Source organism: Citrus sinensis, chromosome 5 (genome assembly GCF_022201045.2).
Source record: "Citrus sinensis cultivar Valencia sweet orange chromosome 5, DVS_A1.0, whole genome shotgun sequence".
In the NCBI taxonomy this organism is placed as follows: domain Eukaryota; kingdom Viridiplantae; phylum Streptophyta; class Magnoliopsida; order Sapindales; family Rutaceae; genus Citrus; species Citrus sinensis.
The window spans coordinates 31,084,335-31,144,038 of NC_068560.1; the positions used below are offsets into that span (position 1 = coordinate 31,084,335).

At 33.9% G+C, this 59,704-nt stretch overlaps 3 protein-coding genes across 11 annotated transcripts; 2 read left to right on the forward strand and 1 right to left on the reverse strand.

Moving 5' to 3' along the window:
- Window positions 1-7,686: 7,686 nt before the first annotated feature.
- On the reverse strand, window positions 7,687-35,279 carry LOC102613351 (BEACH domain-containing protein B). 7 transcript variants are annotated; one of them, XM_006472377.4, is made up of 41 exons: window positions 35,115-35,278; window positions 34,493-34,703; window positions 33,438-33,501; window positions 31,866-32,100; window positions 30,820-30,996; window positions 29,825-30,151; window positions 28,967-29,189; window positions 28,395-28,463; window positions 27,302-27,754; window positions 26,848-27,154; window positions 25,360-25,791; window positions 25,106-25,264; window positions 24,822-24,971; window positions 23,881-24,036; window positions 23,666-23,707; window positions 23,170-23,514; window positions 21,883-22,056; window positions 21,563-21,723; window positions 21,119-21,434; window positions 20,603-21,035; window positions 20,102-20,438; window positions 19,774-19,962; window positions 19,363-19,624; window positions 19,004-19,195; window positions 18,506-18,724; window positions 18,230-18,406; window positions 16,902-17,017; window positions 16,261-16,704; window positions 15,938-16,148; window positions 15,409-15,630; window positions 14,806-15,279; window positions 14,413-14,730; window positions 13,863-14,315; window positions 13,713-13,759; window positions 13,519-13,612; window positions 12,471-12,677; window positions 11,135-11,260; window positions 10,650-11,021; window positions 10,237-10,468; window positions 8,797-9,555; window positions 7,687-8,131 (listed from the first exon to the last, which is right to left on the reverse strand). In XM_006472377.4, the coding sequence occupies exons 2-40, from the start codon at window positions 34,612-34,614 to the stop codon at window positions 8,864-8,866; spliced, it is 9,729 nt and encodes a 3,242-aa protein (XP_006472440.2). In that variant the 5' UTR covers window positions 34,615-34,703; window positions 35,115-35,278; the 3' UTR covers window positions 7,687-8,131; window positions 8,797-8,863. The 7 variants fall into 7 exon arrangements, with proteins under 7 accessions (XP_006472440.2, XP_006472439.2, XP_006472437.2 ...); XM_006472376.4 differs by having other exon boundaries at window positions 16,261-16,722; XM_006472374.4 differs by having other exon boundaries at window positions 16,261-16,725.
- A 13,152-nt stretch (window positions 35,280-48,431) lies between these two features.
- Window positions 48,432-56,258, forward strand: LOC102614812 (serine/threonine-protein kinase CTR1). Of its 2 annotated transcripts, XM_025097064.2 has the most exons (15): window positions 48,437-49,668; window positions 49,749-50,047; window positions 50,157-50,301; window positions 51,202-51,317; window positions 51,604-51,812; window positions 52,211-52,651; window positions 52,745-52,785; window positions 53,438-53,506; window positions 53,849-53,949; window positions 54,034-54,118; window positions 54,210-54,308; window positions 54,419-54,487; window positions 54,978-55,109; window positions 55,259-55,353; window positions 55,639-56,258. In XM_025097064.2, exons 1-15 carry the CDS (start codon window positions 48,868-48,870, stop codon window positions 55,733-55,735), a joined length of 2,799 nt encoding a protein of 932 aa, XP_024952832.2. In that variant the 5' UTR covers window positions 48,437-48,867; the 3' UTR covers window positions 55,736-56,258. The 2 variants fall into 2 exon arrangements, 1 of the variants encoding a protein (XP_024952832.2); XR_008055307.1 differs by lacking the exon at window positions 55,639-56,258 and having other exon boundaries at window positions 48,432-49,668; window positions 54,922-55,109.
- A 649-nt stretch (window positions 56,259-56,907) lies between these two features.
- On the forward strand, window positions 56,908-58,942 carry LOC102615118 (uncharacterized). Of its 2 annotated transcripts, none has more exons than XM_006472382.4 (2): window positions 56,908-57,731; window positions 58,549-58,942. In XM_006472382.4, exon 1 carries the CDS (start codon window positions 57,045-57,047, stop codon window positions 57,681-57,683), a length of 639 nt encoding a protein of 212 aa, XP_006472445.2. In that variant the 5' UTR covers window positions 56,908-57,044; the 3' UTR covers window positions 57,684-57,731; window positions 58,549-58,942. The 2 variants fall into 2 exon arrangements, with proteins under 2 accessions (XP_006472445.2, XP_006472446.2); XM_006472383.4 differs by having other exon boundaries at window positions 56,909-57,731; window positions 58,556-58,942.
- Window positions 58,943-59,704: the final 762 nt, after the last annotated feature.

Below are 59,704 nucleotides of genomic sequence, written 5' to 3' on the forward strand. Positions count from 1 at the left end.
TAGATTAGAAGAGAATTAAGCTAATTGGATATTCAATTCAGCCCACGCCCTTCTTCCTCGTGGACTCACTTTACAAGCCCATTTCAAGTTCAATCTATCATTCTTTCGAAATCCCTTTCTATTCATATCATATTTAAATACTACAAATATATTGTGACCTGGTCGCGTCTACTTTTATTCCCATGACTCTAGTAAATCAGCTTGCACTATGCATGAATTAAATTAATAAAAGCATACATCATACATATATTAACTAGGCATAATACAACAAATGTATTAAATAAGTGTAATACTACCCTTCAAAAAAAAAGTGTAATACTATAAAAATACTTTAGAATCTCTCATATAAATTAATTGGACATATCATAGTAGATGCTACGTGATTTACAATTTTACATAGATATTAAGCTTAGTTAACTGCAAGATGCACCTAACTTGGCTTAGCTTTTTCACATGATGGTATTGTCTTGAAATTGTATTACCTGTTCTTTTTTTTATGAGCTTCACTTCTGCCAATCTCATCAGTAAACCTTACTTAGGAATCATCTATAAACTTGTCTCTTTGAGCTCTCTTATGCTTTATGGCATGATTGGTAGATTTGCAAAAAAAAAAAAATACCAATACAGAAAGCCCACCTACTACAAATATAAATGAGATCTTTGAACTTCTTTTCAAGAACAATTGGATCACTGGTTATGGAGAAACTAAGAACCAAGTAAGGAGCTTAAATTGATGCTCCATATCCTCGAAGGAAATGGCTAAGTTATAGCATAACCTCCCAAGAGTTATACATCTTAGTGGTATATTTCTATAGTATAAATTTCTTGTAAATCAGACTTCTACGAATTACTATGAAAAAAAAAAGATTTAATAAAAGCAAAAGATATAATATTACAATAATTTTACAGTATCTTCGTCATCATCTGGTAGATTATCAAGGGGCTACTTCACCATCATAGGTAATTTTTTTTTTTAAACTTATATTACTAATGTCTCATCAGTAAAGCTTATTTTCTAATGCTTACACTTCACTTGGTTTAAAATAGTTACATACTTTATTTGATCCTCTGTGGGTTATTTGTTTAGAGGTTTATACTCATCTGCAAGCTGGTCTCTTTAACGCTCTTATGATACTCTCTTATGATTGATGCCATGATCAGCAAGTTTCCCAAAAAAAAAATACTACTACAGGAGCCCACAAGCTTATTCTTTTGAATAAGATCATTGAACAACAAGTATAAAGAAATTAGGAACGGTGCAAAAGTATTATTTTTGTTTTTCCATCAACAACGTTTTGCTTCAAATACTCTTTTTTTTTAAATTCCATGAGATTAATGCTCAGATTACAACTCATATTATATGAAATTTACAACTGATATTTACAATTAGACAAATACTGGGACTAATTTATATTGCTCCTTCTATAGCACTGTCTAGATTTTACCCTCTCAAATATTTAAGAAATGTCTATTTCGCTCATATTTCGAAAGAGAAAAAATTACATTCACTTAATTATATACTATAATTAAAGAAAAAAATAAACATGTACATACGTCGCGGGGGCTCGAACTGCTGCCCTCACAGTTGTGAGTGCAGGGTCCAAGCCCAGTGGTTGTTTTGCTTCAAATACTTGAAAGAAGTAGCTAAGGCCTGTTTTGTACCATTTTATCTAGGTTATATTCATTTTCATTTTAAAAATAAAGTTGGAGTATTTATTCTACAACAGACCTAAGACAACATATCCATAAAATGTAAAATACAAGCTTAACAATTTGGTAATGGAATAAGAAACGACTTTTACAAGTTCTACATTTTACAATTCAAATTATAATTTATTCTTGAAACATGCAATCACGTGTACCTCACTTTTCTTTTCAAAACAAATCAACATAAATCCTCCCCCAACTTTTCTTCCTCACATCAGCCTATTGCTCTATACGAACTTTTATCTTCTATCTTCTGCTTCTTCTTTTTCTTTTTCTTTTTCTTTTTCCTAATATCTTCTTGGGTTCTTTTTTTAATCATCTAAAAAATTTTTTCTTGGCTTCTCTTTCTATAAAATCTCCCAATCTTTTTTTATTTTTTTTGTGTATATATATTACGTTTAGTTTGACCTAAATAATAAATTTGAAAATAAAAAAAATTTGGAACCAAAATGTTCTTTGATTGACATATATTTTTTCATCTACTTCAAACGAAATATTCTTCGAATGTTCCATTTTGTTTAATCTTGATAAATTGTTTGATGTTGGCTGCGTAGATTTGTTTATTCTTGATAAATAGTTTGAGTAAAAGTTTAAGTTTTGACAAGGTTTTCTATGGAAGTTCATCATAAGGTTTTTGAAATACAACTTCTCTTTGTAATTTTATTTCTTTCAAGTATAGCCCTGAAATTAAAAGAAAACTTATTATAAGCTACTAGCTTGAATTATATAGTAATAATGTTTTATATATTTTTTTGTTTAAATCATGAGTTGAAATATATCTTAATTAGAGTATAAAAATAATGAAAATGTAAAACTCTTTTATTTTTTATTAATGCTAATACCAAATTATTCATGGTATGTTTGTGTATGTATTAGTTAGATAATTACTTTTTAACTGTAAGTATGAAAATGTTTAATAAAAATTATTTTTGAAAATCGTACAACCGAATGCATATTCATTGTTTTTATCCTTCTCAATTATTTCTAACGAACACATATTATATTTTTAATTTTAAAATACACGATACAGAAAATAATATCAGAGGCATACTTAGATTCAAAATACAACAATTGTAAAATACAATTTTCATTTTCATTTAATTATTTTTATTTTCAGAAAATATCAATTCAGAAAGAATGCCAAACAAGTCTTAAGTTACTGCATAACCTTTATAAAGGTATACATCGTTAAGGTATACTTAATATATATACAATTATATATTGGCAATCTCTAAGTTTAGTTTAACGTAACGTACTGCCTAACTAATCTTAAACCGTTAGATATTTTGAATTTGAATCCAATGGATATTATTAAATTTATGTAAAAATAGTAACAAATGCAAATCGGCTGAATGGGTCAATTGAAAAGATGGCTACCAGATGAAACAGTTTGAAGGTGGTTTGTCCTCTCACCCATTAATCATTGATGGCTCTTCAAGCCAATTTCGGTCTTCCCCAACAAAATTACCCACGAAACAAAAAAACTTTGAACGTCAACGGTTTAACTTTCACACTTTAACAACCAAACAAATGACTTTGGAACATTAATATCCTTGCCTCTCAAAGAGCATCAACTTTTGAAAACTTTGAACGTCAATTTTCAACTCAAGTTCTTACATTTTGGTTCACTCAATTTTATTTTCATCATCTATGTCAAGCTTTCTAGCAAAACAAAAGAAACTTTTTGGCTCATCAAGCTCAGTAACCAAGCATATATCAAGCTCGATTTTAGAAAGGGTTTCCAATCTCGTTTTAACATGTTTTTGTTTTTTGAACTAGATGGTTGTATTATGTTGTGGTGGATTTGTGATTGAATTGTTGTGGGAGTTCTATTGATGGCTGTGTGAAGTTGTAAAGTTTGTTTCAGTTGTTTAGGATATTAGAGTTGTAAGGTAAATCTGGAAAAAAAGAAATTTTAAAGGAAATGGTGCCAAGATATAATGCAAACTAGATGTTTGATAAAATGCCGCATGAAATTATATTACTTTGGGATGTTTTTTTGAGAGTTAAACTATGCTAACAACTAAATCGTAAGTACTTTACAGCAGAAATATAAGAAAATCTAAAGTTCCTCAGTACGGAACTTAAAAAAGAAAAAAATTGATTTCGTCTAAAACCAAACATTTGGGCAACAGTGGGTCGTTGCTCTTATCGACCGCCCGCAACCAACTAGCACTCTTCAATAAAACTCTTCAATTTTTAATTTTTCCCCTTTTCACAAACCCTAGAGCATTATTTCTTCTTCGATTTTTAATTTTTACCGTCCACAAACAGGTTTAACCATTTGTTGCGATTGCTCATCATTCTGAACAAACCAATTCAGCCAGTTTCTCTTTCGTAGTATTTTTGAACAAATTAAATATCATCCGTTGGATAAGATTTTAACACATTGAGTGGTTGAGATTTTCCGGACTGTAACTTTCGTTTGTCGTCTTGCGAGCCGTAACGACGTAGTTCCATATACTGACCGTTGTTTCTCATTCACTCGATGGTCTATGGAGTCGTCGATTTTGGCTGCAATTCAGCAGTGGATGTCTGAATTTTGAGGAGGATTGTGTTGGAAGAGATGGAACTGTGGTAACTTCACGTTTGTCGCGACCGGCTGGAGAAGATACCCTACCGCGTTGACCACTTTTAATGACCAGCTTCAACCGATTAAATCAGTTTCATTTGATCACTATTGTGTTTACTTGGCTTGTGTTTATTGGTCAATTCATTGGCTGTATGTTACGATAAACGTACCTTAGGGGATCCTTATACGTTATAAATTTTTTGTGAGCTATATTTCTCTCTTGGTCATTGTACCATTTCTTGTGAGACATCAGCTGACTGTGCTGCCAAGTACGTTGGAACTCATATTCCCTCGTGGCAAAATTTTGCTCTTTCATTTATTGCTCAAATTTAATTAAATTCGACACGTTAGGATGAATAATAATGATTGTACCCTTTTTGTTAGTACCTTCTAAAGCTCTTTTGTCGTTCAAAATTTCGTCATAATCCACGGTCTCAAGTCGTGCGCCCCTAGGCTGAAAATACTTGTTCCTGTATGCTAACCTAAAAAAAAGGTAAAAAATAACATTAAATAACTGAGAAAAAAATTTAAGAAACATCTTTAACAATAAAGAAGAAGGCTACGACCAATTTTAAAGATGGAAAAGTAAAATTACCAGCAAAAATATAATTTAAAATGATGAGCTTTTCATGCATAAGCACGTGGATTATGAAATAAAGATAATATGATATCTATCAATTGTGATTAAGAATGCTAAGCTCGACTTACTAGCCATTGTACTTAAAGTAGAAACTTGTACACAAATGCATCAACAAAAGCTATAGAAACTCAATTATCAATAATTTGTGTCCAACGACCACTGAGGCTTTGAAAGAAAGGAAAACTGGAATGCCCCCAAAGAACAAATCATAGAGGGCAAAATTGATGCTTTAAATAAAAACAAAGAAGATTACTCACCTGAAAAAGTGTATATCATTAATATCTACTTCATCCTCATAAAAAACCTTACTAATGAAGGCAATCAACTTCTCTGCTCTCTCTCTCTCTCTCTCTTTTTCTTCTCCTTTAACTTCATTTTTATGGCTGGATGAAGTTAAATGTAGATGCCGCAGTTGGTGCGAATCACGGTGTAGTTAGTTATGGTGTTGTTGTGCACAATCATGAAGGTTTGGTGATGACTGCAACTATTGTTCAAGAGTTTTTTCTTATGATGTTGATATTGCTAAGGCAGATGCCTTACATTTTGACTTACAGCTTGCTAATGGAGTTGGTTTGTCTCTATTAATGGTTGAGTCATATACATTTCAAGTTGTAAAATTGGTTTTGGATCAACTTAGTAGTTTTGTCTTCTTTTTTTTTAAGGTTACATGAAGTACTTACTATTGCCAAAACATTCATTTAAGGTTCGCTATATCTCAAGGGTCTCTAATACAACAATCAGATGGATTAGCTAAATATTATGTTAGTTAATTAAATTCTTGTATTTGGTTGGAAGATGTTACCATAATTATATTGCCACTTTTGAGTTTTTTTGGAGATACCAAGTGTTATAGGAAAATGAAAGTGCAAACAAATTAAATAGGTGAGAAAAGAACCAAATACATAGTATTTTTAAACAAATTTGCCTCCTTCCATTGGTAATCAAGTACTAATGGCATCAGCATGCTGGGATACAATAAGAACAATTAACTTCGGCTCATTGCCAAGTTATTTTCAGCGAATTTCAGTCGTTTCAAAACTCTATTAAATTGACTATAAAATAAGAAAGACTTGGGATTTTCTATTCCTATTCTTCTATCTATATTTTGACTTCTATACTGTTTTCAGCCCCCTGAAATCAAGAGGAATGCTGCTTTATAAAATTTCGCGAGGGGCTCATCCAAAAAATCTTACTACTAAAAGTGTTGTAACCGCTGCTTCTAATATCTAATTAAATGCATAATCGTTGTCCATTAATCTGTTATTTTATTCTTGGTTTAAATTCAACGCGTAACTGCAACCTCTTTGATCACATATTAAACTGTGAATTTAATTACATATTCAAATTCAAACTTAATTGACGTTTGCAATCTGAAGACAAACTTTGAATTTAATTAGTCGTTCCAAATAATAAATCTTGGAAGTGATTAAATAATTAATTTGTTAAATTTAAGTGATGTTACAGTCTTCATAACTTATACTGTTATTCAATGTAGTCAACAGCATATTTCTAGCGTCAATTTATCATTCACTCAAGCATAATTTTGAGTATAAAATATGTTATTTCGAAGGACTCACGAGGGAGAGCCTAAAACACCCATAATCTTTTCATCTACGCAAAATGAGTTTCACTCAAGATGACGACTCCCTCTGTTATTTTTCCAACAAATATTTCAAACAATTCGTAACCAGTTTTCACGGACTAAGGAATTAACAACTAGAGAGACAGTAAATACTTAAATCATTTCAGTTAGTGCTGAAACAAACAAATAGACACGTAATTTAAAAGAACAAAAAACAAGTGTTCTCATCAAACGCCTCCGGCCCTACAGGAGGACGTGGAGAAGTTGAAATACCCGTTTCTGGTGAAAGAATTTTTTTTTTTTTCATTTTATTTATTGCTTATATATGTCATGAAGCTGCAAGGGAATGTGGATCAGTCATGATTACTTGCATAATGTTCGTTTATAATATTATTTTATACCTTATACTGATGATATAGGTTTGATTATTATGTGATGATCCAAGATTTTGACAATTTTCATTTGGATTTTGTTTTAAGAATTAACTTTTAATGTAAATTTTGAGTTAATTCAAGAAAGTGAAAGTGATGTGAGAAACGAGTTCATGAGGTTGAGAGAGAGTAGATGAGAGTGAAAATTTTATAACAAAAAATTGTTTCTTATCTTTTTTTAATAAGGTTTACATCTATCTATTAGGAGGACTCGGAATCAAAATACTACTTACTACTTAGTTCTTACCTCCATCCATCAACAAGTGAGAAATTAAAATCATACCACAAATTTTTAGTGGTGATAGGATTCAAACGCCAATTTAATCAGCCGAATAATTTTGATCGAATGTTGATAAACTCTAGCATCGAGAAATATTAAAGGTGATTAAACTATGTGTAGGAAATAATAATTTGATTAGTTATATATTATTAATGAATAATGTTGTTTACAATAATTATTTTTCAAATCAATCAATTTTCGTTTATAGTATTTACCAAAAAACTCAATTAACTTTCACTCCATAACTGGAGCTTTTGCTTCAAGACAACCATGACTTAAAACCCATAACGAGAAATAAAAAACCATAACACCTTACCGTCAATTATCAAAACCCTAAAAACTTCGTTTTTAAAGCTGATGAAGCCTTAAATTTGCTAGTGACCAAAAATGAATTATTAGAAAATCTGATTAAACAAACAAGTAAAATAATTTAGCTAAAACACAGAGAAGGGGGTAAAAAAAAGAACTATGGAGTGGAATAGAATAGAACCGCCATTAACTACTTTTCAAGAGCATAAATGCCCATCTGTACAAAGTAATTGGTTAACAGTTACATTTGGTAGATTCCGAATCAAGACCTAAAAGAGCGATATGGTTAATGCACAACAAATTCTATTCTAACCTAGTAAAAGCACAATGTACATGTATCAGTCGATAGCTGATTCATATCTCACACCACTTTGTAGTGACGACATCAGAATTTGATGAAGGCGGAGTTAGTCCACTTCAAAACCGTTACAAAAGAAAAACTTGCACCGCTCCAAATTACTCTAGCTGTGTATATTGAAACATGAAGTACTGTTTCCTATCTGTGAAATTGCTGGTATAGGCAAAACATGTGAACATGATCGATCCCAAAAGAGATTTCCGAGGGCCTCGACGTTAATGAGAATTCCAGGGCCCTGATGGTTCTAAACACCTGCAATTGTAACGGCAATGGCTATAAAACTTGCATCTTGAGAAACATCTGCCGGAGAGGGAAACAGAGAGGAGAAAATGAAAGTGCTTCAATGAAAAACTTCAACAGAAGATTATCAAACAGGTATAAAAACATGGTGCGTGTTTTGAAGTAGTCAAGGTCACAATGCCCTAATTCATAAAGGTCCCACGGGTTCTGCATACAGAATAATTGCATCTATGGGTCATGAGTTGAATTCAAGTAACTCAGCAGTAATAATCTTTTTTTTTTTTCTTTCTTTAAAGAAATTAGCAATAGTCCAGCAATGCTATGGGTTATACGTACAGCATAATTGCTTACACAGGACATGAGGCCATAAGTTATACATCACATACATCCAGTTTAAAATACAACTGCTAGCTCATGTTGCTAAGATACAAAACCCCAGCCCTTGAGACTTCAAAGTAATATTGCCAAATCAAGCAATTATTTGATGTTACGTTTAAGAGAACTCGTGATTTTCAGGATACAGTATTCTAACATAGAGAATAAACATTTTGTTATTTTGCGCATGCACCCTAATGGAAAAGCTTTGTGAAAAAACTTGCACATTGAATCAGAACTAACTCCCACTTCCAAATCAAGCAAAGCAAAACAGCTCAAAACTAACAACGGCATCACAATACCTGAATTTAGCACCATTGATCAGCTCCAGCCATTAAAGCTTTATAGCTCCTCTCATGAACTGTCAATCTATCCTGTTATGGAAGCTTTGGACTTGACATTTCGAGGAAGACTAGTTCTACGGTTTTCTATGGAATAAACGAGTAGGCAACCATCTTTGGTCCCAGCTAAGAAGCACTCTTCTGGAGTGACTGCTAAAGAAGTTATTATCTTTCCAACTCCACTATACCTTCTTACAACCTCAAGTGAATTCATAGACCGTACAACTATTTGACCTTGGTCACCTCCACAGACCAAAAACTGACCACATGCACTGAGTTCAAGACAGTTGAGGCGGCCATTGGACTCTGAACTAGCAAGATGTTTTCCATTAATGGAAAATAGGTGCAGACTGAGATCATCATCTCCATATAAAACAATCCGCCCATGACGAGAGGCAGCAAGCTTAGACAATGCACTGCCAGACGGATGGCATAAAGATCTTACATATCTTCCCTCCCGCAGGGTATGGAATACACAAGTTCCATCTTTTGACCCACTTATAACTATATCAAGCTCCACACTAACATATAAGCAAGTAATTATGTCATCATGACCACAGAGAATATGGAAAGGAGTTTCCACAATGACATAGTCTTTACGAGGTACTTCTATCTGCATGTTTCGGACCCGCTTTTCTGGGGCTCTGGCACGGATGACTTCCCACACCATGACTGTGGTATCATAACTTCCAGTTGCAAGTATACTTCCATCGGTGGTCACTGCAGTGAAAGTAATACTTTTTGGTGTACGAAAAGAACAAACAAGAGATTATCTCGAAGAGTATTTATTAACACTGAACATGACAAAAAGGAATTATAATGAAGATGCCACATTCTCACAAGAGGCCTGTATGTTCCTAGCATTTCATTTTCACTAAGGATGTAATAGAATACACAAGCATTCGGGCATTCTTGTTAATGAGACTCAAAAATTCAGCTTTGACTTCAATTCTTATCTGAGACGTGTTCATAAAAATCATGTATTATACGTTTGAAACATGAAATTCCCAACAAAAGTCTAGAAGGGATCAAAGAATAACAAGGCTCCGAAAAGTTTGATGTTAATCAATTTTATCCCTGTAATAATTCCAATAAGTTACATCGCATTCACCATTATGCGTTGTTCTACTTGATTATTAAGTACAACTCTCTTGGACAAATGGTAGAGGAACGACAATACAATGGTCAATATTGGTATCCACAAACATTCAATTCCTAGCTTCCACTTATATTAGGAACAACAAGAGATATTAACTTCATTTACCGTTGTGCTATGATGGCTTAAACATTCTTAGATGTATGACTACATCTCAAATATCAAATACCAGCCTACAATCATAGGCCTAAAGGCATTCAGAATAAACTATAAAAAGAATTATCATATTTACAAATAGAAAATACCTGCAACACAGCTGACCACATCTCTGTGCTGTCTTATGCTTTGCACCACTCTTCCATCATTCAAAGCTATCACCTGAAAGCTGTTTTCCCAGTTGCCACATGTGATCAAAAAATTCTCAGAAGGAGTTTGCATTGTTGTAAAGCATTGTGATCCAAGTTCAAAACTTTCAGCCAGAGGACTCCCAACATTACGAGGAGAAAGAATATCAGCACCAACTCCAAAGAAAGGATCCTGCAAGAGTTTGCAGTATCAACAAAGAACACCGCGGCATACTTTATTAAAAATAAATATTAAAAGGTTATTTAATGCCAGAATTAAGTAAGATAAGTTGTATTTTATCAAAAACACTTTTATTATAAACACAAATTTGAAATCAAAATGATAAACCCACTGAGCAAACTAAAAAACCAACCTGGGAACCAGAGAAGGTAAAATTCCCACCAGACTGCAATTGCGTTGTCAACCACATTTTAACTGACAAGGTCAGCCCCTGGTTCACAAGAACAATGCTCGAATCCAACATACCAACATAAACAATGCCTGATGGTTGATGTCTTGTACTACAAATGATGGAAGTCAAATTGATAGAACCAGGAGCAAAATATAAAGGATGAGCAATGGGAATTGGTGGCCCTCTTCTTGGATGTTTCTTGCGGAAAATCTGGCTTGGCGTCTGACCAAAATTAGCAATTTGGTCTTCTATAGCTGACTTTTGCAACTCATCTTCCATGGCGTCCAAATCAACAGCACCTTCATAAGTTAAATAATAAAAGATATTTGCTGCCTGCAATCCAAATTTCAGTTCACAACAGCTCAGTGTGTTTGAAAAAATATCAACTACACAATTAGTGGAAACCAAAGGACGATCTATTCAAATTAAAAATCCTCAAAGAATACCTCCACCGCCGGTTTTCCACGCTGCTTGTAACCAAACACCAGATCAATCCAGTGGTGGAGATTTGAGCTAACATATTCACTTTCAAGCGCTTCTCGATTTTTATTTATAAATACTTCAGGTGAGTCCTGCACAAATTATTGGGGACTCGATGAAAGGAAAATTAAACATAAAAGTAAACATCTAAACACAAGAAAGAGTCCAACTGACAAGATTAATAAATACTTCAGATAAGCCCTGCACAAATTATTAGGTACCCATATGAAAGGCAAATTTAAACATACAATTAAACACTAAAGACAAGATATCCAATTGACAAGTTATCGAATAGGTAGTAGGTCCCATACTGCAAAATCACCCTGACTAGTCTTGCTCTCTCACCAGAAGATATTCTCCCAATGTTTTCCCAAACTGCTAGCAGAAAAGATTTTCAGGCTTAAGATGCCTCTAAATTGGTTATAAGAAAAGCTTTTCAATTGTCACCAATAAATTATTTCACAGGTTGTTTGATGCAGATTAATTTTATCTTACAATCAAATCATTTCAGATAAATATTGTTCTCCATGCAATAAACATTTGAAACAAAAAAATGTATGCCTCACTTTCTAACATGCTTCCCATTCAGCAATACATTTTCTATGATCAGAGTGCATATATCTTTACCACTCAGTAAAACCAAAGCAGATACACCAGGCATACATACAATCAAATTCAATTTTGAAGAAATTTGCTAAGAAGGGTATGTTTCTTGAATTTGTGGATTACCATATATTTTTCCCCCTTTTACGTACTACATGACACAGAATACGAATACATACTCTTCCATAATATTGAAGTGCCATAAAACTATACATACTCTTCCATAAAATTGAAGTGCCATAAAACTAATGGAGGTGTGAAAACAGAAATAAATTTAACAGTATGGAATAAGCTGGGGCAAAAAAACAATGTAAAAACAGTTTTTCAGAACCTTTTCCCCCCCAGAATCACTAAGAGTAAGCATAACCTATTAAGAAACATAGACTTCCCCAGCATCTAGGGACTTGCAGAGCAAATGACAGAACAAAATCATGGGTAGAAACGAATTAGCTAGTCATCAAACTTTATACCACCTAAACTATTGCTTCTATTTTAAAATCACTCTCAATTAAGTTCAAAAGCTAAATTGTTCTAGTCACCACAAAGGTGATTCCAAAATCATGGTTCTGCAAATAATGTCCAAATCCAAGACATCTTATCCAAAGTAATTATCTCCTAAATAGTTTATGAACTAAATGGGACAGAAAAAATTAGAAATTGTTTGTCAGTGCATTCAGAAGGCCGAGGAAATTCACATACCTTGGCCCAAGGAGGGAGACTAACATCACCAATAGGTTCACCATCTTGCTTCACCCCAAGATGATAAGAGTTTGAATTGACAAGAAACTCTGGCAGGTAGAAAAACTCAGGGATTAACTCCTTCACATCGCTTGTATTAGAAAGGCAATTTCGATATGTGCCCTCAATGCTTTGGAAAAGACGGTCTGCATGGTCGAATTTACCACCCTGACCAACAATAGTTGCTCAGTGAAGCTTTTAAACTACAATTTAGTGCAAAACAGAAAAGTGATATGGGAAGCAATAAAAATTAATAGATAAGGAAAACACATCAAAGCCAAAAGGACTTCCAGTTCATTTTGATATCATCTTGAAAAGAAAAAGATTAACAAAGTCACAAAGGCTGGCCAAAAATATATCTTTGTTTAGAAAAGAAAAATTTGACATTAATGACCAGTTTATCCTTCTCCTTTGTTGTTGTTATTGTATTTTTATTTTAAAGATCAGAATCAAAGTGATGAAGACTTCAGGATGTTATACATCACAAAGTAACATCTGTATTAATTCAAATGGCCCATCCTTTTCACAGCTAAGCCTAAAAATCAATAACAATGAATTGTCTGTCATGTTCATAAGGAATAAAGCTTCAAATCTTGATTCCTTCAAATATATTTCACATATCACAGCTCAAAAAACACGTATCAGGGAGCTCTATGCAAAATCTCAGGTTGTAAAATTGAACTTTAAAGAAAATCGGGAAGCGAAGCTAGTGAATTACACTGCTTGGATTGCTCAACGAAAGAGGTAAAAAAATTTTTTCTATTAATAAACTACATTGCAAAAAAAATTCTGCCATATAAGCGGGCAAGTAAGGGTCAGATTTCATTTTTATATAAAACTAACATAGATAAAAGTAGGTAAGCTCATGTCTATTTTATGTGCCAAGTACCGTTAGATAGAATCAGAATGCCAAATATATCATATATTGTCAGGCAGAGAGGATGCAGCATAGATGCAACATATTTTGCCTCATAAAAGACAGAAAATTACAGTTCCATTAAAAGAGTACCTGCAGATTACGGTGAAGAGATGTGAATGGCTCTAATCTAAGAAGGTAATAAAGCACAATCCCCATGCTTGAATAATGAGACCCATAGTAAAAGCTGTCCAAAAAAACACAAGCATCTTTGGACATGAGACAAACCAGTTAAAAATATTCTTGACAACAGCCACTATAGACTCAAAACCAAGGCAGAGGATTACCTTGGTATATCCGGATCACAGAAGTTGCGGTATCTGTCTTCAAATACCTGCATGTATGAAGGAGAATGCTAAGATATATTGCAAAGAACTAATCACCAAAATCTGCAATCATGATGATATTGAATAAACCAAAGTTAAAATAAACTTAACCTCAAATCGCTTAGGATCCAAGGCTCCAACAGGCTTGGAAAGATCCCGAAAGGTAGTTGACTTGTTAAAATCAAGAACCTCAGACGAATAATCAGCCAACACCCAAGGAAAGACAGGATACTGTGTTAAATCATTATAAGATCTTCCAGCAAGTGTATTAAGAATCATCAAATATTCGAAGTTTGTTATATCCCTCCTCCTCCATCTTTCTCTGGCAGTTTCTGCCATCTCTTGGGCTATCCGTCTATCAACAAATGAGATAGCTCCACTCTTGTCCCTGCTACTTCCTTTTGGAAACAAGAATTCATTTCTGATTGCAACTATTAAGGTTCCAACCTCTTTTGCAACCTTCTGCGAAGTAAAGTTCAAAAATACTGGACCAACGGAATCACAGAAGAAAACCTCTATTGCAGTGTATCTAAGCAAATACCGGGTCCAGTGGACAGTGCTTATCTATAGTCAGCAAAAACAGTTTTATGAATCAGAATGTGCGTAAAAATCCAAGTAAAACAGAGTTTAAAAGAAAAAAAAAAGGGTGGGGGTGTTTTACCTTGCCAACATTCCATCTTCGGTGACGCTTAACATTTTTCAATTGTTTTTTATGCAAATTTTCAGCTTCTGCAGTCTCAGGAACCTCCTTCTCCGAATTTAAATCAAAATATTCTGGCCATTTAAGAAATTTCTGCCTTTGATGAGGCTTGTTCAAATCAGAACTGCTAGTAACAGAGAAGTTTTTGAGAGCAGATGACCCTCCAGTACCTTCGACCACAAACTCACCAAAAAAATGCAAAACATCTTTCATAACTGCCAAATGTCCAGCCAATTTCCTCTTTGGTGTTACTAGAAGGCATGGAACAGACAAAATAACCTGAAACAGCAGGCATGCATAAGTAGTGCAGTACACTTTTAAATTGCAGTCGTGTATCAATTAGGTCAAAAGTACCTCGCTAGTTTCCATCTCTGATGAAGAGGAAGAAGAATCTTTCCTCTCTACAACGTCTGTTGGATCACTGCTTGTTTTACTATGCTCCAGCAACTGACTATCAGAAATCTCCTCTGTGATGGAGGCCATCTGTCCAGTTGGTTCAGTGTCACTCTCACTGGGTTCTGAGGTCCCTTCATCAGCTATTCGGCGTATTCCTTTAAGAAGAAACTGCTTCATTTGCTCAGGAATATGCCCCACAAAACTAGATTTGTTCTCATTAGCAGGAAGAATGGCCTCATCACTGGGAGCAGTGGATGGTGGATGACACAGCTTTTCATCAAAATGATAGTTCTTTCGTAACTTTTGTCTACGCCGCCATGCATCTTCTGTCTTGTCAAGTTTCCAATGAATCACAGATCTAGTTGGAAAAGGATCTGCAGACCATGGACCCCTCTCATCAATCAAAGCACGAAACATGTGTATCCACTTTTCCTGTCAAAGTAAAACGATTGTTGTAGCATAAGAATGAAAATTTTCACAAAAGTTTGTAGGAAATAAAGGTGATGAGGTGCTGGGAAAAGAAATGGAATGTCTTAATAAGACTGGAACTTGCACACCCACCGCAACATTCTGCTGCTGCTCCCCATGAGTAAGTTGGAACGTAGCTCTTCTGTTCTCATCTGAAGCAAGTACTATGCTCAAGATACTTTGTATCTCATCTTCAAAAGCTTTTGTGGTACTTCGTTCTACTAAGTAACTTTCATCCATCCTAGCACGGAGATCAACCAACTGCCGGGATCTGTCCAATTTAGTTGTCTTGATATATTTTGCCTCGTCAGAAACCTGAAAATTGAAACTATACGCTTAAACAGATAATAAAGTATAGAGGGGGAAAAACAATTATGCATGGAAATATCAATTAACAAATATCACATACAAGATGCCGAAACAAGGTTCAACAACTACCATATCATATCGTACTAATCTAAAACAGTGATAGAACTATTGCAACAAAGAGGGCATCTGAGGCATTGAATGGAGTAAAATATTTATGGAACTACTACTGACTGTTATGAAGGTCAAAAAAAGAAATATCAAATGATAATAACATAAATAAATACAAGGTAACAGTTTATAATTAGAAGCATACTGCCATAAGAACTCGATCCTTCTGAATCAAATTATGAATGGAGCCCGTTTCTTTTGAGTTACTGCTTGGCTCAGAGTCATTCCGACCTATGATGCTATTAGCAAGCATTGATTTCCCACAATTGACTGTTTCTCGAATTAAGTGTGCAATAACATGAAAACGAGTACCATCATCTAAAGTCCCATACTGGGATCTTACAGCAAGCAAAGCCCTGGAAAAATATCATCTGAAATGTCAAATCCTTAAGGCAAATGTTGTAACAAAGAGGAATCAACATATCCAAACTTGTTCAGAAGTCATTCGAATGCAAAATATATTACTACCAAATAAAGAGCTGCAGTCTTCCCTTGCTATACTCATCATCGGCTGGCAAAAGAGAAGGCAAAAGTGGAATAACCTGCTGGACACACCGTGAAGCTCTTTCTAGAGAAGCTTGACAAAGATATAGGATTATAAGTCGAAACACAATTCTCGGGCACCTCTCTCCTCTCAAAAGCATAGCTTTGTCAACATTTTTGTTTGGTTTTCCACCCAAAGCACTACCAATCCCTCCTGATACAACAACTGCAGCCATTTCAGCTGCAGGAATGTTCAGCGATTCCACTAAGCCACGAGCTCTTTGGCCAAAAGATGGAGCCCCTGATGATGATGATTTGGGCAACAACTTGCTGGGTCCTTTTCCATTCATCGCACTTATGATGACCCACAAATTATCATAGATATTCCACCACTTATCATCAACTATGCCACCTTCACTTGGAATCTGCCTGCAAACCCACTGATCTCTGCTGGTAAAATAATCCACATAAACATTAACCAAAGTATTTTAGCGAATCAGATCTGAAGTGTCCCCCCCCCCCCCCCCCCCTCCCTCCTTAAAAAAAAAAAAAGAAGGTTTGTGTTTCACATCAATTTAGATTAAAAAAAATTCAGAAATAACAAACGAGAATCTAGTTGACAGTACCTAGGTATTTGGCCATCAACATCTCCCTGCAAAACCTCATATAATGCACAGCAATAATCCTTGTGACTTTCTAATTCTAAAGACCCCAGATAGCTACCAGAGCTATCTGCTGGAAACTGCAAGAAACACAAAGAATAAACACTTCTCTTTAGTGACTATTAAGAGAATATGAGCAAGAAAGACAAACAATAAACTAACATTTCTGTTCAATGGCTGGTAATAAAGCATGCAATCATGAAATTACAAGCCAATTCATAATATTCGGGGGGGGGGGGGGGGGGGGGGGGGGGGGGGGGGGGGGGGGGGGGGGGTTGGGAAAGCCACAATCCTGGATAGATGCTCAAAAGTCAAGAACAAAAAATTACTACTAGAATGAACTTCTGCTCAGTGGCCAATAAGAAGGCACACAACCAAAAGAATAAAAGACAGTTCATCATATTTCAAAACAATAGCATAGTGCTGGGTTGTGTGCTCAAAAGTCAAGAACCAGAAATAATGCTATAATGAAGAGAAGCAACCCCAACACCAGATGAAAACATTAACCAGGTTAAAAATAAAAATCTCTAGTGTCTACCCCCCCCCCCCCCCCCCCCCCCCAACATCATAGCCTGCAACTCAAAGTACAATGATAAATCATGACATCACACATGGAAAATGCATCTTAGAGACACAATATCAAGATGATAACACTTTCATATATCTATAGCATCAAAATAAACTAAGTTTGAAGCATGTAAATGTGGAGTACCGGCAATATATTAAAATATATCTACAAGAAAAATTATGTCTCGACATGGATCAAAACCAAACATAATACTGATTAAAATAAAGAAATCTACACTTTCCAATGCTGTTCAAGCTCCATCTTGACAGATCTGCTGACCAGATCCTTCGCAATGCAATTCCAAATAATTGTTCAGGGCTTTTAGCAATTTGCACAAAATAGTATGAACTATTGAAATATAGTAATTAAACAGAAACTTGATATAGAGAACATATGCGGCCAACGGACATGTAAGAGTGACCTGTTACAATATTCAGGATTTAATCTTATTAAGGAAGATTAGGCAGGATACTAGAGCACCATGAGTGAAATAAAGTGCCATAAAGTCTTATATTATCGCATCCAATTCAAAATGAAATTCTGAAAGGACGGCCAAAAGTCTACCAATGCTTTTCTATGATGGGTACAATGATCCTTTTTTTTTAAGTTTTTTTTTAGGGGGGTACCTTTTCTTGGGGCAAACACCAATACACAGACAACAAAAAGTAGTTATGAAATTAGACAGTCTATGACCCAATCATAATTTCTAAGGGATGTTGGATACCGGTATTTTATGATCAATTTCAGAGACAAGCATCTCATCGACAAGTCGTAGAAGATATAATGTATTGTCCCGACATGGTTGTGAGACAAAAATGTTCTCCTCCGATGACAAGTCTACGAGCCTTCGTATCAAGTCCTCGTACATATCACGAAGAAAGTACCTGTATGAGATGCCTTCCTGAACAAGGAAAAATTCAAGATACCTTAGACTGTTAAATAAATTAATGACGAGTAAATGACCGAAGATAGTCATCGTACAATGAGATATCCAACATACTTTCTCAGAGTGCATTAGTAGGAAATTAACTGTCTCCTCTAACTGTTGCCAGCCACCTTTTACAGAATGCATATAGTGACAAAGAACAACACAAAATAGACTCCTCACAAAAGTTTGCTCGTTCATCTCATGGTCACCTTGATCCCGTGACTCCGGTTTGTAGCCTTTCAAAACATCAAGCTTCACAGCAGCAGTTAACCAGGCATTCCACCCATATTCCTATTACAACAATTTACTAATTAGATAGTACTTAGGAAGATATATATATTCACAGACAAAGACATCCACGCACACGCACTCACACGCACTCACATATATATAACACGTGTAGTCAAAGGTACTTACATGAATATAATGTACATATATAAACCGCATTATTATCATTATTATTGTTATTTTATTTATTTATTTATTTTTGTGTATGTGTCAAAAATAAATGTAGCATTTTTTGTGTGTGTGTCAAAAATAAATGTAGCATCAAAAACTTAATATTCATACCATGAGAGCTTCAATATTCGAAGGATTTGAATCAAGAAGATCAAGAAGATCACTAATAATCTTCATCCTAGCAAATGCCTCCTCACAGCCAGCCAAGAATCTGAAAATGAGAACCAAAGTTTGGGGAAGGAAAAAGTGGGAGTTGTTTCCTTTGTTTCTATGCTTATCAACCTGGTTATTTTTCTGCAACACCTGTTCACATCGATTTTGAATAAAAGCATTTCAAAGACAACATTAAATTGTTATCCAATAGAGCAGAAACAAAGCTAAATTTGGAAAATAAATAAATAACTTAGTGGAAGAGAAAAATTTAACTTATATTTCATTGATAAAAATAAAACTTATATTTCATTGGTAACCTGTTTAGGGCTAGCACCACCAAGAAGAACATCAAACAAGGCAGCACATAAATTATCTGTCTGCGGAAATCTGAACAACCAATCGGACATAGCTGAGAAAACAGGCTGCATCCTTAAATCGATTTTCTTATGTATTTCTGAAAGAGATTTGGATCTTCCAACGGCAAGACTGAAAAATCTTGGTCCCTTCTTCTCAGATGGTAAACCAACCAAAAGTTTTCCAAGGAACTGTAAGCCAAGCAATCTGATAGGCTCATAATCCCTGTAAAAATAAATAAATAGTCTGTTAGTCCGAAATTCAAAAAGTAAAGCCATTCTAGATGTTAAAGAGAACTGTCCAAAATAAAATAAACCGGAGGCAGCATGCTATAGTGAAAAGTCATATGATAGATCCAACTCAAGGGACGCAACCTTTGAAGGAGATTGACAAAAATATGACAGCCACCAATCAAATTGACTTGTTCAAGGAAGGAAGCAAGAAGCAGTTTTTGCGATAAAGCACGAATGACCATATGTAGGACATCCTCAATGCATGGCATATCCTCACTTGTTTCAAAGAAAGCTATAAGAGCTCTTATATCTGCTGCTGAAATCTTCTGCCTGCATATCCCCCGAGGCATAGCATAAACTTGTAAAGTTGCAAGAAGAACAACCCACAATTTAAAACACTTATACCCCTTCCCCCCACCCCCCCAAAGAAAAAAAGGTTACAGAAGTTTCATGTTTAATAAAACGATACCTGAGGCTCATTTCACCAAGACTTAATAAAAGAAGGCGAATTTTACGAATTTCTTCTCTACATGGCCTCTCACCAATAACTTGTTTGGTAATAGGATGCAGGAGAGGCTTGCTTCCAACAACGGATCGAGATTTTGCATTATCCCAGTAAAATTGTCGTATTATATCAATAACACGTGGGAGCCTACATAGACTCCTATGCAACCTTGGATCATTATCGAATTGCTGGATAAGAAACATATACAATTCTCGCTGCACCTTGTAAGCTGTGTAGAGCCAGATGAGAGGATTAAGAAAAATGCTTGATATAGCATCTTTCACCAGCAGCTCTGCTAAGCCTGATGAAGACAAAAAGAAATTATGTGCAATGAAATAATACTTCAATAATATTTCCAAAAGAACTGAGATGGAAAGAAAAGGAAACCAAAAAATAAAAATAATACATGACTACGAACATCTGCCACTTCAATTAGTAATGAGAGACCAGTTCATGATATCGTACCACTGTTTGCAATAACATTAAACAGGTGTTTCAATGCTGAAAGTGATTCCAAATTAAGTTGTTGTGGCGGAACTGATTGAAGTAAAAACCCCAGTACAGAAAATCCAGAAAGAAGATGCATTTGTTGTTGATTGGATAGATTCTCATCTAAGACAGATGCTATAAGCCCAATAACCTCAGCCGTCAAACGCTCTTTCGGGATAGGCATATGCAATGCATGTACAAAGACTCCACTTTCTTCATTTTCATACCTATCAGACTGTGCAATAAGTGGGAAAAATACAGACACACCACCAACACAGTAGATTATTTGCTGAAGCAAGCGTCGTGAACATAACTGTGTTCCAATCATTACATTTGCTTCAAAAGAATTCTTGTCTGATGCAAGGTCCAGCATCGGTGAGACATTAAACAACTTTTTGCCACTACTAGCCTGAAAAGGGAAACAAACTTCTTAAATTTGACTAAAAGAAAGATCAAATTTTAGAATATCATTTTTTTCAAAAAACACAGAACCTGAGCATTGAGTCCAAAAATGATTTTTGATGCAAGACCATCTTTAGCATCAAGGATACCACTAGGCAATTGGTTATCATAACTGGGTGCAGCTTCATTATCAAGGAATGAATACATGTAGCTTGGTCCTAGGGAATGAACACCCTTGACTTGCTCAGAAGAAATAGCATCATTGAATAAATAAATAGGACCAATCTGACCGAGGAAAGGAAAGCAATCTTGTATCCGTTCAAGAACATTATCTCCTTCATTTTGTTGCATTTTAATCTTTGTGCCAATTGAGCAGCTTGTCAATACTTCACTCACTTTTGCATAACTGAACCATCAATGATCAAAATCAGGGGGATCTACCTAAGTTGAGCAGATAGATATATTTATCTTACAAAACATTTCTAACATAAAACATAACACACATATTAGACATGCTCAGAAATAGCATGGCACCTGCATCTTTCAGATGATACAAGATCACCATCGACATAACACCTCAATAGGCTACCCCCGGAGAACGCTCTTCCAATGCTATGAGTAATACATAGAAAATGCCATTTCTTTCTGATTAGATTAACAGGCAGTTGAACGCACTGTCGCTTCAGATTGACCGCCTGTGAAAGACATGAAAAACATATCACCAAAAATGTATAACCTTTATGGCATAAAGTTTTAAAATAAAAAAATAAAAAAAAAGGAAAATCGTCATAGAAGTTAAAACATCAATTAGTTTCTTTCTAGAATGATTTCCCAAGGATAAAAGAATCTTTTACCACATAGATAAGCTTGTCCTGTGCAAGTACTGCAGAGCATCCTCTTCCATTTTCAGTAACAAAACTAAAAAGGCCCATTGTTCTACTTTTGGGAAAGTTTTCCACCCTCAGCCAACAAGAAAATGAAAAACCCTTATTGTGAGGCCACTGCACAGGCGTTTTGATTATAATCCCCTGAAAGAATTTTATTTGGGGGAAAAAAAAGGAGCATTATTTACAAGTCACAAATGGAAAGTAAAACAGAAGCAGGCATTCCAGCAAATGCTAGAGGAGGAAATGTAAATTTAACATAAAGAATTCCAGCAAAAAATCAATTTATTAGTTTCCTTTTCCAGCAGAACTTGCATTTAAATGAATCAAGAAATATTAAACAATTTTTTTTATTCAGAAACAAAATAAACAAAATTAATTAAAATAAAATCACAAATAATTAAAAAAATGAGCAAAGTTTCATTTTCTCAACATTTGCTGTCCTATATGCGACCAAATCTGTTGTGTGAAAATTTATGGGTATAAGCTTTTCGGCAAAGAATGCAGAACAAAAAGTTGAACCAACACAACATAGTTTGCAAGCTGAGCCGACTAGGGGCCTGTTTGGGGTTGCTTTTGGGAGGCTCAAAAGTGATTTTGGAAAACTAAAAACTAAATTTGGTGTTTGTTAATTTTTCTAGAAATTTCTTTTGGCAAAATCACCCCATCCTACAATAGATTTTGAAAAGTAAGGAAAGAGCAGCTTTTGAAAATCTGATTTTGAAAATCACTTTTATACTTATACAATTCCATATATATATCCTCATATATATTATAAAACTCTAAAATTATCCTTATTAATTAGGAAATAGGACCATTAACTTTAAAGAAATTATTATTACTAGCAATCATATTGAGATAACAAAATAAAAAATAAAATTAATAATATAAAATATTTATTTAGTTATCAATTATTATAAGTACATAATAAAAAAAATTTACATACATGTTTATAAATGTTCAAATAAATTTTATTCAACATTATATCCAATTCAATCATTTATTTTCTTACGGCAGTCAACAATAAGATTTCCCAAACATATACAATTGCTCTTAAAACTGACAACACTTTTAAAAATAAATTCTATCAAACGTTTTACGATTCTCTTCATAGCTAATTATTTCTATAGCACAACTAACATCAATTATTTTAAAACTACAGCATTACCAAACTGGCCCTAGATCATATTTAATGAAAAATTTCCAGCCTTCATGGAAAAAGAATTCTGTAAAATCTGTGCAACTTTATGGACTTACAGAGTCGCTCCCATTGAGATCAAAAAAGGCAGTTGGTCCCTTCACATTTAGCATTGACGAAATACTGCTCAACAATAATGAGCAATACTGCTGATGTTTCCCCACTTTCTCACTTCGGAGGAGGGCGAATATTTTGCGGATATCCTTCCCAGATACACTATGCCCACCTATGACCTCAATCAACTGGGCCATTTGCAAAATGACACTATCATTATCTTCTTGTGAAAACCAATCAAGAAGAAAATGAAGCATTCCAGCCCTGACACATGAAGCCTGATTAGAAAGGGAGTCCCTAACCAATAGCTGAAACACATTAAGCCCATAATGCCGCAATGAGTCACTGCTCTGCCCAATCACAAAACAGCAAGTAATGATATTACACTCTTACGTAAAAACAAAAGACTCAATTTCACAAACAAATAAGGGCAAATTGTAGAATTTGAGAATAATTTGGGATCAAATAGAAGAAATAATCCAAGGGAAATGAAATACCAACCTTCTGCAGAACAGTCAGATACAGTATGATCACATCTTCATTCTGGATCAAAATGACAAGGAAATTATATTAAAGAGCACAACCCAGGAACTCAATCACAGAGCCAAAGACCTCCCAACATTCAGCATTGATGAAGAAAATAATAAAGAAAAGACTAGCTCCGCATTTTAATATAGAAAAAACTTGAAGCTAAAGAAACAAGCAAAACAACTCACCTGTATAAGAGGGTTCCCTTTACTTTCAAACTTTCCATCAACAAGCATATCAAGCAATGCATTTAAAAGTCCTTCGCTTGGATGCCATTGGCAAAAACCCAACAGCAAATTTTGCAATGTTTGATAACCCTTGCCAACAAGAGCTCTAAATGCGGCCTGCAGAAAGAAATTAGCAGCTCAAAAAGTACAATGCCAGGCTATTAACATGATGCATTAAAGTAAGAAGGAAAAGGGAGAAATTTGCCATATAAGATTAACAATGATAAGAAGAGATGCAAAACATCTAATTAATTACAGTTAAGCATGATTTCAGCACTGTAAGACCTTCATCTACGCTCATTACAAGAAAGATCTAAAAATGATTGAAAACGCCAAAGATGCCCTGTGAATAGGACTTCAGATATTTACATTTCAAACTCAACTCAACACAGTAAAACTGGTTGATAAAATAATTTCCCTTTGAGATCATCATGTATGGTGACATATCAACAACCTCAGTACAAAAATGTGGATGTAGACATAATTTATAACAAAAGGTGAAAATTATATTTCTAATCAGAGGAATGTAACATAAAGCAGCATCTAATTGCATTTAATCCTAAGCAAAAATTACCAACAAGAATTGCAATGAAAAAGGAAATTTTTAAAGTCAAACGAACAAATCCAAAAATCTACGCAAATTTCCTCATTACCCTTTCACCCCATAACAATTTCAAGACTAGTGCTGAAGCATGGCAAAATCATTCAAACAGAGAAAATTTTGAACACCGTAAATTTGTTTCAAATTTTCTTTGGAATTTTAAATATGAGGAAAAAGAATAAAAATGATATCCTTAATTTAAACTTAAACAGTTATTATCCTTGAAAAGATTATCAGATAAATAAAACATTCAATTGATCCAGCAATAATGACAAGCAAACAAAAAGAGAGAAGAGTATACCTTTGAGGCATCATTACTTGCTAGCAGACAGGTAAGCGTTTGAAGAACATTTAAAACCAGTTTTTCTCCATTTGCCTCATCAAAATTACCATTTAGCAAAGAGAGGACATGCAAAAAGCACTCTCCATCACGAAACAAAGCCTGATAATACTGAAGGAATAAACATTCAGTTAGATATAATATCAAAACCACCAAAGTGCCATCTTTCAAATAGACACATGCCCAAAAAAAAATTTATATGACTCAACTAAGAGAAAGAATTAAATGAAAATAGGACACTATACCAATTGATCACTGGAGATCATCTCTCTCATTCCAACCAATAGATCAATAGAAAATTCAACAAAACTTTTCCCCCATTCCTTTATATGAGTGAATGTTTCTAAATACTTTGAACACAATTGCAACTTTGCTGTTTGATCTTCCTCGGACGATGGCACAATCTAAAAAAAGGGAAAAAGAAAGGATTTGTGTTCAGAAAAGCGTGTTAATCATAAAAAGACTACATAGCAAACACAAACTTGTGATAAAGAAATACCTTCATGAGGTCAAGAATGTACGTTTGCACATTATTTCTGAAACCTTCCTCCCAAAATAAATCAAACAAGCAGTCAATACACGTGGAATTACGCAAAACCAAACTTCTTGCATCATCTGCTATTGAGCAAAATTCCATAAAGAGCTCCATACACATTTCTACGCATTGATGCCAAACCTGGGCTGTCCCACGTGAATCATATCTCTGATAACCATGAATAGAAGGACTTAAACTCCCCAACCTTTTAGATTCTTGGGCCTGAATGCAAGCAACTTTAAGCACTCGGGGAACTGCATCCAGTGTTTTAAATGATGCAATAGTTTTCTCAGCTGAAAGCTGTAATATGCGACGCAGACTCTTTGCAAGAAGAATAGCAATCTCAGGATTACAAGCAGATTGTTCAAGAGCATCTAATAAAGCAGAACATTCAGGCTGCCAGAGAAAGAGATGTTAACAGAAAGAGAGAGCACGGTTTCCTTATTTACGAGAAAAGAAAACTGTTCTAATAAAAGCAAAGAAATGCATGTACAGAGTAACTTTCTTTGTTCAGAGGAAAAACACACACACAACAGAGACTTTGATTAATAATCCGGCACTCACAGCGAACTTTTTACACACAAGACCGACAAACCTAAACCACAAACTTCTAACCTTAAGATATGTTATGCAAACAAATAATGTAGAACAGTACTACCTCAAATCTTTGCACTTAGCAGTGACATATTCCTCCAATTTGGTTTTCAACTTTGCTATGTTATCTATTCTTAAACAACTAAAAGAATACCCCTTTTTTTGTTGACGCAGAATCTCCCCACATCTATAGCATAAGTACCAAGATCAATTGTTCAAAACTAAGAAATACAAACTACTGTCAAACCCTACAACATTTAGTAGTGAGGAAACTTGTTGTATAGGTAGCAACTGGTTTCGATAGACCGAGGATCGTGCAAATTAGAAATTGAAAATGCATAAACCAAATAAGAGTATACAATCCACAATTTTTTGTGCAGAGTCAAGATGCAATAGTTATTAGAAAATAAAATTTGTAGAAATATTTGGCTTGAGACATTTCATTCAACACGATGTTAGATAACAAGACAAACATCCTTGAACAAATTCTCAATAAAATAACTTCAATTGTCCGGGCTTCTAGAAAAGCCCAAATAACAAAACAACATTTTGTTCTGGGACAAACTAACATCAATATTTTTTACTTGCTTTTCACCTCACCCTGTATCCCTTAATGTTATTTTTTAATTTTTTTTTTTATAGGAAACACCCAGTATCAATTAATATATAAATAAATAGAACCGTGTCTGCAACCCCACTTTTGACTCTCATATTTTTACTGCAAGAACAACTTGTTAAAACACCATATGTTTGTTCTGCAGACTAATATCCCACGTCCGTGTCCTATGAGCATAAGATGGATTATCTGCAGAATGAATGTTTAATAAAGGATATCAAGAAAATGAAAGAAGTACCTACCAAGTTATGCACATTCCCAATTGAAGTTGCAGCAAATTCCACAAATGAAATTACATCCATCTGGAGAACTTCAACCCCATTAGATCTGATGTGACTGTAAGTGCTATTTGAGGGAGCATACCCCTCATCCAATGAGCAACACTCTTCAGAAAATACCTCTAAAGTTGGTTCAAAATAGAAAAAATTCTCGGAGAAGATAAGGTCCCACATGCCCTGTTCCCGTAATTCATTAAGTGACACTGGTGATGAAACAAGAACTTTCCTAAATGCATAAAGAACACAATGCTGCAGAGTAGCAACAAAGACCCTGCAGAAAATTATGGGAAAACAAAACCGAAAAAAATAATCAGAGAGAAAAGGGAATCAAGAGAAACGAGCAAACAGAATATGCAGCTTGAATGAATCAAATCAAAAGTTCCATATATTCCTCAACAAAAAACTCAAAAACTTTTACCTTAAGTGGCTTGGCAACTCATTATCATTTGAACAAGCCTTGATGCATGGGAACACTGTAAGAAGAACCCTCATGACCCATTTTAGAGAAAGTTCACCATATAATGAAGAAACTGGTATGGCAACTCTACTTGTGGCTGCTTGGCCTTGAACAGATTTAAAATCTTCTGGAGCAAGGAGGAAAGTGCAAAGGACTCTGCTTAACTTGACAACATAATCACTCCAAAGCTGAGAATAAGAAGCATTATCTGATAGAGGAACTGTAGGCTCTGTTATGCGCCTTTTCACATTTTTCAAGTCAAAGACAGACACCTGAAAATCATCTTGCACATCCAAGTTCTTTCTCTGCTGCTTGTACTCTTGAAGCATGAAAGCAGGTGAACAGAAACTATTAGAAAATTTATGAACTCTTCCATCTTCACATAGAAACTGCAAGTTGTTCACATTCCCAAATCTAAAAACTTGTCAAGGACATCACCAATTGTTAATAAATTATTGAGAACATAAATGGGAAGCGTAGGCCAAAGGTTAAGACCTGATTGATTAAAAGAAAGCTTCTTAATACTTTGAGATGATCAAAGCCAAGGCCCTATTTGATATTATGGTTGGTCAGCAAAAGCTACAGCACCAAAGTGTTTGGCAAATACTTGCTAATATAGTTTGGAAGGTAAGTTGATTTTATCCCATACTTATTTGATGAAAAACCTCTAATACATTCACTATTTTTGTCGAAATTATCATTTAAAAGTCATATTTACCACACACCATTAACTCGTATTTCATAATTACAATTTTTTCAGAGCAGCTGTAGCTTTTAAGCCATAGTACCTCAATACCAAACATGACCCAAATAGACATAGTCCAACCCTTGCCTTGCACTACCAGGGCCTCCAAAATCAAAGACCAAATTCCTTAATTGGCAGCTGACCTTCAGGAAAAAAACAAATGCATGCAAGTGTGCACTAATTCAACAGGAACTTAAAAGATCCAAATTCCTTATGCCAGTTTCACAAGTTTCACTCATGAAATGAATGCTTGTGACTCTAACAAGTATGCAGGTTTTTTAACTTCAGAAGAATGCAAACAAAGGATACACAGCCTCTCTAAGAACTTCCAGAGATAGAACATGGAGCTGCAATATTCGCAGCAAGGGATTCTCACTTCTGCATAATATTTAAACCACTATATTAGAAAAATAAAAAGAAAAAAATCATAACAGCGACTTCAAATAAAAAGAAAATATATAAGCACAACCATTAGAATGTCAGATTCTCAAATAGAGAAAGAATGAATAACAAAAACTTAAAGAAATCAATGCACAACAGCTTCCCATGAGCAATTTATAGAATCATAAGCTGTGCATTAAATTATCCATAGTGAGTTTTCATGTTAAACGGAATCAAGACATCTAGCCGATTGTATAGAAAAATCCAATTGAATTCACAAGACCAGTTGCCACACATTCATACAAACCACTGTACTAGATAGCCAGAAAAATTCGTGTTACTAATCTCGTTATATTCATCAATAATCCTTCAATGTTTGGAATCAGTCTAGAGAATATCAATGATGTGAACTGTAAGATGCAAGTTCTGAAACATGAGTTCATTCTCTCTCTCTCTCTCTCTCTTCATGTGTGTGCATGTGTACATGAGCATGTGTAAACCTTTTAGCATCAATATGAGCCTCATTTTTCAAAAGAAGCACGTTAGTGTATGGAAATCCAAGTCCATCCAATAGAACTTCAAGGCCACCGATGCTTTTAAAATGATTTTGACCCCTTGGATTATCAGACAACACCAATCGAAGGGTTCTCAAAGTCAAGCACTGAACTGATGTATCTGTCCACTGTTCTTTCATACCTAACCTTCTGATGACTCGCAAGAGCTCTGCATAACAAAAATGTTTCATTAAATGGGTTGATATTTTTTTTTTAAATAAATGAATCGATATGTTAATATCACATTAATAATGATAAATAAAGTCAGTTAACAGATAAATGCAAAATACATCATTTCCTGAATATGCTTTTTTAGTTCAATTTTAGTATTAAGAAAATGGTGTACAAAGATGTCAGCAATCATTTTAAGGTCTGCTGGTGAAAAATAAAATCAAGATCCTCTGTACTTGAATGCCATCATAAATTTTAGCAAGGGAGAAGCACATTTGAAGTTGGACTTTAGTCACAGTCACTTTCTGGTCCAAAATTCAAGTCATTGTCCAATGGGAAATGCAAATTGAGCCGAGAATCATATATGTAGTGCTAATAATTGAATATATATCTTCAGTTACCCTTTGCATTCCCCAGATCAATTGTCAGCAAAAACTAGTCACGTTCAATGCAACACTAACTGCATAAAGAATTTTCAATGAACTGAAATAAATCAAAGATGAATTGAATGATCAAGCAACCGGTGATGTGCCAAGGTAATGAGCAATCCAATCAGATGTGATGCAGCTTTTCCCGTTCTGCATGTATTAACTAGTCAAAACCTGGAAAATAAAACCAAATTGCCTACCTTACCTACTAACCAATTAACACCACCAGCTTCCATCACTGAAACAACTGCTTTCTTATGCCAATTCAGCCTTGTTTCGCAAAAGGGAGCCTTCAAACTACTAGATGAATCAGTTTGAGAAGCACCATCCATTTGAACAGAAAATTCTGTGGTACTACTGTACAACAGATAATTCTCATTTACTTTTAGGCTTAAATCAATAAAGCTACACATTATTGACACCACATATACAAGTATTTGTTGCAAGAATCCAATCCTCTCTGTTGTAAAATTAGAAAAACTTTCATCAACAGAGACTGCACCAGCTATAGTCTTGAGTTGAATAACTACTCCTGAAATAAAAGAAAAATGGAAAAAGATTAGAAAATAATAATCGAGAATGCAGAACTGGACTATGCATCCACAGATTTCTAACCTACTACTACCTATATGGAAGAAACAGAAATTATACAATCAAAAATCAGAGAAAAATCATTCATATATAGAGATCAATCGCAAAACTTTAAAATCATTGGGTCACTAACTTGAAATACCTACTCCTGAAATAAAAGAAAAAGGGAAAAAGATTAGAAAATAATAATGGAGAATGAAGAACTGGACTATGCATCCACAGATTTCTAACCTACTAATTCCTATATGGAAGAAACAGAAATTACAAAATTGTCAAATCAGAAATCAGGGAGAAATCATTCATATATAGAGATCAATAACAAAACTTTAAAATCATTGAGCCACTAAGTCAAAATAATTCTTAAACTTAATAGATGATAATCATCAACTAGTTTTCCATTTAAATCTCAAAATTGACTAAAACCTGAGAAAAATTGAGGCCCCCTGTCAAACGTCAATGTAACAAGATATTCGGATGTCAGATATTAAAATAATGAAAGCCCCCAAATCTAGTCACAGGTGAAAGTAAATGTTTCACCAATGATGCAAACTAATACAACTTAGAAGCACTAACGTCTCCAGGGAAAAAAGATTTTAAAAAATGGTTAACCTTTCATTAACGCTGTAAGCTTCTGAATTCCACCATAGTAACCAAAAACTCTGCAATTGTGCATTGAACGAGTAACAATTGTCAGAGCATCCAAGACAGAAAAAGCTTCCGAAGAGGAGCTCAAGCCTGTGGAAGACTCTGATAAGCTCATTGTTGACCGCACCACGTTGGTGTTTACTGCATTAATAATGAATAAAAAATGAAAAAAAAAAAAAAGCAGATGCAATGATACAGAACTTAAATTACAAAGCTAGCATTAGTCAATAAGGGGCACATGATCATAAGAAACGACTAAATACTAAATTCCCAAAATTACACAGGAAGGTGTCCCCTATTCAACGTTCAGGGTGGGATACCAGTGTCTAGAAATAACCTAATTCTAGGTAACTCACAAAAGCAAATTCTACTTTAAAACAACAAATATATTAATAATAAATATATCAACTCAATGCATTAGAAATTTCCTTTTCCATCCCATGAAACAACAAAAGATGTTGATGCAGTGAGTAGCTTCAGTTTCAAGTAAACTGTCTAGTATTCTTTGGTTGGATATTTTCATTACAAGAAAAAATATTGTAAACCATGAAACTGACCCATCTGTTTCTTAGTAGCTAAAAGGACAAAACTTTTTCATCAATTATTTATCACGAATGAGCCAAAAAAAAACTTCAACTGCCAAACAGGCCTTTGATCTATCAGGTTCTTAGTAGCTAAAACACACAAAATTTTTATCAATTTTCTTACTGGAAATAAGCGAAAAACCAGTAACTTCAACTACCAAATGGGCATTGACATCAAAGAGGAGAATAGTTAATTCAGCCAGTAAGAACTCTTAGTAGGTAAAGGAGGACTTGAGATTGAATCTCACTCACACCAAGATTCGGCAATTGGTTTAAAATTTGGGTTGTTGGGGTAAGGGTGAAGAAATAGCCAACTGTCTTCTCAGTAATAAAGAAGAGTTCTTAGCACAGCAACCAAATAAGATAAGCATTTTATCAACAGAGTAGACTACAATCTGCTGCACAACAGAAAAAAATTCAACATACCCTCAGTGACATAGGTAGTTAAATGTGTAACCTCTTCAATTAACAAAATAATAATTTCAGCAGGGTGACCAGCAAAGCAGCCAACAACAATATCATCAAAATGTGGCAAATACTCTGTAGATCGGATACTCGTTGAAGAAGGCTCCGGCAACAGACCGCCATTGACTGGTTCCCAATTTCTGAATACTATAAGAAATTGCTTCAGAAAAACATGAAACAACTTTCTCTTTTCCACCTAATTACAAACAAATACCTGATATTAGTGAGAACGTAACAATTATGCATTACAAAAGCAAAAAAAGCAAAAGCCATATAAAGTTATAAACTAGCACGGCAGGCAATTAAGTATTAATAGTATCAGAAAAGGAAATTCCCAGGCCTAGAATGGAATAGACAATGTTAACTAGGAAGCAAACAGCATATAATATTTAGACAAAATAACACTTTTACACACAATATTTAACCAGAAAAACCAACTTTATAGCCAAAGGAAAAAAGGATAAATTTTAAACTTACAGGGTTTCTAAACAAAGAAAAAGGAAGGAGGTATAGAAGTTCAAGAAACATATACATGCAAATAAAATAAAAAAAAAAGAGGATATATTCAAAATTTTTGTGGTTTCTAAACATGGAAAAAGGAAGGAGGTAAACAAATTCAAGAAACATATATAAGCAAGAAAATGAGCATAATATTACATTACAGTCACTTGTTAAGTTACCACCCAACCCAAAAGCTTAAGCTTAAAGGCAAGTACCCAGAACAACACCTTAAGATCTAATACAACTTACATGCATGGCATGTGGATCATGAAACATTACTGACTTTCATATAATGGGAGAATTTGGGAACAAGATCATTTGCTTGACTTGGCTCTAATACCGTTTAAAGTTAGCACTTGACCTCAAAGATAAGAGCGAAACCACGATATATAAGCTCCAATATTAATAACAAAATCATTGCAATCTCCCCATATATGGAATACATCCCCATAACAAAGTAAAAGGAAAAGTGACCTCCCAAAGACAGTCCAATTATGTAGTACAAGAGAAACCACAAAACCTAGAGTTTGAGTAGAAAACCCTGAACTCCAGCAAAACACATGATAAGGTTTCATATATGAAAGAACGTGTCTAGCCTCTACTTTATTACCCAGAAAAGATAGACAGGAGTATATAAATACAACATTAGTTCCATATTTTGAACTACTATAACATATTTTATAAGTCCCCTTCCACTAGTTGTTGAGCACAAATATCTCTCTCTCTCTCTCTCTCTCTCTCTCTCTCTCTCTCTCTCTCTCTCTCTCTCTCTTTCTCTGTGATGAAGAATTTGGAAATGTTAAGGATCTAGAATACAATTATTTTATTTTTCTCAAACAAAAACCTCTAGGGGTATTTGTTTCTCGTTCCATCTTTAACTATTTAATATGGTGAATATGCATTATTCTTCCTAATTGATTACCTTATCTGATCATTTCTTTGGAGGAGCCACGAAAACAGGACATATAAGCTACAAAATTTTAAAATAAACTGTAGAAAAAAAAATATAAACCATAAAATTTACTGGCATACCTTATCAGTGGTGCTCTCATATCTCTCCCAAAGTGTATTTAGAACAGCCTCATCACCTTCTCCACTGCAAAGTAAAGGAACAAAAGTACAAAAGATTGTATAATGTGCTGTCAGGAAGAAAGGGGTTTCTGAACAAAACCTAACTAAAATTACTTGGTCCCTCAGCACCCAATCCTGGTGTACCAGAACTTATGTCTTATTAGCAAAAGAAGATCAGCAAGGTTCTCAAAAATCAATCATTAACGACCCTATATCTATAATGATAACAAATGACAATGTCATTTGTTTGCAAGCAAAACAATTAAACACAACCGGCACTAAGAAGTTCTTTAACATGGCAATAGAACAAGAAAATAAAATAAAGGAGAAGTTTCAGTCAAAAAATTTTCTGTGCAATTAAACTTTTCTTTTAGGTAAGAAACAAAGAAAAACTCATTAATCATTGCACAAGAAAGAATGCCCCTTCAATTCACTTTCCTATACTAAAATATAGTCAATGTTGGTCTTCTTCCCATAATATAATGTGAGACACCTTTTCAAATCACTGACCACATTATCAAATTCAAACCAAAACATTATTGTCCTTCTACACACTAAGCAGTCTACAAGTCACTTTTTTAATACCTTCCGCTCTAGCCATTGTATTTTTCTTTTCTTTTCTTTTTTGTTTTAGTAAAAAAAAAAGGCCATTTCACTAAGTTATCTTTCTCTTTGTTTTTGGCAACAAACTAGACTGCATCTAGCACACAATTCAAAAGTTACTTTCATAAACCGACAGGAATATCCGATCCAAGATAAGCGATGTAATTACCCTGTAATGGCCTGTAATGGACCTAATTACCCTGCTTGTGGACCAGCTGCAGAGCTAACCCTTGTTCTATTAATTTGGTGGTAGTTACCAAGACGATTTCTTTATGCCCATCAAAATAGTGCAAGTGATAAATACTTTAAAAGTGCTTTACTAATTCTACTTCATCAACTCCCGCTCACCTAATGAAAATAATGGAGCACAAACAAAAGAAGAATACAGAATATTCTTAACCAGATGCAAGTACCTAAAGCATATCTTTTGAGATGGAGGCGAGAACTTCTCGTGTTGTACCCCAGAGGAGGAGTCTCCACTGGAACCACTGGAGGTTCTCCGAATGAGGTCAGCAACACCCTTGACGATGTTCATGCTTCCAGCTAAGACTTATCGAGCTATTGTGACTTCATAATCCGATAATTTTGATACAAATTTGCACCTATTTTCATCACTCTAATCACCTACTTTCATCACACATAAAATACAGTCAATAATCAACATACTTTCAATCGATCATACTTAAGGACAATGAAGAAAAATTGAATGAAACTATTATTAAAAGAAACAACACAGCAAATATAAAGTAACTTTTACAACTGAAATATATGTTCCCAAATATTAAATATTAGATAAACAAATATGCAGCAAGAAGCTTCAGTTGATCAAATGGAAGACAATACCCTAGTTATTAAAGAGTCAAAACAATGATAAAACGCATCGTTTCAAACGCGATTACGCGATTGAAGACAGAATCATGAAATAAAAAATAAAAAATAATACAATAAGTATCAAATAACTAAGCACTCGAGGTAACCAAAAATCACTGCAACTTATCATTGATAAAATGAATTGAGAATTGAAATGGCTTCTACCTGATCAGATGACGCGGCATTAATATTCTTCTTGAATTTAAGGGTTTATGATGTCAGAGATCTCAGTTTGAATCTTTTGTTTCAATGGCTTTAGGGAGAATTGAAAGAGAAAAAAATACCATACGTAAAAAGAAAGGAAGAAGAAGATGAAGGATTTATGATGTAAAAATTGACATTAAGCGTTCGTTTATTTTCAAGATTGCCCCTCGTGCTGTAGTGACTAGTGAGGCTAGTCTTGTCGGTGACTCAGTAGTTTTTTTTTTTTTTTTTAGTAAAAGCTCGTTTAATTTCTATATTTTGAAGTTAGTGTATGTTTAGTCCCTATATTTTTTAAAATACCTTAAATTATTCCTACCATTAAATTATTGACACTTTTACCATTATCTTTTGTTCCTTTTAATTTATTTTTATAATATTACTCTATTATAATAATTTTTTAGACATTATTAAAAAGAAAAAAATAACCCTATTATAATAATTTTTTTAGATATTATTAAAAAGAAAAAAATAAATTATCATTTTAACACCAAAAAATAAAATAAATAAATAATATATATTAATTTTTGTGGAACACACTCTTGAGTTAAAATATTAATTTTTTTAAAAAAATTGATAATGTAATTTTTTACGATATTAATTTTTTAGACATACGTGAGCTTCCACAAAAATTAATATATACATTTTTTGTTTTTATTTTATTTTTGAGTTTAATTTGATAATTTAATTTTTTATTAATATCTAAAAAAGAAATATTATTGTAAAAATATAATATTATAAAAATAAATTAAAAATAATAAAAAAATAATGACATAAGTGTCAATATTTAGTAGCAGGGACATTTTGAGGTATTTTTAAAAATACAAAGACTAAATAGACACTAATCTCATAATATAGAGATTAAACAAGCTTTTACCCTTTTTTTTTTTTTCCCTTTCTTTCTCTAATTTGTAAAAGTGCAAAGAAATGTTTCACTCGGACAAAATCAATTTACCGCTCTTTTTAGCAAACGATGCACCGCATTTATTTTTTTTTAACGAGCACTTACGCTGCTTGTTAACGCGCGAGAAAAATGCGAAAGCAGATGCTTTATCTTGCAAGGAAAAGTTAATTGTTGTACATAACTAAGAAGGAAAAATAATAGGCAGAAACACGATTAGTAAGTTTAAGCCGCGTAATTAATTAAGAGATAAAAATTAGAGTTAGCAAAATTTCGGACTCGAGTTTGCCAAGCCTCTCCTGAGCATATATTTTGTCAGATTGGGTTGGACCCTGTTCAATTCATGCATTTTTTAGGCAAGGCCTAATAACTTGAATGTCATGTTTTATATATATATATATATATTTATTTATTAGATTTTACAAATTTATAAATATACAATTTCGTTTTTATTTGATTACTTTAAAATTTAGGTTAACATGATTCAAAACTTTAAACATATATTATAGGTGGGTCAAATAAATATTAAAATGTATATTTTAATTTATTGTTTTATTTTTTTAGACATTTATGAAACTTTTGGGCTGAGCTCAGGCTCTTAGCCAAGCTCAAATCTGATCTAAGAGTTTATAAACTATAGTTGGATTGAGCACACCTTAACTTGAAACACTCAAACTCAAATTGGGTGGACTTTTTTTGCCCTCCCAACTAAAAATGTCATGGCAAAATCAGTAGGCTTGGAGATCAGCTAATCTGAAACTTGATCACTTTTATGGTATGTTTATTAATCAGTAATCGAAATCAATTTGAATCATAATGGACTAGAATCAAAATGGAATGAAATTATAATTGGAATGAATTGTATTGTCATTGGTATATTTACTTTATTTTAAAATCAGAATGAATTGTTGCAAGTTACTAGACTAACCTTAGTTGATATGATTGTTATTTTGATAATAGTAATTGTTATTATTATTATCATCATCGTCGTAACTAAATGAGGTAAAACTAAATTTTTAATTCCACTAAGAGTACAAATGTTAATACACTTCTTATTCTCTATTCTCATTCTCAACTCTCCTTACGAATAGAATTTCATTCCACGTTCTCAAATTTTTAGGATCTGCTCAAATTTCATTCTCATTCTCCCTCCTTAATTTATAAGTAAGCAAGTTAATAAAATCTTATTTCTTTACTCCCATTCTCAATTTTTAAACACATCATTAATCAATTGAAAAAAATAACACCTAGGTCCTTAATGTTTTATAATATTGCAAATAAGGATTTTTTTTTTTTTTAATGCAAATTGCAGTCAGATTCCGTTGAAATTTGTTATACCACTAAAAACTTTGAAACAAATAAATCCCTAATTAAGAAATTCTTTTGATAAGATCCCATTTCAGTTATAATTAATAAAATAATAGTGATATACTTACAAAAATTAGGATATAAAGTTTGTATATCAAATCGTGTATCTATTTGTGTTAACAATATATTATACTTACAAAGTTGTGCAAATAACATGATATCAATTAACAACATAGATTAAATGATACTTATTTTTAAATAACAGACCATTATCAATATTGTACATACTTTTAGTTTGCACTTTAATGAAATCGATTTTCAAATAAAAAAGTTGATTGCTTAAATTGGGTTTGGATTTGTCAAAGTTGCTTCACAATTTATCCATTCAGTAGAGCTTTTAATACCCCTTTTTAATTTGAGTAATGATATAGACACAAACTATTGTACAAATTTATTTTATACAAACTGATGCGACGTTAATTTATTGGTTGAATTAAATATCTTTTGGCCCATATGATTTATTTATATTATTTTATATTTTAATTCAACCAATGAATTAATGCCACATCAGTTTGTACAAGATAAGTTTGTATAAGAGTTTGTGACTGTATCATCACCCTTTTAATTTTATCTGTAAAATACCCCCAATTTAGTTTGTTAAAATCAAAGCCATATCGTATTAAAATTAACCATCTTCCAAAAATCTCCACTAAAAAGATAGTTTCTTTAAGTACTTATTTATAAAATACACACAAATCTTAAAATCTTAAATTATTTTATTATTATACAATTTATATCTCCTCAAATCTAAATTTTGGTAATTTCCTCAAAAAGTTTAATTAAAACTTAAAATATAAATACAAATTATGAAATGGGAGTGTACAAATTTTTTTAGAATAATAATTTATAAGTATTTAATTGAATTCTTATTCAAAATAAGAAATCAATTAATTTATCTTTAGTTATTTAAGGAAATTCGATTAAGATGGGGTTTTGTCTTCTGTGAGGAATTTGAAGGGATGTCAAAAGGCTCTCTCTCATATCGATTTAGAAGCAAAGGCCACTAATATGCTGGAGTTGCAACGACATCGTTTCCTGTGTAATACATTGCAGGCCCAAGTCAAAATGTCCCAATTCGTGGGGATTCAGTCTCACTTCCACCGTTCCGCGTGCATATTTATCATCCGACTAAACATGATTTCTCTAAAAGAGCTCCTCCTTTGGATCACCGTTACTTTTTTTTTTTTTTTAAATCAACATTTATGAAGTGTACTTTTTCATTTTTTATTTTTGATTTGGAACCAAAGGTGTACTATTCTTAGTAGTTCAACAAGATATTTTATGGGCAATTATTTGAAAGAAAAGTGAATGGGTGAGTTGATTTCTGAAAAGAAATTCCTATTGAATTTGTTCTAAAGCGTCAAGCTAGCATCTTCTTCCTGCGAATTAAAGTATATAACTATTCCACTAACAACATAGATGCTTAAGGATATATATGAATGTGACTCCCAAAAAAGTTGATTTGCTCTTTGTGTTGATCTTGCCGATCAACGATCCACATGGCCAGTGAAATTTTAAATAATTGCATTTTTTTTTAACGGAAAAGTTAATTATTTGTTCTTCTAGTTCGAAGAGTACTTATAATGTAAAAAAATAAAAAATAAAAAATAGATACAGCTCCTATTTCAGAATTTAAAATCTATTACTAAACTTTACGATTTATTCAAGAGTTGCAGAATACACATTATCAACATTATATTTCTCTGGAACCCAAATATATTAAATATTTTAATGCGACCAATTGAAGTTCAAAATGATTTTTGTGGGAGCTAACTGATTCAACTCGTAAAATTTTCGTAGCAGTACCTTTAAGGTTCGTATACCGTTCATGTAAGGGAGGACCAAATTTATTTACTATTACATAAACACAACATACTCATTTTAGGCCATTACTTTAAATCTAGCAAATTCGGATTTGTATATGTTAAAGGGCGTACTCTCTAATCAAAATGGACGTTGAGTTTGTTTTTAAAGAAATTTTCCTTGCAATTATATAGTCATTGTAATAAGAAATCTATAGGGATCGACCTTAATCTACGTTGGCTCACCCAAATCAAATCGAAAAAATCTGCTCCAAGTAAATGTGGGGTGAAAGGGGGATGTTGGACGGTTAATTGCCTTTGAGATCACAATTCACAAGGCAACCAAAAGGAATTATTTGTAAAAGAAGCAGTACCAATGCGGAAGCTTGTGGTTTGGAGAAGCTCATAGATTACAGCTCTAGCTGCCTCAATTTCGAGATTGCAACTTGCATTTAGAATAATACCATATATTATGGTGCCCTATCAAATTTCCCAACCATTTAAGCAACCATTGTTGGTTTTGATTTATTAATAATAATGATCAACTATGATATCATGTGTCCCCATGGTGGATTTGAATTGAATGGATTAATGGACTTCACCATCTGCTTCCTACTTTTAAAATTCATTAACAGAAGGATTCTCTTGCTCATTGGTCTGTCTACTTAGAATTACCCAATTGGGCCATAAAAAAATGAAGGAATGGGACTGCATTAAAATTAAAAAATAAACGAGGAAATGATCAAAGAAAGCCCATTTTAATTCAAGTACCGCTATTTGGTTATAACTGCTGTTGCCTTTAACTGATAAGGGAAAACGTATACTTGTATTAATTGAAACAAGCTTACCTTATTTTTTTGAAAAGAATCGTATGATGTTATTTTTAGTAAATTTGAATAATTAAAGCAATGAAGAGAGAGAGAGAGAGAGAGAGAGAGAGAGGGGGGGGGGGGGGTACTTGTATTAACTGAATAGGTAATAAGAATTTTCTTTTAGGAAGGAAAAAAAGGTACAAAGATGTGAGCAAGGGAAAAGAGCAAGAGTTTTTTTTTTCTTTTTTCTTTTTGGCTGCATTGAAGTATGGTTGTTTATAACAAAAATAGTTGTGTGCCAAAACATAAATATATTTTGTAGTGTTATAAATGAACAAGATTAAATTACTCTATATAGTGGTTGGTTTTTTAGGTTTAATATATAAATCCACACCATAATAAATAGAATGAGATCCAAAACTCAATAGCCAATTAGGTCAATGTCGCCCTTCCATTGTAAAGAATTTCGATTGAGAGATATTATTGAGTTGAGTTATCCCATATTAATGAAAAAGGTCATATGGACTAATGTATACAATAGATCACTTCATGTAAAAAAAACTAAGCTATTGGATTGGATGTTGGATATTTTATATCACCCCAACGATATTCTTGATTTATATACATTTCTTCAAGGCTCATACCAATCAAAACAAATATCATATATTCATAATCTAAAATTATGTACAATTTCACACGATTAACACATTTTTTAATTAAAAAGGTTATAGTAACTTTGAATATTGATGTACATTCAAATATTTATTGAGGCATGATTGTTATTATATTCATTCCCTTATAGGACTTAAAACTCATATTGCTAAAATAAATATAAACATTATGCTTTTAGTCTTGCATTTCTAAGTAAACACATACATAAGATATGAATTCAAGATTTACCTCCATTGGTCATGAATCTAAGCCTTCAAACTTTTATTGAATGCCTCTGACTCGTTCCAAGCCACTGCAATTTACTTCTTTCAACTTTAACTCAAGATTTGAGTTTTTGCACATTCACTGTGTACGCGCGCACAGACACACACAAATTAGATAGAGGAGAGAGGTGCACTACATTTTTGCCTGAGTTCTATGAAAATGTACTCCCAATGGACTGCAGTCACTTAAATATTATAACTGAAACCTAAGTGTAAGGATTGCTCATGTATTAATACAAAATTGTCATCTTATTATGAACTAAAATAATATAATTAAAGGTTATACTTGTCCGTAATATATTACTATATAGGTATAACAAAATTAGACTCAATAACATAATACATGATCACTTAATAAATAAATCTATTAAAATTATTCGTTAATACTTGACACTAATCACATATTAATGTGATAAAATATTAAACAATTAAAATGGTTTATGTTAGTCCACGTGAGAAATAAATCTAACACATATCTCAAAAGGCAAAACAAATAATGAATCAAACCATTTCACTAGGCTTCGACACAAATTTTAATATTCAAAACTAACATTAATGAAAACAAAAAATATGGAAAAATTGATAACCAATGAAATCGTTGATGGGCGAGAAAAGACTGCTCACATGCAAAAGGGTGCAAGTGTCAGAGTTGTGGTTAGGGCCGTGACCTCCCGCATTTATTGAGCCACCGAGCAATGACGAGGTCCTCCTGCTTGGGCATTTCATTTTCACATTTGCAAATGTCAAATAAAATCATATTCTGGGCATGAGTGAGCAGTCCTTTAGTCTTTTCGTTATTATAAAGTTTTAGGATGTGCACGGAGCACTCTGTACATGGTAGACAAAAATAATTATAATAATAATAATAAATCATTGCAAATGAAGATGGGAATCCAATTGAAGTGACTTGCTTCGCAGTTCGGAGTACGACTGTAGGCCGGTGTTGAGTTTATTTATTTATTTTTTTTGATAAAGGGCGATGTTGAAACTTAAAAAGGTCAAGTGGGTGAATGAAAGGAATTTTTTTTTAAAATATGTAAAATTTAAATTATTGTCTCGTAAATTGATCATTTTTAATTTTTTATATTTTAAAATCTCAAGTTATCTCTTTTTTTTTAATTTAAAAAATAAGGAAAAATAAGGTTGAGTTGATGATTTTTTTTTTTAACTTTCTAACAAAATAAGGATATATTAAGGTTTTTAAAATTAAATGAGTTATTTAAAAATAATTAATTTACAAAGGATTAATCTGAAACTATCCATTTTTAAATTAGCAAAGTAGCAAACTTCATGAATCGAATGTCCCACGTAGCTTCTTTACCTTCAGCTTAAATAATAAATATCATCACTACCAACAAAGAATATACTAGAGAATATACCGATCTTTTATTTTCATAAATTTTAAATTATTTCCTCATAAATTAATTATTTTTAAATTACCTCTACTAATTTTTAAAAATCTCAAGTTAATTTTTTTTTTGGCCAAAAGATAAGGGGAAAATATGAGTGGTTGATGATTGTTTTTTTCCTTCACAAAAATGAGGGTAAATTGAAGTTTTCAAAAAATATGGAGGTAATTTTAAGATAATTAATTCACGAGGGGACTAATCCGAGATTAACCTTTTCATATAAATATCAGAAATTCTGATGTTATTTCAACTTAAAGTTATGATGTTTTATGTTTTTTAAATTTAGGATAATAATAACTTATGAGCTTTTTTTTTATTTAATGATTTAATTGACTTAATTTTGATCAATTAAGTCATCAAATCCTTTTTTTTTCAAACTTAGTGAAAATTGTAAGTCATTAAATTATTAAGACAATTTATTTAGCTTTTCTTTAAATTAAAAATGCTTGAATAACGTCATTAAAAAATATAATATGGTGATAAATTATTATTATTAAATAATCTTCATTCCTATCTAAATAAATACTAATTAGTATTATTACACATCTCAATAACTTATGATGGTATAGTGATAAACTATCATTACTTTTATTTATTTATTTTCTTCAAACTATTATTACTTCTTCTTCTTCTTCTCAAACTTAAGAAATTCTACATAATCGACACCTACAGTATTTTTATGTTTAATTATATAAATTTCACTACAGTTAGCTCTTTGAGGATTCAAAATTTGATATAAATATAAACCATAAATTTTGATTATAATAATTTGATTTTTTTTCCCTTTCGTTATTGTAGTCCAAACAAAGATTTCAAAATTTTGTTATAAATGATTATTTATGTCTCTTTTACTTTATATTCATAGTATTAATGACACGTTTGTTTTGAAAAAAATACAAGGAGAAAAGAGGAGAGAAAAAAAGAAGATGAGAAAGAAATAAGAGCAGAAAAATAAATTTTATATTTAACCAAACAATAAAAATAAAATTAACCCTTTTTTTCATTTATTTTCTCTTCCTCTCTTTCCTTTTCTTTTTCGTTCTTCTCTTCTGCTACCATTTCTTCCGCTTAAGTTTTCTGAATTCATATTCTCCTGCACTAACTTCACGTCCATTGTCGGTGCCCACGCCATCATTTATTGAAAGAACAGTAAGAATTTGTCATTATTTTTTTAACTAAATTGATTGTCAAAGTTACTTTGTGGAAGCAATAGGTGAGGGATCAATTCTTCTAACACCAACGTCGAATCACATGGATGGGAAAATACCAGAATAATAATAATTATTATTATTATTCAAAGAAATGTGGAGTGAAGTGTGTGAAATGAAAAGAAACACTGTGTGTGTATGTGTAATGTCGCAATAGTAAATACATAACAAAGAATGTAATTAAGATTTCTTCATGAGTGTCCTTGTCATGATGTCGTCATATTTGAAATTCATTAATAAAATCATGATTTAACTCGTATACCCCTAAACAATGAAGCAAGTTAATAATATAGTTGAAAAAAAATAGTTTCGTGAATCATTTTTAGTGGGCAAACTTCTTTGGTTAGAGAAGAAATTTCTCTTGTGAGCCTTGACCAAAGCTAGGAATCAATCAAAGCTTATTAAACCAATTAACTTTACTCATAAATAATTTGAAGTAAAATTTTATTCTTTCAATTTGGACGTACGTTAATTTGTAATAAACTAATTAACCCCCATGAAAGCATCATCAGCTTAATTGATAAATATGCTCTTAAATTAAAAGCTTCTAGACTTTGAAATATCTCACCTCTTTTTTTTTATGCTTAAATAATCTTATATATTTTATTACTAGCTACGAAATAGGAATCTAATAAAGCTACTCAGGCACTGCCAAATCTTAAAAATAGCAGTAATAATAATAAATAACAAAAACGAACCTTGTCTAATAAAAGTAAAACACAGTGTGATTTGCTGACTCAAACCTCAATTAGTCACAGGATAATTAATCTTGTCTCCTAAATAATAGGTCATTAGCCTCGCCAATCGATTTTTACCACGTGGCACATTCTAGGCCCCTTCATTTTATTTTGATTATTGCTCACCAAACCATAACGAGTAACTGCGCATCCAGTGGCCGTGGTATTGTCTTGGTTCCTTCTAATTAAAATATTAACCCCTTAAGTGGCTTGATTGAGTTTGCTCACTAGTTAGAATAGCAGGAAAGTCGCCTTTGTTGGGAGAACCTGTGCCTTTCGGTTCGAACGGAAACTTCTAGTCTGGGTTATGGTACGAGCTTAAAGGTGCCTCCCACAGTTGGGGCCCTCTCCAGGATACCTCGTGGAAATATATATATATATTAACCAATTATGTGTTTTTTTAAAGATTTATTTATAGCACCAAATCTCTAACTACAAAATAGTTACCTAGTAAGATACGCTATGCCTATTATATGCATGCCTTGGTCATCGGCGTGGTAGTATTAGAAGAGAATAGAGAGTTCAAGATACTTACCGATTTAAAATGAATTATTAATTTTCAAAAATAAATCATAATTGCAGATGATTTTATAAGAAAATAATGATTTAATTTTTTGCAATTATAAATATTAATTAGAAAACAAATTTATTCCATTCATCAATAAATAATATTAAATTTTTAAAAAGAATAATCTTACATAAGCCAAATTAAACTTATTCATATTATTCACGCTGAACGACGCAATATGCGATTTGAGCTCGTTAAAAAAAATGATCACATTTGATTAGCATTGTTAATTAAAATAATAGAAATTTAGGGCCTGTTCAGAATCATTTTTTAATTAGAATTTTTTTAAAATAAAAAATAAGAACGAAAATAGTGTTTTGTAGTTGCTATATTTTGAATTTAAATATGTGCCTAGTATCATATCCTGTATTTTAAAATTGAAAACAATAATATGTATTCAGTAGACACAATTGAGAATAGTAAAAATAATGAATATGTGTTTGGTAATATCACTTTTTAAAAACAATTTTTACTAAATATTTAGGTCATATTTACTTTTAAAAAATAATTGTTTAACTACTACATACAAAAACATACAATAAATAATTTAATATTAGTATTAATAAGTTACATTGTCATTATTTTTATATTATAATTAAAATATATATTGACACAAATGATTTATATGTTTTTCGTTTAATTGTCCATGGTTGAAGGAATTTTGAGCATTTCAAACTACATGTGGTGACAATTTAGAAATATCCTATGGTTTCTTTATTGTATATACTGAGATTTATTTGGAGAGTTCAATCATTCATTCTTTTCTTTCTTATTTATTTTCGTTAATTTATTAAAACACTATTAAATTTCATAATACAAAATAAATAATATATCGTAGATAGTAGACAATTGCACGTATAATCAACATGTTCTCACTTTTATAACTATAAATGAAAATTTGAACTATTTATTTTATAATTTATTTTTTGAATCTAATCCACCGAACATGTAAAACATCTATGTTCTCAAAACGAAAATAAAAACAGGCTCCTCAAAATGGTACCAAACAGACTCTTAATTATTTTAGCGATTAAACTCAATCAAAATATTCATCTCCAATTTATTTCTCTTTTACTGCAATTAATTTGTACTTCTCTTTCATCAAACATATTTTCACACCGTTATTGCATTAATCAAGATTAGTGTTGACAAATTATAATTTTTTAACACTATCACTGGTGCCAAAAGCTAACTTGATTATACTGACATCTATGAAGTCCACATAGTGTTTGAATACTTAGACATCGATGAGCAAACTAAAAACAACAATTTGGTGCTTGTTGTGCCAACCAAATTATTGAAAGAAGATTGCATAAATCTATTAACATAAAAGAGGCATTATTTATCGTGCCACCATACAATTTTTAAACAATTATCTCAGATACTAAGGCCCCGTTTGGGATTGCTTTTGGGAGGGTTAAAAGTGATTTTAAAAATCTAAAAGCTAATTTTGGTGTTTGGTAAAAAAAAATCAAAATCACTTTTGCCAGAATCAGCTCCTCCTACAGCTAATTTTGAAAAGCAGGGAAGGAGTAACTTTTAGATATTGATTTTGAGAATCAATTTTATCATTTAATATAATTCCATAAATATCATTACAATTATTACTTAAACCCGAAATTATCCTTATTTAAATTGGAAACAAAATCAATATTTTATTGTAATTAACAAAATCAATATTTTAAAAAATTATTTGATTCAACGAGATATCGTACGTGTACATTTTTATATGTATAAGTAAATTTCATCTTACATTATGTACATTTTAGTCATTTATTTTTTTACAGCAGTTTAACAATAAGATTTACCAAACACCCATAACTGCTTTCAAAATTCACAGTACTTTTGAAAATAAAATTTACCAAACACTTAATTGATTCTCTTCACAGCTGATTATTTCTATAGTACAGCTAACATCAATTATTTTAAAAGCTGCAGCATTACCAAACTGGCCCTAAATCTCAACCACTCATCAAGCATCAGAAAAAATTGACATTCGAGGTATGATTAAAAACTCTAGATTCGTATGCGAGTGATACCAAAGAAGAAGTTTAATTTCTTATTTTAATTTGTATGTATTATTGGCTTGCATTTCATGAAAGTGGGTGAAATTTTATGCGTTTTTATCGCTTGCTTTCTCTTTTGTAGAATGCAGCAGTGCTAGAGATCCATTATATCCTTTCTTTAAAAGGAAATGGGATTATACATAAGAAAATGTTTTTGGGCTACATTTTATTAAAAATTTGCTTCCAAGAATCAGTGGCTTTATTTATGTCCAAGTGGGGATTTATTTAAAACGAAAATCAACAATTCAAGAACTTAACTTATGTGCTCCACTAGCGGGGTCACTTTGCTACATTATTATTGGAGCAACGGCATCACTAAAAAAGTCTAATTAAGATTATAAAATGAAGCGATTAAAGGATTGCTACCAATTATTTGAATTAATAAGCCTGATTTGTACAGAAATTACCGACGGGGGCCCCATTAACTCTTGTTAATTAATTCAATGTTAACGGCCAGTACTTGGTCTGGTACACTGAATTGAGCGCCATACCTGTCCAATAAGTGTGAGTCACTTTTGATAAATATAAGACTAATCGAGAAGTCGAAGCTTTTTATGAATGAGTCATGTTCACTATCACTCGCTTAGTTAATATTCCAAATACTTGTGTGGTCGTCATGCATTAAAAGATGAGCTGCCAATATTAATTTGTATTTTATTTTTCTTTACTATCAACAACCCCTTAATAATTCATGCCATTTTTGCACAAATAAAAATAAAAGTATTCTATTTGTGGCATAGGAGATGGAAAAATATGAATATTTTGATCATTGATAGGTCAAAAAAATAATAAGAAATTGCATAGTTTTAGTTAGTTAAGACCATGCTCTCAATATTCCAACGGTCAAACACAAGAAGAGCGAACACCTCCCAAAGAGGAAATTTAAGAACCCAAGACATAATAAATAAATAGGAGGCTTACGAGGGATAGATTAGGATATACCAAAATTACCCCCAAAAAAAGGGTTTATAGTTTATACATGTAAAGTCATAGCTATTAGCTAATATCACGCACTGCAAGTGAGAGAGGCTGAGGGCTTAACCTAAACCCATCCAATTAAATTAAGGCCCCTTTACAGCACAGACAAAACAAGACGGTACCAGTGTATCAGATTTCTCCAACAACCGTCACATGCTGACATGCAGTTTTAGTTATTAAAAAAAAAAAAATACCGAAAGCAAAGAGATATTGGTAAGGAGAACTTCGTAATTCAAACTATGAGGAGGGGTATTTGAGTCTTTTCGTCATCGCTATTTTCCCATGACGATATATCCCTTACGCATTACCCCAACTGTACATTACATAAACCCCAATTTTATAATCCGAATCGCCCACAAAACCTGAGGTTCTAGGGTCCGGCTAACCTACGCTTGGTAGCATAGTGCGCATCTCTGACACGAATGCTTACGCGTCGCAACGACTTTTGTACTAAATTTTACGTGTGCTCTCTATACAAAAGGTGCGCATTCACGATCCTGCGTCCTTTAGCACTCGTTTTATTTTTTCAATTTTCCACCGGTCCATCACGCCTGCTTTCCCCTCTCGTGCTTAAAATAGTATATCGAAAACTCAACACACCATTTGCTTCCTCCTCTTCCTCTCTCTCTCTCGCCTCTCCATAACCATTCTCTTCACCTCAGTTGAAAAAAACCACAAGCTCTTGTTCAAGTTTTTTCACGGAGATATAAAGATTCATATACAGTTTCGCTACTTCAAAAAATAAGTGAAAAGTTTTACTATATACGAAGCGTTGCTGAATGTGTTTCTGATTTTGTTTTAACGAAGTCGATCGATCATCGTGCGAGATTTTACGGCGAAGTTAGATTGGCAAGAGAGTTGGAAAAGCAAGGTGTTGCAAGTTACGACGACTTTGGGTGCGTGCGTGCGTGCGCGGGAGGCTCGTGAAAGAAAATGCCGCACAGAACGACTTACTTCTTTCCCAGGCAATTCCCGGATCATCGCGGATTCGATGCATCTGCATCACCGTCGCCAGCTGCAGCTAACAAGCAGCTGTTGGAGAATCACGAGAAGAATACTGCAAAAGGACCTTTTGGCATTAATGAAAATGACCGAAAGTCAGCAGCAGCAACCACAAGCACAACAACCACCACCACTAAGAACTTGAAGAATTCAGCGGCACCTCTATCAGTATCTGATCTCTTCACGAGCGGCGACGAAAAGTTCAAGGTCAAAAAGCAACAATTTGCTGCCTTTTGCGATTGGTTGACAGAAAAAAAGGAAGATCGATCCGCTTCTCGTCACGTGAAATCATTCCAGTCTAGACTATCCTCCGGTACTGATGAAGATCGTGAGCCCCTGCTACAACCGCCCGAACCAAAACCCGTCCCCGTCCCCGACACCGTCACTAAAATCGACAATGACCGCAACTTCGATCGCCAGGTTTCGTTGCCGAGGCTCTCAAGTACCGGCAGCAGTTACGCTGCTTCGAGCTTGTTTTCTGGGACCACCTTAGATGGAAACTTCTCCAGTGACGTTAAGGACACGTCGACACGTGTGTCCACGTCGAGACAGGAGGTGGAGGAAGAGGAGAGCAAGGATACTGCGGCTCAAAGGACCAAAGAGAGTTATATGTTGCAGCTCACTTTGGCTAGAAGACTTACTCTACAAGCATGTATTTTTAGTGGCCCTTTGCTTCTGCAGGAGTCTGCTCTCGAGGTTTCTGACACCGAGACCGTTTCTTACCGTCTATGGGTTCGTTTCTTTAGTCTCATTATTCGTCTGTTTTGAATTAAGCTTCTTGTCATCAACGTAATATTTGACGTGTTTTTCAGGTTAGTGGCTGCTTGTCATACAATGACAAGATTTCGGATGGATTTTATAACATACTGGGGATGAATCCGTATCTGTGGGTAATGTGCAATGATCTGGAGGAAGGAAAGCGCCTACCGTCTTTGATGTCGCTTAAAGATATTGATTCTACTGAGACATCAATGGAGGTGGTTCTTATTGATAGACATGGTGACTCACGCCTCAAGGAGCTTGAAGATAAAGCTCAGGAATTATACTGTGCTTCAGAAAATACCTTAGTTTTGGTGGAGGAGCTTGGCAAGCTTGTTGCTATTTGCATGGGGTATGTTTGTGTGTGACATTACTTGTTTGTTCAGTAGGTTTTTCATTTCTTTTTCTTGTTGTTTTTGGATCTTTAATTACAGCACTTGCAATTTTTGTTTACTTTGCAGAGGAACATTTCCAATAGAACAAGGCGACCTCCACAAGCGTTGGAAAATGCATAGCAAGAGATTGAGAAAATTTCGCAAGTGTATTGTGCTCCCCATTGGCAGCTTATCTATGGGACTTTGCAGGCACCGTGCCATTCTATTCAAGGTAGCTAAACGCCAGTTTTCTTTTTAATTTTCAACCTAAATTTCATTGGTTCGGGAAAACTATTACCGAGATGAAAAATAATTGTTCCTTAGGATATTCAACTTTTTGACCAATCTATTATCATTATTATAAATATTATTCAAAATTGGCAACTCATTAATTTGATACTCTACACGTACGTTATGAGACAAGACAAGATTCATATGTTGGCATGGCAAGTATACTGTATCACTGGAGCTTGTTTGTGATTGTGATCCCTTTAGATGTACAAGTAAGTGCTTGGTTAGAATAGACAATTTAGCTTGCTGGTGATCTGGCAATGTCTATTTGAGATAGTAAATTAAATTTATCACTTTTGTTTTTTAGGGATAGCAACGTTGGGATTGAGAATTATGAAATATTGGCATGGGTTTTTTCTGAAGTCTGATCGTTTGTCCAAAACTTAAAAGGATAGTGAATATATTCAATATGGTGATTTTCGTCCTTTTTCTTGAATCTAATTGCCTGTTTCAAATTTTGATATCTTAGTAGCTAGACTATAGTTAAGATTATGTTAAAAGGGCTGTCATGTCCTAATAGTCTCAGAAATTTTTAATCTTCTATCACAAGAGAATGCGTAGTGTACCTTAACAACGCTCTTGAACTAGGGGCATCTGGTGGTATCTGCATTTCTTTAAATTTACTGCCAACTACTGCAATCAAATTTGAAATTAATATATTCATGTGGAGATTAAGGGCATAGAGTTTTCTTGGTCTCTCAATGTAGATCCATGTGTGCATATGTGTCAGGATAACCTGATCATCTTGTGAATGCAGATATTCGGTGCCTATATTATTAGAAGCAGCAAAAGAACTGTCAATTTCAGATTGATCACTGATTTTGTGTATTCACATATGCAGAAATTGGCTGACTACATAGGGTTGCCCTGCCGGATAGCTCGTGGTTGCAGGTACTGTGAGGCAGACCACCGGTCTTCTTGCCTTGTTAAAATTGAAGATGACAGGAGGTCCTCAAGGTTGGAATACATTTAACTGCTTTTACTGGCTTACGTTTCTAACCAAACATTGAAACCTATGCTAGAATTAAATTTGGCTGCTAGTAAATTCAGAACTTTTCTGTCTTTTCTTTTAAGTAATAAGTTGATACCTTGGCAACTAAATAAAATTCTCTAAAATAGAGCATGGTTAATTCTGTTTATTCATTCGTTTTTGTAGAAGTGCAAGAGGTCTTCCAGAAATTTCTTGCTTATTTCTCTTGCACTTGGTTGCCTTGTTGGTGATATATGTATACATTCTTTCCAGGGAATATGTAGTTGATCTGGTGGGGGAACCAGGAAACATTCACGGTCCCAATTTCTCAATCAATGGAGGATTTCTTTCTTCGATGCCTTCACCATTTCAACTTTCTGATCTAAAAGAATTCCAAAAGCCATATATGGACAATACATCATATTGCCAGCTTCCAGACTCAAGGAGCAATAGTGCATTCCCCGAAAGTCCTCCGTACTCAGGTATGTTAAGCTTACATACTTGACATATATAGATACACATATACATAAATACATACGTACGTACATACATACATACTTCTTGAATTGTTTGCTTTCAGCTGAGTTAATTTCCAGCATGGACGTATGATCAAATTTTTTAGGAACTGGTGGCTTTTTATTCTATTGGTGCTAAGTGCATTACATTACTGTTTTTATTGATGGAAAATTGTTTGTCCCGTCCAAATGGTAGTATCCTCATGTGCAGTTGAAAAGCATACTTGAATTTCATGGATGGCTGTAGAAACTTGTAATCATTTCTTTCTCTGTGGCAAATCTAAAACTATAGAAGTTGCCATGAAATATAAAATTACAATAATTTTCTTGTAGCAAGTCTAATCCTGGAGATCCATCTCTTGTAGGCATCATCAGAAAAGGTCAAAAGTTGAAGGACATTGGTTTACCTAAAAGTTCAAAGGGTTCCATCTATGCTCTAGTCAATCAACCTAGGGCAGAAAAGGAATCCTCCCTGGTGCCCTTGAAGCTGCAAGGAAATCCTAAAAATTCAGATGCTGCTGCTGGAGCACCAATACAGGAGTATTCGAGACTTGTTGAGGAAAATGTTGCTATTGAAGCAGCTTACAAGGAGGAGATTGTTGTATCTGAAAGTTCAGTGATCATCAAACAACCTAATGCCACCTTGCCCAGCCAGCTGGATAAAGAGGATGAAAGTAAACTTGAGAAACAAGGCATATTTCCTGTTGGACCAGGCCCAAGATACTTGAATATTGAACCTTCTCTTGCAATGGACTGGCTTGAGATCTCATGGGATGAATTGCATGTGAAGGAGCGTGTTGGTGCTGGTACTTCCTCCTCCTTATTGTCTCTAGTTACTCTTTTGATGCATACTGATCTTTTTTATTTCGAAAATTTATGGTTTTCTTTTTCCCTTCTAGGTTCATTTGGGACAGTACATCGCGCAGAATGGCATGGATCGGTATGTTTTTTGTACCTTAGGACTCTCTCTTGCATTATTTCTGTGAAGGATCAACTAATTATCATTCTATTAAGAGATGTAAATGCAATGCTGCAGTGTCATTGTTTTATCCCAACTGATTGATCTTTAGTTGTCATTATTTGAAGGAGATTGTTGTTTTCTCTTTTTTGCATTATCTGTTACTGATTAATTGTGGGGTCATCAGTAACATCAGTTGAAGACTCGGTGCCCCCTCCTAGAAATTCACTGGAAAGGCAAAAAGAATTCACATCAATACGTTGAATTTTATTTAGATTTTTAGTTTGACAACCTTTTGTCTTTTCAGCACGGTTAATTAGTAGCATAAAATTTTCAGATAGAAAAATTGAGTTTTTGTGTTACAGGTGAGTAGGCATCATGATAAACATAGACTAATGGTCTAATTTTGTGCAGTGCACGTTTAGTTTCACATGTAATTTATCTGTGTGTGGAATTTCTATTCATCAATATAAGCATTCCATCAAGCAGGTCTGTTATAGATATATCGAGAGAAGTTCTTGCAAAGGACCATATTTTCATTCCTACGGCGAGATCTTTTCCTAGGGTTTTCCCCTGGGAGTAATATCGAATTACCATGTGCATTTTCTTAGTATATTATGTTACTCTTCTGCAGGACGTTGCCGTCAAGGTTTTAACAGTTCAAGATTTTCTTGATGATCAGTTGAAGGAGTTTCTACGAGAGGTATGCAAGGTTAAACAAAATTGATGATAGCTTTGGCCAAGTGACCCATTCATTGTCACCATTCTCACCATATAAAATCTGTCAGCTGTCTGGTTTAGCGTTGCCCTTCTTTGTTTTCTATTTTCTTGTACAATAGCATATCTTGTTGATTTTACAGTTTTCTTTTATCCCTCTTTCCTCTTTTTTTCCTTTTCTCTCCTTCCCCCAACCTCCACCATTTTATTTCTTTACATTCTATTCCACTGCTTGCGCTTTGCTTTTACCATAGTTTTATTTAATTAAATCTTTTGAGTCCCCTTTTTGCTGTTGCTATAAATTGAGTTGTTTGGCAATTTTCTTTAGGTTGCAATAATGAAACGTGTCCGCCATCCAAATGTGGTGCTTTTCATGGGTGCAGTTACAAAGCGTCCTCATCTATCAATTGTGACGGAATATTTGCCAAGGTGAAGAAGCTAAGCTGTTTCCATCGTAGTTTCTTCATTATTTTGTGTGGCAAGCTTCAGATTCTTGATTTTTTTGTGGAACAGGGGTAGTCTATATCGCCTTATTCACAGGCCAGCTGCTGGGGAAATGATGGATCAAAGGAGGCGGTTACGTATGGCACTTGATGTGGTCTGCCATTGTTATATACATTGTGGTTCCCATATGATAACATTTATAATTTTTTTTTCTGGGAAATAATTATGTTGGGTACTTGAAACAGGCCAAGGGGATTAATTATCTTCACAATCTAAATCCTCCAATACTTCATTGGGACCTTAAATCTCCAAACTTGCTGGTTGATAAAAACTGGACAGTGAAGGTATGATACTACGAGTGTGTGTGTACTCTTTTCTCTCCATTTTTTTTTTTTTTTTGACATTCTAATATACTAAATGATTTCTCTGGCTGGATATTGCATCTCGTGTTCAGGTGTGTGATTTTGGATTATCAAGATTCAAAGCAAATACTTTTATATCATCCAAATCTGTTGCTGGGACTGTAAGTCTCTCTCTCTCTCTCTCTCTCTCCTCCCTCTGTGTGTGTGTGTGTCTAATGTTAACTGATAAATGGATATACCTTGAATGTTCTTGTAAATTGCCCCACTTGTAATCATCACCTTAGCTTTGAGGTTACCATGAAGCACCCCCTTAAAAGTAGTGTGAGATAGTTAGGCATTGATTGTTGAGTTCAAATGTCTTGATCTGCTTACGAGTATAAGAAGCTTGTTTAATGATGTATTTTAATCTTATCTTGTTCTGTGAAATATTAGAACATAGTACTGCAGAGGTATCTTGATATGATTTTTTTTATTTTTTGGGTTGAACCCTCTTTTCACCATTGAATCTTTGCCAAACGTCACTTTTTTCTGTTGTCAACTTTGGGCTTGCTTTTGTACTCCTTGGAAGTCAGATATTTCCATCAACATCTTGCAGGTAGTTTTCTTCGCAGCACATCAAACAGCATGTAACTCTCTTGCTTTGATTTTCAGCCTGAGTGGATGGCTCCAGAGTTCCTTCGAGGAGAGCCCTCAAATGAGAAGTCTGATGTTTATAGTTTTGGAGTGATCCTGTGGGAGCTTGTGACGATGCAACAGCCTTGGAATGGACTTGGTCCAGCCCAGGTGTGATAATTGAGCATATTATGGATATATTTCCTTTTACCCTTTATCTTATTTTATACTTCTTATACTTCCTATCTATTTATGTAGTCACATCATCAACGTATATTTATGTCAAACATCTGATTGGTATTAGCAATGCGGATTTCCAGGTAGTTGGAGCTGTTGCTTTCCAGAACAGGAGGCTTGCCATCCCACAGAATACTTCGCCTGTACTGGCTTCCCTCATGGAATCTTGTTGGGCTGAGTAAGTGTGCTTTTGTTCAATAGTGCTTCATTTCCGGTTAAAAACAGGGAATTTTCATTTTCATAGTCAGGCAGAGCAACACTTTTTGGGTCGACTTGTGACTTTAATGGCATCCTGTAATTAAAGATGTAACTGCATTGTCTTTTTGTCTATACAATGAATAGATCAGCTGGTATCAGCTTTGGCATTTAGCGCGATTTAAGTATAAGAATGTTCAACTTGTACTGTTTTTGGCATTTCATAAATAGTTAATTTGCTAATGGTTGTTTATATTTTCCTTGGCAGTGATCCTGCTCAACGCCCATCTTTTGCGAATATCGTCGAGTCACTAAAGAAGTTGCTGAAATCTCCAGCCCAGTTGATACAGATGGGTGGGGAATAAAGAGTGCGGGGCAACCCAAAGTGACTTGAGATCTTCAATCATATAAATGCTTGGCTTCTTTGGGAGGTTTAGATAACCTAGCAAGCTATAGCAATTAAAAGGTTTTTGCTAACAGACCCAATTTTCGGTTCAAGGAAAATGTAGATGTATTGTTGCTTACCTAACCCCATTTCAAACCTATCAAAAGCTGAAGCCTGTAAATCTGAAAATACAGGGCCTTCAGTATTAATATAGGTTTCCTTTGCGGCGGCCTTTCCCTTCTCTCGCAAGTTGTTCCCATTTCCTTCCGAAATATTTTATTAAGAATTCGGAATCTACTTTGATCTGATATGTAATGTACTACTGATTCTCCGATGTGGACTGTAATCAGTATTCTTCTCCCTTAATCAAGTTGTTATTATTCTATGATTTTTAAATAAAGGGATTGTATAAAGCAAATAATTTGCAAACAGCCTGTTTACCTTTGTAGTTTAATTTGCTTATGCTCTAAATTTCTATTTCAATAGTTGGGCATCTAATTACAGTCGCATTGTCTGTATATTTGCATTCCACACTTGTTTAAATTAAGATGAAGATCTGGCGTCAGAGGAGAACTGTTTACAATGCTAGATTAGATTACTGGAAGGAGATTATGATCAAGTTGACTCCGTCAGCATTTGCACAATATCAATGAGATACACAGCTGCATTATGATTGTGGTTATAATAGATATATTTCTTCAAATTATTATGGTTGAAATTTACACTGTGACACAGTACCATTAATCTAGAATAGTATCAATAGACCTTTTCTTATACATACGGCAGAGTTTCTTTTTTCTTTTAATATGACACATTAGTATTTCAAGAAGAGTGGGATTGATAATTTTCCATTTGTCCCCCGGCCTTTATTGTCTTGCAAAATATACATATTTTGGTTTGCTCCGGTTGAAGTCCTTTTTAAAAAAAATTTAATTTACAATAATGCCCTGAGTGCGGTGCTTAAAAAAAAAAAAAGCCGCTTGAAATAATCCTTTCATAAATTGATAAATAGAAGTAAATGCATGGGTAAATTTTATTATTTTTTTTTGTAATGGAGGAAATTTGCAATTTTGCATGATACAGTGCAAGTAAAAGTAAAGCAAGGCGGCTTCCTTTAAATAAATGGTCCCACGAACCATCCATAATCCAACTTCGAAGTCAACACTCAACAACAAGCATTTCTCTTCAAAAAGACCCCTAATTCAGGAATTCACCAAAGCAATACAATCCCTACTTTATTTTCTCTGAGAAGGAAGAAATCAAAAATAAAATAAAAAAATAAGAAAAAAATGTGGGGCGATATACTTCTCCAGGCTGTTCTGATACTCACGGGTGTGTTCATGTTATTGGCTCTGTACGAAATCCCTCAAAAGTTCATCTCCAAGCTACGCTTCCGCAACCGCGGCAGTATTCAGGCCAAGCGCCACTTCGTCATCGGCGCCCAGCTCTTAGCCCAAGCCAGATCTTCCAAGTCCAAATCCTCCGCCTCTTCTTTAGCCAAACAAGCCGAAGCCGAAGCCGACAAGGCCATTTCTTTCGACTACAAGGACGCCGCCGCTCACATATTGAAAGCCCTGGCTTTGGATCTGCAAGGCTTCAAGACCTCCGCCCTCGAGTCGTTCGACTTGGCTCTCTCGATACCCGCCGTCAAGACTTTGACCGAGAAAGAGAAGGGCGACGCGCTGTTCAAGCGTGCCGAGGTCAAGATGTCGATGAATCGGCGCGCCGGACGAGTTGACTCTGCGATTGATGATCTGACTGAAGCCGTGAAGATACAGGATGATAATGTAAAAGCGCTTTGTTTGTTGGGAGAGTGTTACGAGGTTAAGAAGATGAGAGATGAAGCTAAGACGGCTTATGAATCGGCTTTGAAGATCGAGCCTAGTTGGACCGACGCTCAAGCCGCGCTGGATCGCTTGGTTTCGTAGCCCAAACACCTCCGGTTATTAGATAAGCTACCAGCTAACTGAAATGAGGCAAGTTCTGAAAATCAATTACCTGTCCCTTTTTTTTATTTTTATTTTTAATAAAAATTGATTTGATGGGGGACTTATATCTTTCGATAATATATATATATATATATATATATATCTTTTTTCATTTTTAATTGTATTATAATCTGCATCAGGGTTTGAGTTTATAAGGAGTCTGAATTAATATCGTTAAAGCATATCTCTAGCGTCCGCAGAGACGCAGAGTATAGCTCGAGAATTTACAATTAAGGGCTCTGCTCGGAAATCTATGTAACAGTGAGATCATTCGACTCTTACATGCATATAAAAGAGAGGAGATGAGTTCCCATAGACTCTGCTCTTGTGTTAACTACTGTGTCTAAAATGTGCTCGTGGAATATGAAATTGACTGGAAATTAAGGCTAGTTAGTCAAGAAGAAGAAAAGTTTGTTCCAAGTCTGATGCCGTCTCGTTTGGTTCTTAACTTACGGTCAATTGAAAACCATTGACGCATGACTTAGCAGATTCACTTGGTTTACTGTATAAAGGCTCTATTGGTCTTAGCAGCCCCTTGCAAAAGCAGAAGCTGAAACCAGACTCTTTAAACTATAGCATTGTATCATGAGGGGAAATTGTTAGTGCTTCTGTGCTAGCTTGTAGATATCAAACAAACCACGAACATAGCTGTAATTCACATCATGTCCCATTGGGCTTGTTCGTAACTTTCATTGTTAGCTCCTGTTATGATGGTCATTTCATAGATAACTTGGGTGAGTAATTAGTGTCGTTTTTTTTTTCAATTGATTTGCTGAATCATTTTACTAACTTTATTTTTCCTTAGTATGCAGTGAACTTCATGGAAGAGTGACAGGAAGTATTTGTAATGGCTTCATCATTACAATGATGAAATTCCGTCATTTCTTTCTCGCCAAATCTTTGCAGATGAGACTTTCATCAATATTGCCGGCTGTGTCTTCTGTGCCACCATCCTTACTACTATTTTGGGTAGCATGAACTCGACGGATCTCATCTTATCCCTGCTGATTTCAGTAATCTATTTTGATTGAAAGTGCATTAAGGCCCTTACTATTGTTAAATAAATAAAGTACTGGGTTGTAAGCTTTATGGGTCTTGACGTTACTCCTTTAGAATTGTTCTGAACTTTTATAAGTGTTTTCATCTTGCGGGTATAATTTTATGAACTGTGCTAAAAAAAGATAGCAAAGTTAGATCAATTTAACCGTAACCATTATCCTCATACAGAAAACGTGCGAGCAATGGAGATTCATCAAAGCCATTTTCCGACGACAATTAATTCTAAAAATAACCCTGATTTCTTCAATGAAACACTGAAGAAAACCCTCAATGTTCCTCCCCCCCCCCCCCCCCCCCCCCCCCAAAGCTTGATTTGCTCTCCCTCTACGAATTTCTCTTCTCTATGATGATAGGATAAATAGAACCTTGTAAATCAATTAGATGCTTTAGATAAGATTTGCAAGAAATAAAGAATAACTTGGAAAAGGTTGAATATACGTGGAAGATTCTGCATAAATTAAAAGCAACATCTTTTCCTTGTATAACAAGCTTGAGCACATGGCTGTCAAGTCAAAAAGTGGAGATTAATCTTGAAAGGAAAATTATAAATAAAAAATTTGAGGACTGTTACTCCCCCCCCCCCCCCCCCCCCCCCCCCCACCAAAAAAAAAAGGAAATAAGCAAAGTATATCGAGAAGCAAGTTTCATAATCCCAGCTCGCGGCAAATACTGATTCAAAGACTAGTATCTAATGGTTCAAGCGACTTAAGGTTTAGTCAAAATTTAAAGTGTAACGAGTTTTGGCAAAAGAAAATTATTTTTTGTTTAATGTGTGGGGGTTCGATACATTTTTATCACGCAACTTTATTGAAGGTCAAAATCGTAAAATACATAGAGGAGTTCTAGCCGGTACTTAAAAGGATGCCAACAGTCCAACTCTAGAGATTTTTTTAACATGTAAC

Coding starts and splice junctions, on each gene's coding strand:
- LOC102613351 (XM_006472374.4), bottom strand. CDS start 34,614: ATGAACATCGTCAAGGGTGTTGCTGACCTCATTCGGAGAACCTCCAGT. Junction 15,280..15,408: donor AGCAGCAGCAGAATGTTGCG/GTGGGTGTGCAA, acceptor TTACTTTGACAG/GAAAAGTGGATACACATGTT. Junction 9,556..10,236: donor TGTGGTCAGCTGTGTTGCAG/GTATTTTCTATT, acceptor CTTTCACTGCAG/TGACCACCGATGGAAGTATA.
- LOC102614812 (XM_025097064.2), top strand. CDS start 48,868: ATGCCGCACAGAACGACTTACTTCTTTCCCAGGCAATTCCCGGATCAT. Junction 50,302..51,201: donor ACCGTGCCATTCTATTCAAG/GTAGCTAAACGC, acceptor TCACATATGCAG/AAATTGGCTGACTACATAGG. Junction 55,110..55,258: donor ATGGACTTGGTCCAGCCCAG/GTGTGATAATTG, acceptor GCGGATTTCCAG/GTAGTTGGAGCTGTTGCTTT.
- LOC102615118 (XM_006472382.4), top strand. CDS start 57,045: ATGTGGGGCGATATACTTCTCCAGGCTGTTCTGATACTCACGGGTGTG.